This window comes from Musa acuminata, chromosome BXJ3-6, assembly GCF_036884655.1.
Source record: "Musa acuminata AAA Group cultivar baxijiao chromosome BXJ3-6, Cavendish_Baxijiao_AAA, whole genome shotgun sequence".
Taxonomy (NCBI): domain Eukaryota; kingdom Viridiplantae; phylum Streptophyta; class Magnoliopsida; order Zingiberales; family Musaceae; genus Musa; species Musa acuminata.
The window spans coordinates 16,680,409-16,752,026 of record NC_088354.1 but is presented as its reverse complement, the minus strand read 5'-3'; the positions used below and the strand labels follow the sequence as shown (position 1 = coordinate 16,752,026).

The 71,618-nt window shown below is 41.7% G+C and overlaps 6 protein-coding genes across 6 annotated transcripts; all 6 read left to right on the top strand.

Moving 5' to 3' along the window:
• Positions 1 to 3,156: 3,156 nt before the first annotated feature.
• Positions 3,157 to 4,806, top strand: LOC103973022 (NADH-ubiquinone oxidoreductase chain 1). Its single transcript, XM_009387479.3, has one exon. It carries the CDS (start codon positions 3,217 to 3,219, stop codon positions 3,586 to 3,588), a length of 372 nt encoding a protein of 123 aa, XP_009385754.1. The 5' UTR covers positions 3,157 to 3,216; the 3' UTR covers positions 3,589 to 4,806.
• Positions 4,807 to 14,900: 10,094 nt separating this feature from the next.
• LOC135641386 (TPD1 protein homolog 1-like) lies at positions 14,901 to 15,655 on the top strand. The gene is made up of 2 exons (XM_065156742.1): positions 14,901 to 14,961; positions 15,243 to 15,655. Exons 1-2 carry the CDS (start codon positions 14,901 to 14,903, stop codon positions 15,653 to 15,655), a joined length of 474 nt encoding a protein of 157 aa, XP_065012814.1.
• Positions 15,656 to 23,660: 8,005 nt separating this feature from the next.
• LOC135641385 (TPD1 protein homolog 1-like) lies at positions 23,661 to 24,415 on the top strand. The gene is made up of 2 exons (XM_065156741.1): positions 23,661 to 23,721; positions 24,003 to 24,415. Exons 1-2 carry the CDS (start codon positions 23,661 to 23,663, stop codon positions 24,413 to 24,415), a joined length of 474 nt encoding a protein of 157 aa, XP_065012813.1.
• A 9,203-nt stretch (positions 24,416 to 33,618) lies between these two features.
• LOC135641384 (TPD1 protein homolog 1-like) lies at positions 33,619 to 34,373 on the top strand. Its single transcript, XM_065156740.1, has 2 exons — positions 33,619 to 33,679; positions 33,961 to 34,373. Exons 1-2 carry the CDS (start codon positions 33,619 to 33,621, stop codon positions 34,371 to 34,373), a joined length of 474 nt encoding a protein of 157 aa, XP_065012812.1.
• Positions 34,374 to 48,022: 13,649 nt separating this feature from the next.
• Positions 48,023 to 48,778, top strand: LOC135641383 (TPD1 protein homolog 1-like). The gene is made up of 2 exons (XM_065156739.1): positions 48,023 to 48,083; positions 48,366 to 48,778. Exons 1-2 carry the CDS (start codon positions 48,023 to 48,025, stop codon positions 48,776 to 48,778), a joined length of 474 nt encoding a protein of 157 aa, XP_065012811.1.
• Positions 48,779 to 62,529: 13,751 nt separating this feature from the next.
• Positions 62,530 to 63,285, top strand: LOC135641382 (TPD1 protein homolog 1-like). Its single transcript, XM_065156738.1, has 2 exons — positions 62,530 to 62,590; positions 62,873 to 63,285. Exons 1-2 carry the CDS (start codon positions 62,530 to 62,532, stop codon positions 63,283 to 63,285), a joined length of 474 nt encoding a protein of 157 aa, XP_065012810.1.
• Positions 63,286 to 71,618: the final 8,333 nt, after the last annotated feature.

Here is a 71,618-nt window from a genome sequence, read left to right as displayed (position 1 = left end):
TTAATTAGGGTTAGGATTAGTTGTTAATCCTATAACCCAAGTAGGGGCCAATTGGGCCCGAGTTCAGACTGGTTTGGGCCAAGTTTGGAGCCCAACTAGTGAGCTAAATTCGCCTAGGCGGTGGCACCGCCAGTCCACTGTTAGTGTCTGACACTGACAGGCGGTGGCACCGCCACTGATAGGCAGTGGCACCGCCGGCCACGGAAACCCAACAGAATTCAAAATTTGGAGCCCAAATTTGAATCCTCTTAGGGCCTATAAATACCCCTCATTTCTCAGTAGAGAATACAACCTTTTGAGAAGCTAGAAGTTGAGAAAAGCTTTAGGAAAAGTCTTGTTTTCAATAGCTTGAGTGTTCACCTCCTTTCTTTTCATTGAAATCTTTGTAAAAGGGTGAATCACTTGTAAGAAGTTGTAAGAGGGGTGTAAGAAGGAGGTTAATCTTCGCCTAGTAAAGGAAGATCATTAGTGGATGCCGGTGGCCTCGACGGAAGAGGAATCGGAGGAGTGGATGTAGGTCACGATTGACCGAACCACTATAAACTACCGTCTTCTCTGGTTTGCATTTTATTCTTGCCATTTACATACTGCAAACTACTTTACATAGTCACTACGCCCGCTTCCATACGCTTCTAAGTTATTAAGCTTTTCAAGTTCGGTTTTTTAGCGTACGAAAGATTTTGCCAAAACCGAAGTTTTAATCCACTGCACTAATTCACCCCCCCCCCCCCCCCCCCCCCCCCCCCCTCTTAGTGCCGCTCCGGTCCTAACACGAACTTACGAAAGAGAGTTCAACGCCTGGTATATAACCGAAGCCCCATCCAGCCTTGTGCCACCTGGGGGGTTCCAAGGGTCTGAGATGGCTGACATTTTGGTGAGTGGAGGTAGTTCTCCGCAACCCTCCGGCGGCACGCGAAAACGAAGCTGTTTTGGGCTGTTTTGCTCGGTTCGATGAGCGGTCGCTTTGTAACGCTGCAGCTTGTTCGAACTTACATATTTACAAGCAAAATGACCCAAAACCAAGAGAAAGCATGCTGTCAAGCAGCTGTACATGCAGGTGTGAGCGACGAACGGTTCGTTGAACGGAGTTGTTGCGGGTGCGCGACGATCGTTCGTGACATTCTCCCCCACTTAAACTGTCGACGCCCTCGTCGACGCTTGTTGGTAATTGTTGATGACTTCTTCTTCATGTCGTAGGGCGTCTTCAGGCTCCCAACTGGCTTCAGTTCGGGGAAGCTTTCGCCACTTCACCAAGTACTCTATCTGCTCGGCTCCATTGGGTAGCTTTATCTTGCGATCCGCCAGGATGGTTTCCACTTACTTCTCATAGGAGGCTGTGATGGGAGGTAGCCGAGTTGAAACGCTTCGTGAAGCATCTTGCGGATCCGAGTGGTAGGCCTTTAGGTTGCTGGCGTGAAGAACGTTGTGAATTTTGAACCACGCCGGCAGCTGTAACTTGTAAGAGGCGTTGCCTACCCTGCTGATAATTGGGAAGGGTCCTTCATACTTGCACACCAATCCTTTGTGGACTTTGTTCCTAAAGAATTGGAGTGATGTTGGTTGGAGCTTTACCAACACCAAATCGCCAACTTTGAACTCTTGCGGTCGCCTTCCCAAGTCAGCCCACTTCTTCATCCTTTTTGCCACCTTCTCCAAATAAGCCCGCGCAATATCTGCGTTTCGATGCCACTCCTTTGTGAAATGATAGGCTGATGAACTACTCCCAGTATACCCAATTGCCATGGTGTACGGAGTCGACGGTTGTTGTCCTGTGATAATTTCGAAGGGGCTCTTGTTGGATGCAGAGCTCCGCTGCAAGTTGTAGGAGAATTGGGCAATGTCCAACAGCTTCACCCAATCTCGTTGATTGGCACTCACGTAGTGCCGGAGATATTGCTCCAAGAGCAAATTTATTCTTTCAGTTTGGCAATCCGTCTAGGGGTGGAGGCTTATAGAGAAGTATAACTTTGACCCCAACAATTTGAATAGCTCGGTTCAAAATCGTCCCAGGAACCGAGCGTCTCGATCACTAATGATATTGTGCGGGACTCCCCAATACTTCACTACATTCTTCATCATCAACTTGGCCGCCTCCTCTGCTGAACAGTGTAGGGGAGCAGCAATGAAAGTTGCATACTTTGAAAATCGATCGACCACCACGAGTATCGATCCGAGTCCCCCTACAGGTGGCAAGCTTGATGTGAAGTCCAAGGAAATGCTCTCCCACGGCCTTTCTGGTACGGGCAACGGCTCCAGAAGTCCCACTGGCTTCCGCTGCTCCACCTTGTCTTGTTGGCAAGTAAGGCATGTTCGAACATATTCCTTCACATCAATCCCCATCTTCGGCCAGTAAAAGGCCCTCTCCACGAGAGCCAACGTTCTGTGAATGCCTGGGTGTCCAGCCCAAAGGGAATCATGACACTCCTTTAAGAGCTCACACCTTAAATTGTCCACTCGGGGAACATACACCCTATTCCCTTTTGTGTAACCAAGTCCCTCCTAGACCCAAAATTGCCGTGCCTTGCCTTCTATGATGAGCTGCATCAGGATAACTACCTGGGAATCACTATACAGTCCATCCCTGATTCGGGAAAGGAAATTTGAATGCAACTGACTTGTTTGACCTCTGCCCTCCAGTTGTACGGCATTCACGCATTCCACTTTCCGACTCAGCGCATCGGCCACGACATTCGCCTTCCCAGGCTTGTATTCCATTGCCATATCAAATTCAGTCAGGAAGTCCTGCCATCACGCTTGCTTTGGGGAGAGCTTCTTCTGAGTTTGGAAATAGCTCAGGGCGATGTTGTCTGTCCTCAGCACAAATCGCGACCCGAGGAGGTAGTGTCGCCAAACTCGTAGACAGTGGATCACTGCTGTCATCTCCTTCTCATGCACTAGATACCGCCGCTCGGTCTCGTTGAGTTTGCGGCTCTCGTAGGCCACCGGATGACCCTCCTGCATGAGTACCCCCCCAATAGCGAAGTCCAAAGCATCTGTATGGACTTCAAAGGGCTCTCCCCCCTCCTTCAATATAATGATTGGGTCGACCAGGCCAGATCCTAAGTGCAATCTCATTCTCGGGTCCGACCAGGTCCGGGCCGATCGTGAGTCAATCTCCAATCTAAAACGTACATTGCAGTTCCAGCGGAAATACTGGGTTTCATTATACCACTTCTACTAGGAGTTGCCTTTTTAGTGCTAGCTGAACGTAAAGTCATGGCTTTTGTGCAACGTCGAAAGGGTCCTGATGTAGTAGGATTGTTCGGATTGTTACAACCTCTAGCGGATGGTTTCAAATTGATTCTCAAAGAACCTATTTCACCAAGTAGTGCTAATTTCTCCCTTTTTCGAATGGCTCCAGTAGCTACATTTACGTTAAGTCTGGTCGCTCGGGCCGTTGTACCTTTTTCTTATGGTATGGTATTGTCAGATCCGAACATAGGGCTACTTTATTTGTTTGCCATATCTTCGCTAGGTGTTTATGGAATTATTATAGCTGGTTGGTCTAGTAATATAGGGAGCGGCCGTTCGGTCGCCTATGATAGACGGACCAATTGGTCAAATATGGGTTTGTGCCGCAGGTGTTGAACGATCTACTCTACACAGGTGTGGGCTTACAGGGCAGAGGGCTCTCTATGTATTATTCCCTTTCAGTATAGGGATGAGGGAATTGGCTGTAATCCACAAATAGTTGTTTCTATTCGCACCTCAGATCCAGAGGAAAGAAAGGTTGCTTGTCAAGGCTGGGCTGGGGCCTAACTCTTTCTTTTGATAGCTGTCCTTTATAACCGGCTGTTCTTCTTTGTCAACGCTACTACTCTAGGTTCTCGCCTACTTTCCGAATGAAAGAACATGAGACACTTTTTCAATGGAAAAGGCTATACTTAGTTTCGCAAGCCTTTGTCATTGTCAGTCAACTAAGTAAGGGCTTGACTTGAAGGACTTGTTTATAACTCGCCTAGCAACTGTATACTAAGCTTGGCCCCTGCGCTGTGAATCCTTAAATCTTCGAGCATGCCACACTAAATGGATGATACCCTCATACTATAAAGAAAGAATTGGAGTACCTGAAAACCCCATCATGGTGAACCTCTCCTTGTGATCGGGATGAGGTAGATGCCTCCCAGCAGGGGGCGGATCGAATCGGAGTTTCCTTAGGTAGCCACCGACCTACAGTTATCCTTAAACTTCCGTGCTTGGTGGAGAAGAAGCTAACAAAGGTACGCTCGCTTGCTGTCTTGTTCTCTGCCACGGACTGGGATCGCTCGCCAGCTAGGCCCTCTAGAATCAAGTTGGATAGCAACAATTCCGTATGAGAACATATTACCCATCCTCGGAGACAAGGGGCGGAACGACCTCTCGATCTACTTACTTCAGCCCTGGACGGGCGTCGTCGTCTAGGCGTTCCCTGTTGCTCTGATCTCACAGACGCCTAGGACGTAGTCTGGGCCAAGAGCCATAGTTAGTTGCTGTCTCCATTTAGTTGTTCTTTCTCTAAGTTGATACCGGCAAGACCCAGCAAGATAATGATGTCTGCTGATTGGTAGTGAGAGGACTCTTAGTACCCGCAAGAAAAAGGTTCAAAAACCATAATATCGTTTCTTGCTCTCCCTTAGCAGCGGGAAAGGAGTCTATCTATCTGCCTAGCTTTGGTAGAATTCCCCCAACGAAATTCAAAAAACAGAAATGACACGAATCCCTGAGGTGGATAAGTCCGACCACTCAGCAGCAGTGCGGAATGGAGTTTCTCGTCTGGTGGATCTTTGCTATAGTTAATGGGGCAATACATACCAAAAGGTTCAATAAGGAAGGCGCATAATTGTATATAACAAACCCACCTATAGCTGGTCTAACCTGCTGAGATCCAAAAGTGCTTTTCTATCCTTGCCCTAATAGTCCTCGAGTACACAGAGCTATTGCTGATCCTTTGCGAGATCTAGATGAGCACTTTATGAATGGCTAATATAGGTAAACATCGAGACGGTGCATCTCCGTTAGCTCTGTCAAGGAAGTTCCACTGGTATTCCTACCTTGAGGTTACCATAGGATCGACCCGGATTATACGATTATCCAGGCCTGAGATTCCAAGGAGTTCATTCATTCCCTGTGCTACCCCGCTTGAAAAGAAAAGAAAGACTCAGGAACAATAAGCACTCGGGAAGTCTAATCAGAGCAATCGAGGGTTCCGTAATGAGTAGGCGAATCCACATTGAGGTTGCTGATCGATTAACTCATTATGCTTTTATTAGTAAGGAAACTCCTTCCCGCCCTTACCACCTTCCGCTATGAAATTGATAGTTAGTGCTACGTGGGACTGCTTGTTCGTGAGGTGGATGCTGGCTTACGACCCAGGAAAGGACTATTCCCACTAACTAGCGATTCGCCCCTTTAATAGAATTGCATTACCCTGCTTCCTAAAACCGATGCCTTAGCAATAAAGTCATATTAGAGAAAACTGGCAAAAGGGTTAAGGCTAGACGCACCTCTTCCTGTTTCTGACTGGCTCTCATGCTGCGAAGAAAGCAAACTTCACTAATCCTGCTCGCTTACCAGAGAGCTAACCTATGAGAGAGATTCTTTGACAACAGACAGACCTAGCAAGGTAAATACGGCTTAAAGAACGGCGCCTCATAGTTCGGCAATTTGAGCACCGGTTCTTCCAGAACAGCAGCCTTCAGATCTTGGAATGCTATCTCACATTTGTCCGACCACTTCCAAGGCTGCTCCTTCTTCAGCAACTCCGTCAGTGGGGTTGCCCGCTTCGAATATCCCGCTATGAAGCGTCGATAGTAATTGACGAAACCAAGGAAGGATCTCAACTCTGGCACCTTCTTTGGAGTTCGCCATTCCGCAACTGCTTGCACCTTCGACTTATCCATCCGAATGGAAACATCACTGATTCGATGCCCCAAGAATAAGATCTCGGTTTGAGCAAAGTAGCATTTCTCCCTTTTCACGAACAAAGTGTTCTCCCTGAGAACCTTGAAAATCGTCTGTAGGTACTTGACGTGCTCCTCGAGCGTTTGACTGTAGACGACGATATCGTCCAAGTAGACGACCAAGAACTTATCCAAATACTCCTTGAATAGCTGGTTCATGAGAGTACAGAATGTGGCCGGAGCGTTGGTTAAGCCGAAAGGCATCACCAAGAACTCAAACGCTCCATACCTGGTCACACAGGTAGTCTTCACTTCGTTGCCTTCAGCAATGCGCACCTGCCAATACCCCGACCGAAGGTCGAGTTTTGAGAAATACTTAGCCTTGCCCAATTGGTCAAACAAGTCCGCGATGAGTGGGATGGGATACTTGTTCTTCAATGTTACTTTGTTGAGGGCTCGGTAGTCGACGCATAATCGGAGGCTCCCATCTTGTTTCTTCTGGAAGAGAACTGGAGCTCCGAAAGGTGCTTTAGAGCTGCGGATGAGACCACCGCTTAGCAGTTCACCTAACTGCTTCCTGAGTTCTGCCAACTCTGGCGGGGGCATGCGGTAGGGTGGTCTCGCTTGAGGCTTCACTCCTGGCTCCAGCTCGATGCTGTGATCCACGCCTCTGCGTGGTGGAAGAGTCTTCGGCAACTCGGGTGGCATAACATCTTTGAACTCTTTTAGGATGTTCGCCACCACAACAGGTTCTTGAATGGCCTCCTCGTTGAGTGGCTCTAGCTTCATAGCAGCCACGAATGTCAATTCGCCTTTTCGTACCCTTTTCTTCAGTTGTAATGCCGAAATGTGTTGGGGCTCCTTAGTTCCTCTCCGAGAGACGGGAACCACGCAGGGGTCATCGCCTCCCATCATACATAGGGAGTTCAAGAACGGCATCGGCACCAACTTTGCCGCGTGCATAAACTCCATTCCAAGAATCACTTGGAAGTCGTCTAGTGGTACGGCCATCATGTTGGTGTTTCCGCTCCAAGTCCCGATTTTGATGGGAACTCCCTTCGCCGACCCGGAGATTCGCCTGGCCTCCGAGTTCACCGCCTTCATCCGGCTTGGGCTCTTCTCCAATGTCAACCCAAGTCGTTGTGCTTCGCGATCGGCTATGAAGTTGTGGGTAGCGCCCGTGTCCACCATTGCACGGGTCGTTTGGCCATTTAGCTTGATATCCACATACATCAGCTCACTACTTCCTGCTTTTTATGCCTTTGTCTTCATGTTCTCCCCCACTTGACCCCGCATAGCGTTCAACAAATGCATTGCTCCCATTCGGGGTCCTTGCGACTCCTCGTCGTCGCTGCTGGATTCAGAACTGCTTGAACTAAGAGCAACAGCTTTGCCCTTGTCCGATCGGGGAGGGTGGATGGAAGCCGTCAAAGCATTGAGTGCCTATTTTTGTGGGCACTCCCTTACCATGTGCGGTCCTCCGCATAAGAAGCATCCTTCAGGTTTTGAGGCCTTGCCTTTCGGGTTCGGCCCTTCGTGGGAGCTCTTCTTCTTTTGTTCGCCCCCGAGCTCCTTCCCTCGAGAATGCTTTGGAGGTCGATTGCCTGAAGATTGTTTCCTTCTTGTTGGGTCTTCAGAGGAAACAAAGTCAGTGAGCCTTTCTGCAGCCGCAATTGCCCCGACCACGTCGGTAACATTCCTTCGATTTAGCTCCTGTTGAGCCAATGGTTTCAAACCATCGAGGAAGCTGAACAACTTGTCCTTTTCGGACATGTCTTGTATGTCCAGCATAAGTGCTGAAAATTGTTTCATATAGTCTCGGATGGTGGTACTTTAGCGGAGTTGTCTCAACTTCCTTCTTGCGACAAACTCCGTGTTCTCTGGTAGGAACTGAGTTCTCAACTCCCGCTTCAAGTCCTCCCATGTGTCGACTCGACACCGACCTTGTTGGATCTCCTCCCAACGAGTTCGCCACCAAAGTTTCGCATCTCCGTTCAGATACATTGTTGCTATAGAAACTTTGGTATCTTCAGAATCGGGCCTCGTAGCTCGGAAGTATTGCTCCATGTCGAACAGAAAGTTCTCGAGCTCTTTGGCATCTCTGGCCCCTCCATATCCATGAGGCTCAGGTGCCCTCAAATTTTATGGTGGTGCAACGCGGGAGTTGCCTCCTCCCGCATTTAGTGTTCTTGTGAGCATGGCCACCTTAGCAGTGAGTTCCGCCACAATATCCTGTAAGTGTTGCACGGAGTCTTTGGTGTCGTCAGACAGTCGGTCGACTAGGGCCTCGACGTTGTCGATCCTGGACTCCGCTTCCTCTTGCGAGCTCTCTACCCCAACAAGCCTTTGTTGGCCATGGTAGAGTTCCTCCATGCTCGCCTCAAGAACATCCAAGCGGGTTTCCGCCGTTGTGAGTCTCTCCTTGTGACTCTTTTTCCTAGTTAGCGCACCAGATTGCGCTTCCTCCGCTCACGGAGAGTAGCCAACTTCTCGCTCATCCTGTTCGCTGCCGCGCTCCTCTTGAGCGACTCCAACAGCATGAGAGCAAGTGTGCACATGCAGCCCACCTGCGGCTGCTTGGGGCAAGGGTCCGACTTGCCCCGTCTTGCTTGATTCGCCACGATGCTTTGCCATGGTGAAGTTGCGAAGTTCGTTCGCTGTTCGCTTGAAGTGCTTGCCCGCTCTGATACCACAATGTCACGACCTTAGTTGGAATTGCCTAAGGCATGAGGCACCCTTGCAGCCAAAGACGTAAACTTAGCTTGCGTTGCCTACGTCGCGAGTTACCCTTGTGGCAAAGACGCGAACTTAGCTTGCATTGCCTAAGTCATGCTTCGCCCTTGCGATATTGCTCCGCAAGGATCAGCCCACTTTGTAACCACTCGCAGGTCCCGAAGGAACTGTAAAAGAGAAAGTTGGTTAGTTCGAAAGAACGAGCAATGGACAAGTCCCGAAGTCTCGCGAAAAGGGGAAGCTTTACAAGCAATTCGACGAACACCTTGTGTGCACAAGAGAAAAGAGGGAGAGGGAGAAAAACAAGGCTTTCAAGGATGAACGAACAGCTACAAGCCCACAAACAGTCGCTCACCTGGCCCCGGGTGCGAAGACAAGTTCCCGTAAAGGTCACTTGCGAACTTGCAAAAGAGAGTTCAACGCCCGGTATATAACCGAAGCCCCATTCAGCCCTGTGCCACCTGGGGGATTCCAAGGGTCTGAGATGGCTAACATTTTGGTGAGCGGAGGCAATTCTCCACAACACTCCCGTGGCACGCGAAAACGGAGCCGTTTTGGGCTGTTTTGGGGCTGTTTTGCTTGGTTCGGTGAGCGGTCACTTTGTAACACTGCAGCTTGTTCGAACTTACATATTTACAAGCAAAATGACCCAAAACCAAGAGAAAACATGCTGTCAAGCAGCTGTACATGCAGGTGTGAGCGACGAACGGTTCGTTGAGCGGAGTTGTTGCGGGTGCGCGACGACCGTTCGTGATAGTCAAGTAGAACTAGCACGACTCCCTTAGGTTACTTCATAGCACCCCAATTCCAAATCCCATTAAAAACTTCATTACTATGTTAAAGATTGACACCACCACTCTTAGGCTATTTAATGTGGTTCGGTCTATGATTGCATTGTATATTGAGGGGATATCCACCACCATAAATATAGCCAACATTGTTTTGGAATAATGCTCATCTCCGAATATGACATGCAGATTTACAGTCCTATGGTGGGAGAGAGAATCACTCATAAATTTTGTTAGTAAAGAAGTCAGAGGGGTATAGTTGTTAGTCGAGAGCTTGAGTTTTTAGAAAGCATCAAAGTAGAGGATATCGATAGAGCTACCTATGTCAATCATGACCCTGTTCACTAGAACTTCAACACCATATGGTAGGTCGACACCATTGCCCTTAGTCTATTCGGCAAGGAATGACCTATGATTGCATTGTATGCTAAATAGATATCCACCACTAGGAATCTAGCCAGCATTATTTTGGAGTAATGCTCATCTCTGAATAAGACATGCAGGTTCATGGTCCCAAGAGGGGAGATAAAATCGCTCATGAATCCCATAAATGAAGAAAACATAGGGTTATGGTTATTAATCGAGAACCCGAGTTTTTGGAAAGCATCAAAGTAGAGGATATCGGTAGAGCTACATGTGTTGATCATGATCCTATTGACCAAAAAATTGATTATCTTTATTGAAACTATTGAGGCATCATCAAGGTTCAGGTCAAGGTTCTCTATCTCTTCCTTCTTGAAGTTTATCTCTAGGTCACCCTTTATCCTTAGGCTCTTTTCAATGGTGGCATAGACATAAGCTTTACAACTTGTGGAGCTATCTCGCCCTAAGGCAGGTCCACCAATGATGATGTCAATCTATCTCTTCATGACGCCTAAAGCCGGGGTGTGGGTTTCCAACGTTTTTGGATGAACTGATCATAGTGTCTCTGGCATATAAATTCGTCAATATATGATTTTTCAAGTTACGACAATCCTCCATGGCATAGTCATAATCTCGATGGAACTCGCAGTATTTGGAACTATATCTTTTCGCTAATGGAGTCTTCATTGGGTGAGAGTCTTTTAAGAGCCCTTTCTCTTTTATCTATAGAAAAACTTCAGTTCTAAACAAATTTACGGGGGTTTGCTCATACCTTGGGTGAGATAACTTGGGTCATTCGTTCCTCCTTTGCCATGGTGACCTCTGGGTTATAGTGGATTATAGTTGCTCCAACTTTGGCATCTTGCCTAACTCCTCACGCTTACTAGAGACCATTGTCTTGGTAGCAATATATTGATTAGTTCTCAAAAGTACCTTTGGTATCATTGCTAGTGGCTTTTCACTAATGAGTAAAAGAGTTGAGAGGACTTGAACCCCATCATAAGGTGTTTTTTATGAGCAATTGATGGGCATCCCCTATATCTCGAAATTCATTAGTGAAGCATGTCACAAAGTCAACAAGCATCTCTTCCTTCCATTATCTGATTCCAAGAAGCATTACTGTTAATGGTCTCGGGAGCACATTTCCAAGAAAGTGAAGTTCAAATTTAAACCAACAAAAAGCAACTTCAGACGAGCATATCATTCTTGTGCTAGACATCTTAATATGGTTGAGAATGTGTGACACATCAGGGCATCCAAAGTATCATACAACTATATTTGAGCATGAAAAGTTATAATGTGCCCCATCAAGTCGATAATGCCATCGAATGCCTCAAATGATGGGAGGTGAAAGTTTGTTGGAATCGACATTTTCTTAGATTTTCTGGGTCAATAGCGATATCGACTTTTTGAATCGACATTTGGATCGACATTTTGATCTAACTTACAAAATAAAACTTCACATTTGGATTGTTTAAACTCTCGTTACATCTCCTCTAAACATCGATCCATATTTCATAGTTGGATCCATATGGAATCTATTAGGAATGAGTCGGCACTAAGAGGGGGGGTGAATTAGTGCAGCGGTAAAAATTACGTCGGTTATGGAAAATTTATTTTGTACGGTAAAACAGATTTAAAAAATGCTTAACTTTGATAGCAATAAGAAGAGCGGCAAGTAATGAGAAGGCCATTTGCAGTTTAATGTAAATTGCACAAATGAAAGGCAAACCATTTTTTTATAGTGGTTCGGTTGTTGTGACCTACATCCACTCCGCCGATTCCTCTTCCGTCGAGGCCACCGGCATCTACTATCGGTCTTCCTTCAATAGGTGAAGACCTACCACCTTTTACAACTCGATTCTCCATTTACCGGATTTAGGAGATAACCCTTACACCCCCACTTACTCCTCTCTCAAACTATTCCAACACTTAGAACTTTGAGATGAGTTTCATGCACAATTACAATAGAGTTTCCTTTCTTTTTGCTCTCAGTTGAACTTATTTCTAAGCATGAATCATGTTGTCCAACATGTCATTGGTCCATCGACCCTTCACCCAATTCTTCGGCGCATCGTCCTCTCTCGTGGCCTATTGTCCAATCGGCCAGTTGACATCCGCAACTCCGATATCCTTGGCACAATATATGCTCTTCTCGGCCTGATGCCCGAATCTATGGCTTGAAGCCTTCTGTCGATACGTCGACCAATCCTCCGGCATGATGTCTAATCTTTTGATACGTTTTCCTCCCGCCCAACATGATTCTTCTTACTTTAATTGTCTCTCTCTGATCGAAGAATCCTAGGTACTGATGGTACCACCGCCATTCCTGGGTGGTACCACCATTGGTAGCATTCACTGTTGATAGTACCACCGCCCAGAATTCCGAGGGTGTTGTTCCCCATGCGTTGCCACCGCCGGCAAAGCTTTCAGCACCCTGGTTGGGCCTTGAATCCGACCCAAACCATCACAACTTTGGGCCTAGTTGGCCTCTAATAGAGTTGATGGGATTACCTCCCAATTCCAAATCTAATTAGATGCTAACTATGATTCCTAAGACATATTCTAAGAAAAATAAGTCTGGTTTCTTCCGACGATCTTTCGGCGAACTTCCGACGATCTCTCGGCAATGTTCCGACGAACTCCTGGCAAGCTCCTGGACTTCACGATGATATTCTTGGTAAGTTTCGATGAGCTTCTTTGGCAAGATTCTGGACCTCTCGGTTGGTTCTGGCAGAACTTTCGACGAACGTTCGGACTTCCGACGAACTCTCGAACTCCCAACGAAATCGCATTCTCGACTCCGGGACTTCATTTTGATTTATGTCTTGCTATTATAGTTCATCTTGCACACAAAAAAATACACTTTGATCTAGACAATTATTACTAAGCATGAATCATGTTGTCCGACATGTCATTGGTCCATCGACGCTTCGTCAGATTCTTCGGCTCATCGTCCTCTCTTGTGGCCTAAAGCTCAATCCGCCATTTGACCTCCACAACTCCGATAGATTTGGCACAATATCTGCTCTTATTGGCCCGATGTCCGAATCTATGGCTCGAAGCCTTCTGTCGATGCGTCGAGCGATCCTTCGGCCCGACGTCTAATCTTCTAACACATTTTCCTCCGGCCCAATATGATTCTTCCCACTTTAATTGTCTCTCTCTGATCGAAGCATCCTGCATCACTCAAAACGTAGATCAAATCATAAACGCTTATCAATTGGTTTCATTATCAAAATTCAAGATTCAAAAGAATCCTCTAATAAATCCATTGACTAGGTCTCAAATTTAGGCATGGTAGAGTAGTGGTGTGCTCCATAAAATTTTATAGTTGGGGAGTAAAGTGCCCCTTCAACTGGTGGTTTGATGGTTCTCAGGTGCTCCTAGGATACTGACACCACATTAGGTGCAGGAAACTCGATAGGTGTCGATGCCGGTAGCGATTGAGCCAGTGACCATGGTTGAGCTAGTAGTATCTTTTATTGTGATAACTAGGACATAAGTGGAGCCATATATCATGCTCATTAGTATCTACATATGCTAGATAAGTTTTTCAAGAACACCTTGATGGGGATAAGAATGTGGCTCAAGGTCATCCCCAAGGCTTAAAGGCCTAGGCCAATGAATAGACGCCAGTACCGCATCAACATTTGCTTCGAGGTGGATATGTCCATGTACGAAAAGAGTAGTTGTTGCCCCTCTCGAATGAAAGTGCCATAGGTCAAGGGCAAAGCCTCTTTTCTTGAAAGTTCATTGAGAGAGTTGATGGGCAGGAGTTGTTGTAATATCGGTCCCTTCTTCTAGTACCAAAATGATGAGGGAAGATATAGTTGATATCCCAATCAACCCGACATGGTCTGGACCCATATGCATAGGTTTGCCCAAAGTGCCTTAAGGTGGAAACACCAAGATCCCGCAGTGCCACCTACATGAAGACCGAGATCTAAAGAGGTCTTAATCCGGTCCCTTTGAAGCCCAAGTTCATAATCCAAGCGGTATGAGTATAGACATGAGTAGCCAGAAAAGGTAAGCCCCATTTTCAATTTAGTGGAAACGAGCTTTTATATCTAATCGAAAAGGGATAATATATTTTTATGAAATATTCTATGAGGAGGTAGTCTTTAACCACCTCTAATAGCCTTTTGTCCACGTGGGCCACAAGGGAGGGTGCGTAAACCATAATTATCTATTTTGGACCATTGCCTATGTGGACAGAGGGTGACATTGTCTTCTCCTTTGATCGTGGACACTATATGGTGGTTGCATGTTGGATGACGATTAGCTGATGGTATACTCTTTTTCACTATTGACAATGAGAGCACTCTCAGGAAAGACGCGGGAGGCAAGGTCCATGGTGACGAGAAAGGCATTGTGGAGAATTAGGTGGCTGCGCACTTCTTTAGCATCCCTTATCTCCCCCTTCCATTCTCTCTTTTGCCTTTCTCCAAACTTGTGATCGGACTCACCGGCAATAAGAAGTAGCCTTGTGAATATTTCATGACAACTCATGGATGAGTTTTTTTTTGCAAAAGGTAAGAACACCTTCAGTATCTAGGGTCACAGATCGACCGTAGACTGCGTTCAATTAGCTGTTTGCTCTCCAACTGGGCACAGCAATCACTCATTCTTAAGGCCAAAGAATCGAACAAAAAAAGGAGGCCAGCTATCCATTCCTAGTTCAACTATAGTTGGAAGGGGGTAATTATTGTTATTTGTGGCCTCTATGGTAGATTAAGTCAAGAGGCATCAGAGGCGATAATTTACCCAATCAGAGATGTGATGGACAAGTTTTTCCTCTTCACTCTTGCTTTATTTTATTTGCGATCGGTTGGACTAAATTATAGAAATGTTGATCGAATTACTCACCCAAAAATTTAATTAAGATATTTTCCTTTTTTAAATTGATAATTTATTTATTTACCTATTATAATTACATCTCTAAGGAAAAGGTGTGATGATTTTCTATTTCCTCCGTTCAAACATTACGTGCAGTTCAAATCAAGTAGATATTGCCCATTATGCTTGTTTTTCTATGTTATTACTCACATTTAAATACTTCCTTCACATACTACACATTTATACGAACGAAGGATCAAGAGGAAGAAGAAGAAGAAGAAGCTAAGGGTTAGGGTGCATGTCGCCGGAGCAGCTGAGGATGAGAACTGTTATAGCGCTAATCCTTCTGCTTACCTTCGGTACGCGTGAAACCAAACTATTTCTCTTTGTACTTACTTTTTGCTTCTCTCATCTCTGATTCCATAATAATATATTCTAAAGAGTTATACTAATAATCGACCATACAATCTTATTCAAACTTAAGCTTTATCTAATATGCTAGATATATTTTTTTTTCAACCAAATATTTGTCATATTTGGTTTGATGAAAATATGTGCAACTTACTTGAAACATTAGAATCACACGTACTCAAATCCCTATATACTTATTTAGATTATGATACATATTTTCTTGTATCAGGTACAACCTTGATGTGTGTTAGTGGTTTGCGTGCAACGGTGACGTCTTCGTCCTCCTCCTCTTCCTCCAAATCGACAAATCGGATAGGAAACCAGTGCAGCATGGATGACATCATGTTGCACCAAGACGCGACGCCGCCGCTGCCCAGTGGGATCCCAACGTACACGGTGAATGTGCAGAATCTTTGCCCGTTGAAAGACGGGTGTGCCATGGGCCAAATCCACCTAAGCTGCGGCAAGTTTAGCAGCGCTCGCCAAATCAACCCCCGCATCTTCCGCCGCCTCAGCATCAACGACTGCCTCCTCAACGACGGCCGCCCCCTCCGCCCGGGCGAAACCATCTCTTTCCAGTACGCCAACTCCTTCTCTTACCCCATGGCTGTTTCCAGCGCCACCTGCGTCCCCTCAGCCTAAACCTCTACCTTCACCTGCTTTCATTACCAGACACTCAATTTTGGAGTTATTGTTGGTAGATATGGCTGAAATATACGCTTTTAATTTCCGCTTCTTTGATAGTGCACTAACGCACCTTTTGCTGTGGTGAGTGGTCAGAGCAAGTGCGTCATTCGCTGGATGACAGCATTGAGAGCATTGTTTTACGATGGGAAGATCATTAAACACGTCCAATTCAAAGCAGAATATTTAAAGGACATCGTAATTGGAACTAAAATTAGAGTAGTCAAGAAATGTTATTGCACTTGTCGTTCCGATTCCAGCTTCTTCGTTTTAGTGCATTTTAATTCTAATGATACACTGAGCGAGCAAGCTTTGAATCATCAACACCGTCTGAAGTAGTTAAGGATGTGTGAATTTGAAGATCTTACATGAAGCTTCTGAGATGAGCAGGTTAGGTAGTAACCCATCTGGACTCAGTTGGGGAAAGAGAACCCATAGTTGCTTGGGATTCATCATTAATAGTGTCCATTTGGGATTGATCCATATGCTCCTTCAAAGGCGAAAGCCTTTGAAGAGGAGGGGTTTGGACTTTTATAATGAAACTAGGAAGAGGGATTTGGACTTTGTGTGTTCGGCTTTCTTGTGATAATGTCTCGAGAGCCTTCTTTTTGGTGATAATACGATCACATCAAATTTGATCACCGATTTAATTTAGTGAAACTAACATTGTGTATTCATATCTTAGACGAGGCAAATTTTTTTCGGAAGGGAAATAGCGTTTGTATCTCATGTCCTTTGCCCTACTTTGGTCAAGAATCGTAGACGCATGTATATCATATCCCACTTCATGCAAAAGACTGTGTCAAGTTTATCTAACAAAACTCCTCCATCGATCATGGTAGTCCGAATCTATAGGTATTTAAAACCTGTAAGTATCTGTTTAATAAGTTTGGAATGAAAACATATCTTAGAAAATTGTTTTATATATTGTTGTTCTTATAACCATTGGTTAGTTAATAAGGGAATATTTCCTTTAGATGATCTACTAATGTAAATTTCTTCATCAACTCCGATCCATTGACATGAGATGTCCAATAGGTGCTAATTTAATTTCATATGTCAAGTCTCAATTAGCCAAAAATAATAGATTTTTGGCCAATTGATTTTGTAAATCTTTGATAGAAAATTAAGGGATTGAAGATGTCATTCAAACAAGGAAGATTTCATTAATGGAACCTAGACAATCATGGGAGGCTTCGAAGTTAATCCAATATTAGATTTTTGTTTAAGAATGAAATCCTTTTACTATTGTCCATATTTGGTTCCTCCTTTGGAATCTAATCACATCCAAGATCTAATTAAATATGATGAACTGAGACAGTATTTTGTAAATACATAGTCACCAATGGGAACCAGAGAGTCACTAAGCTAGCTAATTTACCCAAGTTCAATTAAATTGACCCTTATAAATACCTCGATGGAGAGGGAAATAGAGATTGAAACCCATTTAGTCTCTAGCGTGCATGCTTCTTGACCATGATCAATCCTTTCCCGAGCACCTTAAAGGTTTGGTCTTCACTCGAAATCCTCTATTTTTTCTTGTTTGAAGTTTCTTATGGTAGTTATCTCAACTTTGTGAGCTCCGATTGGAGGCATGGAGATTGTGGGTGTTGAAAACTTTTAAATCGATAATAATGAGTTTACATCAAACTAATCGTATGGTTCCTACTAACACTAACCATGTGCCATAGTCCATTCTTTTATTCTTGAACAATTTAGCATGCATAAAACAAGTTCAGATGCCCCTTTTCTCTAAAAAGTGATAATAGTATTTTACCCTATCACCAAACTTCTTGCATTTGTAACGTTAAGCTTTTCTTTTGTTACAATGATTCTTCTCTTTATGATTATTTGTGTTACATATTTTTCATCCTCTCTGTGGTCTTTATCTATTGAAATTTTATTATAATTTATTTTTTATCTTCATTTCGATGAACCTCTATCTCTCCCAAGGAATTCACTTAAGTTGCTTTCTTATTCTTTGTGATTGGTTGTTTGATTTACCCTTTATGTTTTCGGAACCAATAAATTTTTTATTAAAATATAATCTCCATAGTTTTATTTTGAAAGTTAGAACAACCCTTATTAGAGATTTGAACCCAAATCAGAGAGCTTAATTGTACGCTCGCTTGTTCGAGCCTTTTAGAACAGGTTCGGCACGACCCCCATCCGAGGTTGCATAGCCATCCATGAATAATGTCCATGCTGGTGGGATATAGGTGTTGATCGCAAGCAAAGGGTGAGATAGTTCCAAAATAAAGTCCAATAACCCCTGTGCCTTTATTGCTGTCCTCGAAACATATCGGATTTCAAACTCATCCAACTCTACTGACCACCTCAATAGTCAACCCGAGACATCAAACAGAAAGAGGACCTATCTGAGTGATTGGTTGGTATTCACTTACACAACATGCACTTGAAAATAGGAATGAAGCTTCCTTACCAACTAGGTGGCAATGAGGTAAAGGCTTAGAGTTTCATCCGAGGTTGAGGAAGTGAGATGTGGCAATTAGGCAAGGTGGACTTTTAGCCTTTCAAAAGCCTCATGATACTCTTATATCCGTAGGAAGTCCTTTAGATTCTTTAATGCCTGAAAAAAAGGCAAATACCTATCACCCGATTGGGATAAGAATTGGCTAAGCACCGTTATTCACCCTATTAACTATTGGACTTCCCTTACTGACCGAGGTGGTGGCACATCTCTAATATGGCTTTCACATTCTTGGGGTTTATATTTATTCCCCTTTGGTGCATAATAAATCTGAGGAACTTTCCCAAGTTGACTCCGGAAGCACATTTAGTTAGATTGTGGCACATGTTGAAGTTCTTTGGGACTTCAAATGTTTCCGTTAAGTCTGTCAAATGCAATTCGATTGTCCAACTTTTTACTATCATGTCAACTACATACACTTCAATGTTTCTTTCGATCTTGTGTTTTAATATCTTGTTCACCATTCTTTGGTACATCACCTCCACATTTTTTAACCTGAATAGCATGACTCGGAAGCAAAATATGTCTCATTCGGTGAAAAAGAAAGTGTGTTAAGGATCCTCTCATGCCATTCTGATTTGATTATAAATTGAGAATGCTTCCATAAAAATGGGGAGCTTATGACTAGAGGTAGAATTAACAACCTAATCAATCTAAGGAAGTGGATAGCTATCATTTGGATATGCTTCATTGAAATTGGTATAATCAACACACATCCTCCAATTTTCATTGGACGTTTGAATGAGTATAACATTGGCAAACCATTGGGGGTTCTGCATCTCAAGAATAAATCGAACTCCTGATAACTTATCTACCTCATCAGAAATTACCTACTAGTGGTTGGGAGCAAACTTCTAAGGCCTTTGCTTCACTAACTTGCCTTCGAAATAATGTTCAAGTGATGTTGAACTACGTTGGGGTCGATTCCTAACATGCCTCTCAGTGATCACGTAAATACCTCGGTGTTCTCCTAAAGAAAGTTGATGAGTTGCACTTGTCTCTCTTTAGGAAGTGTCATTTCAACCTTGACAACTCGATCAATTCTAGCCTTGTTTAGGGCAGCCTCAATAAGCGGCTCCATCAGTTTAGGATGTGAGGTGGACTTGGGCGAAGCCTTTGGTGTCTATAGGTGGCGTTTTAGACTGAGCCTTCTTCGATAGAGAGATCACCGTCAGGTAGAACTAGCACGACTCCCTTGGGTTACTTCTTAGCTCCCCAATTCCAATTCCCATTAAAAAATTCATTACTATGTTAAAGATTGACACCACCACCCTTAGGCTATTTAATGTGGTTCGGTCTATGATTGCGTTGTATATTAAGGGGATATCTACCACCATAAATATAGCCAACATTGTTTTGGAATAATGCTCATCTTCGAATATGACATGCAGATTCACGGTCCTATGGTGGGAGAGAGAATCACTCATAAATTTTGTTAGTAAAGAAGTTAGAGGGGTATAGTTGTTAGTCGAGAGCTTGAGGTTTAGAAAGCATCAAAGTAAAGGATATCGATAGAGCTACCTATGTCAATCATGACCCTGTTCACTAGAACTTCAACACCATGTGGTAGGTCGACACCATTGCCCTTAGTCTGTTCTGCATGGAATGACCTATGATTGCATTGTATGCTAAATAGATATCCACCACCAGGAATCTAGCTAGCATTATTTTGGAGTAATACTCATCTCCGAATAAGACATGCAGTTTCATGGTCCCAAGAGGGGAGATAAAATTGCTCATGAATCCCATAAATGAAGAAAACATAGGGTTATAGTTATTAGTCGAGAACCCGAGTTTTTGGAAAGCATCAAAGTAGAGGATATCGGTAGAGCTACATGTGTTGATCATGATCCTATTCACCAAAGCATTGATTATCTTTATTGAAACTATTGAGGCATCATCAAGGTTCAGGTCAAGGTTCTCTATCTCTTCCTTCTTGAAGTTTATCTCAAGGTCACCCTTTATCCTTAGGATCTTTTCAATGGTGGCATAGACATAAGCTTTACAACTTGAGGAGCTATCTCGCCCTAAGGCAGGTCCACCAATGATGATGTAAATCTATCTCTTCATGACTCCTAAAGCCGGGGTGTGGGTTTCCAACGTGTTTGGATGAGCCGATCATAGTGTCCCTAGCATATAAATTTGTCAATATATGATTTTTCAAGTTACAACAATCCTCCATGGAATGGTCATAATCTCGATGGAACTCGCAGTATTTGAAACCATATCTTTTCGCTAATGGAGTCTTCATTGGGTGAGAGTCTTTTAAGAGCCCTTTCTCTTTTATCTATAGAAAAACTTCAGTTCTAAACAAATTTACGGGGGTTAGCTCATACCTTGAGTGAGATAACTTGGGTCATTCGTTCCTCCTTTGCCATGGTGACCTCTGGGTTATAGTGGATTATAGTTGCTTCAACTTTGGCATCTTGCCTAACTCCTCACGCTTACTAGAGACCATTGTCTTGGTAGCAATATATTAATTAGTCCTCAAAAGTACCTTTGGTATCATTATTGGTGACTTTTCACTAATGAGTAAAAGAGATGAGAGGGCTTAAACCCCATCATAAGGTCTTTTTTATGAGCAATTGATGGGCATCCCTTGTATCTCGAAATTCATTAGTGAAGCATGTCACAAAGTCAACAAGCATCACTTCCTTCCTTTGTCTGAGTCAAAGAAGCATTGTTGTTAATGGTCTCGGGAGCACATTTCCAAGAAAGTGAAGTTCAAATTTAAACCAACAAAAAGCAACTTCAGGCGAGCATATCATTCTTGTGCTGGACATCTTAATATGGTTGAGAATGTGTGACACATCAGGGCATCCAAAGTATCATACAACTATATTTGAGCATGAAAAGTTATAATGTGCCCCATCAAGTCGATAATGCCATCGAATGCCTCTAATGATGGACTTCACGACGATCTTCAAGCGATCTTTCGACGAACTTCCGACGATCTCTCGGCAATGTTCCGACGGACTCCCGGCAAGCTGCTGGACTTCACGACGATCTTCTTGGCAAGTTCCGATGAGCTTCTTTGGCAAGCTTCTGGACCTCTCGGTTGGTTCTGGTAGAACTTTCGACGAACGTCCGAACTTCCGACGAACTCTCGAACTCCCAATGAAATGGCGTTCTTGACTCTGGGACTTCATTTTGCTTTATGTCTTGCTATCATAGTTAATCTTGCACACAAAAAATTACACTTCGATCAAGACAATTAATACCAAGCATGAATCATGTTGTCCGGCATGTCATTGTTCCATCGACGCTTCGTTAGATTCTTCGGCTAATCGTCCTCTCTAGCGGCCTAATGCTCAATCCGCCAATTGACCTCCATAACTCCAATAGCCTTGGCACAATATCTGCTCTTCTTGGCCCGATGCCCGAATCTATGGCTCGAAGCCTTCTGTCGATACGTCGACTGATCCTTCGGCCCGACGTCTAATCTTCTAACATGTTTTCCTCAGGCCCAATATGATTCTTCCCGCTTTAATTGTCTCTCTCTGATCGAAGCATCCTGCATCACTCAAAACGTAGATCAAATCATAAACGCTTATCAATTGGTTTCATTATCAAAATTCAAGATTCAACAGAATCCTCTAATAAATCCATTTACTAGGTCTCAAATTTAGGCATGGTAGAGTAGTGGTGTGCTCCACAAAATTTCATAGTTGGGGAGTAAAGTGCCCCTTCAACTGGTGGTTTGATGGTTCTCAGGTGCTCCTAGGATACTGACACCACATTAGGTGCAGGAAACTTGATGGGTGTCGATGACGGTAGCGATTGAGCCAGTGATAATGGTTGAGCTAGTAGTATCTTTTATTGTGATAACTAGGACATAAGTGGAGCCATATATCATGCTCGTTAGTATCTACATATGCTAGATAAGGTTTTCAAGAACACCTTGATGGGGATAAGAAGGTGGCTCAAGGTCATCCCCAAGGCTTAAAGGCCTAGGCCAATGAATAGACGCCAGTACCTCATCAACATTTGCTTCGAGGTGGATATGTCCATGTACGAAAAAGTAGTTGTTGCCCCTCTCGGATGAAAGTGCCATAGGTCAAGGGCAAAGCATCTTTTCTTAAAAGTTCATTGAGAGAGTTGATGGGCAAGAGTTCTTGTAATATCGGTCCCTTATTCTAGTGCCAAAATGATAGGGAAGATGTAATTGATATTCCAATCAACCCGGCATTGTCTGGACCCATATGCATAGGTTTGCCCAAAGTGCCTTAAGGTGGAAACACCAAGATCCCGCAGTGCCACCTACATGAAGACCGAGATCTAAAGAGGTCTTGATCCGGTCCCTTTGAAGCCCAAGTTCATAATCCAAGTGGTATGAGTATAGACATGAGTAGTCAGAAAAGGTAAGCCTCATTTTCATTTTATTAAAAACGAGCTTTTATAACTAATCGTAAAGGGATAATATATTTTTATGAAATATTCTATGAGGAGGTAGTCTTTAACCACCTCTAATAGCCTTTTGTCCACGTGGGCCACAAGGGAGGGTGCGTAAACCATAATTATCTATTTTGGACCATTGCCTATGTGGACAGAGGGTGACATTGTCTTCTCCTTTGATCGTGGACACTATATGGTGGTTGCATGTTGGATGACGATTAGCTGATGGTATACTCTTTTTCACTATTGACAATGAGAGCACTCTCAGGAAAGACGCGGGAGGCAAGGTCCATGGTGACGAGAAAGGCATTGTGGAGAATTAGGTGGCTGCGCACTTCTTTAGCATCCCTTATCTCCCCCTTCCATTCTCTCTTTTGCCTTTCTCCAAACTTGTGATCGGACTCACCGGCAATAAGAAGTAGCCTTGTGAATATTTCATGACAACTCATGGATGAGTTTTTTTTTGCAAAAGGTAAGAACACCTTCAGTATCTAGGGTCACAGATCGACCGTAGACTGCGTTCAATTAGCTGTTTGCTCTCCAATTGGGCACAGCAATCACTCATTCTTAAGGCCAAAGAATCGAACAAAAAAAGGAGGCCAGCTATCCATTCCTAGTTCAACTATAGTTGGAAGGGGGTAATTATTGTTATTTGTGGCCTCTATGGTAGATTAAGTCAAGAGGCATCAGAGGCGATAATTTACCCAATCAGAGATGTGATGGACAAGTTTTTCCTCTTCACTCTTGCTTTATTTTATTTGCGATCGGTTGGACTAAATTATAGAAATGTTGATCGAATTACTCACCCAAAAATTTAATTAAGATATTTTCCTTTTTTAAATTGATAATTTATTTATTTACCTATTATAATTACATCTCTAAGGAAAAGGTGTGATGATTTTCTATTTCCTCCGTTCAAACATTACGTGCAGTTCAAATCAAGTAGATATTGCCCATTATGCTTGTTTTTCTATGTTATTACTCACATTTAAATACTTCCTTCACATACTACACATTTATACGAACGAAGGATCAAGAGGAAGAAGAAGAAGAAGAAGAAGCTAAGGGTTAGGGTGCATGTCGCCGGAGCAGCTGAGGATGAGAACTGTTATAGCGCTAATCCTTCTGCTTACCTTCGGTACGCGTGAAACCAAACTATTTCTCTTTATACTTACTTTTTGCTTCTCTCATCTCTGATTCCATAATAATATATTCTAAAGAGTTATACTAATAATCGACCATACAATCTTATTCAAACTTAAGCTTTATCTAATATGCTAGATATATTTTTTTTTCAACCAAATATTTGTCATATTTGGTTTGATGAAAATATGTGCAACTTACTTGAAACATTAGAATCACACGTACTCAAATCCCTATATACTTATTTAGATTATGATACATATTTTCTTGTATCAGGTACAACCTTGATGTGTGTTAGTGGTTTGCGTGCAACGGTGACGTCTTCGTCCTCCTCCTCTTCCTCCAAATCGACAAATCGGATAGGAAACCAGTGCAGCATGGATGACATCGTGTTGCACCAAGACGCGACGCCGCCGCTGCCCAGTGGGATCCCAACGTACACGGTGAATGTGCAGAATCTTTGCCCGTTGAAAGACGGGTGTGCCATGGGCCAAATCCACCTAAGCTGCGGCAAGTTTAGCAGCGCTCGCCAAATCAACCCCAGCATCTTCCGCCGCCTCAGCATCAACGACTGCCTCCTCAACGACGGCCGCCCCCTCCGCCCGGGCGAAACCATCTCTTTCCAGTACGCCAACTCCTTCTCTTACCCCATGGCTGTTTCCAGCGCCACCTGCGTCCCCTCAGCCTAAACCTCTACCTTCACCTGCTTTCATTACCAGACACTCAATTTTGGAGTTATTGTTGGTAGATATGGCTGAAATATACGCTTTTAATTTCCGCTTCTTTGATAGTGCACTAACGCACCTTTTGCTGTGGTGAGTGGTCAGAGCAAGTGCGTCATTCGCTGGATGACAGCATTGAGAGCATTGTTTTACGATGGGAAGATCATTAAACACGTCCAATTCAAAGCAGAATATTTAAAGGACATCGTAATTGGAACTAAAATTAGAGTAGTCAAGAAATGTTATTGCACTTGTCGTTCCGATTCCAGCTTCTTCGTTTTAGTGCATTTTAATTCTAATGATACACTGAGCGAGCAAGCTTTGAATCATCAACACCGTCTGAAGTAGTTAAGGATGTGTGAATTTGAAGATCTTACATGAAGCTTCTGAGATGAGCAGGTTAGGTAGTAACCCATCTGGACTCAGTTGGGGAAAGAGAACCCATAGTTGCTTGGGATTCATCATTAATAGTGTCCATTTGGGATTGATCCATATGCTCCTTCAAAGGCGAAAGCCTTTGAAGAGGGGTTTGGACTTTTATAATGAAACTAGGAAGAGGGATTTGGACTTTGTGTGTTCGGCTTTCTTGTGATAATGTCTCGAGAGCCTTCTTTTTGGTGATAATACGATCACATCAAATTTGATCACCGATTTAATTTAGTGAAACTAACATTGTGTATTCATATCTTAGACGAGGCAAATTTTTTTCGGAAGGGAAATAGCGTTTGTATCTCATGTCCTTTGCCCTACTTTGGTCAAGAATCGTAGACGCATGTATATCATATCCCACTTCATGCAAAAGACTGTGTCAAGTTTATCTAACAAAACTCCTCCATCGATCATGGTAGTCCGAATCTATAGGTATTTAAAACCTGTAAGTATCTGTTTAATAAGTTTGGAATGAAAACATATCTTAGAAAATTGTTTTATATATTGTTGTCCTTATAACCATTGGTTAGTTAATAAGGGAATATTTCCTTTAGATGATCTACTAATGTAAATTTCTTCATCAACTCCGATCCATTGACATGAGATGTCCAATAGGTGCTAATTTAATTTCATATGTCAAGTCTCAATTAGCCAAAAATAATAGATTTTTGGCCAATTGATTTTGTAAATCTTTGATAGAAAATTAAGGGATTGAAGATGTCATTCAAACAAGGAAGATTTCATTAATGGAACCTAGACAATCATGGGAGGCTTCGAAGTTAATCCAATATTAGATTTTTGTTTAAGAATGAAATCCTTTTACTATTGTCCATATTTGGTTCCTCCTTTGGAATCTAATCACATCCAAGATCTAATTAAATATGATGAACTGAGACAGTATTTTGTAAATACATAGTCACCAATGGGAACCAGAGAGTCACTAAGCTAGCTAATTTACCCAAGTTCAATTAAATTGACCCTTATAAATACCTCGATGGAGAGGGAAATAGAGATTGAAACCCATTTAGTCTCTAGCGTGCATGCTTCTTGACCATGATCAATCCTTTCCCGAGCACCTTAAAGGTTTGGTCTTCACTCGAAATCCTCTATTTTTTCTTGTTTGAAGTTTCTTATGGTAGTTATCTCAACTTTGTGAGCTCCGATTGGAGGCATGGAGATTGTGGGTGTTGAAAACTTTTAAATCGATAATAATGAGTTTACATCAAACTAATCGTATGGTTCCTACTAACACTAACCATGTGCCATAGTCCATTCTTTTATTCTTGAACAATTTAGCATGCATAAAACAAGTTCAGATGCCCCTTTTCTCTAAAAAGTGATAATAGTATTTTACCCTATCACCAAACTTCTTGCATTTGTAACGTTAAGCTTTTCTTTTGTTACAATGATTCTTCTCTTTATGATTATTTGTGTTACATATTTTTCATCCTCTCTGTGGTCTTTATCTATTGAAATTTTATTATAATTTATTTTTTATCTTCATTTCGATGAACCTCTATCTCTCCCAAGGAATTCACTTAAGTTGCTTTCTTATTCTTTGTGATTGGTTGTTTGATTTACCCTTTATGTTTTCGGAACCAATAAATTTTTTATTAAAATATAATCTCCATAGTTTTATTTTGAAAGTTAGAACAACCCTTATTAGAGATTTGAACCCAAATCAGAGAGCTTAATTGTACGCTCGCTTGTTCGAGCCTTTTAGAACAGGTTCGGCACGACCCCCATCCGAGGTTGCATAGCCATCCATGAATAATGTCCATGCTGGTGGGATATAGGTGTTGATCGCAAGCAAAGGGTGAGATAGTTCCAAAATAAAGTCCAATAACCCCTGTGCCTTTATTGCTGTCCTCGAAACATATCGGATTTCAAACTCATCCAACTCTACTGACCACCTCAATAGTCAACCCGAGACATCAAACGGAAAGAGGACCTATCTGAGTGATTGGTTGGTATTCACTTACACAACATGCACTTGAAAATAGGAATGAAGCTTCCTTACCAACTAGGTGGCAATGAGGTAAAGGCTTAGAGTTTCATCCGAGGTTGAGGAAGTGAGATGTGGCAATTAGGCAAGGTGGACTTTTAGCCTTTCAAAAGCCTCATGATACTCTTATATCCGTAGGAAGTCCTTTAGATTCTTTAATGCCTGAAAAAAAGGCAAATACCTATCACCCGATTGGGATAAGAATTGGCTAAGCACCGTTATTCACCCTATTAACTATTGGACTTCCCTTACTGACCGAGGTGGTGGCACATCTCTAATATGGCTTTCACATTCTTGGGGTTTATATTTATTCCCCTTTGGTGCATAATAAATCTGAGGAACTTTCCCAAGTTGACTCCGGAAGCACATTTAGTTAGATTGTGGCACATGTTGAAGTTCTTTGGGACTTCAAATGTTTCCGTTAAGTCTGTCAAATGCAATTCGATTGTCCAACTTTTTACTATCATGTCAACTACATACACTTCAATGTTTCTTTCGATCTTGTGTTTTAATATCTTGTTCACCATTCTTTGGTACATCACCTCCACATTTTTTAACCTGAATAGCATGACTCGGAAGCAAAATATGTCTCATTCGGTGAAAAAGAAAGTGTGTTAAGGATCCTCTCATGCCATTCTGATTTGATTATAAATTGAGAATGCTTCCATAAAAATGGGGAGCTTATGACTAGAGGTAGAATTAACAACCTAATCAATCTAAGGAAGTGGATAGCTATCATTTGGATATGCTTCATTGAAATTGGTATAATCAACACACATCCTCCAATTTTCATTGGACGTTTGAATGAGTATAACATTGGCAAACCATTGGGGGTTCTGCATCTCAAGAATAAATCGAACTCCTGATAACTTATCTACCTCATCAGAAATTACCTACTAGTGGTTGGGAGCAAACTTCTAAGGCCTTTGCTTCACTAACTTGCCTTCGAAATAATGTTCAAGTGATGTTGAACTACGTTGGGGTCGATTCCTAACATGCCTCTCAGTGATCACGTAAATACCTCGGTGTTCTCCTAAAGAAAGTTGATGAGTTGCACTTGTCTCTCTTTAGGAAGTGTCATTTCAACCTTGACAACTCGATCAATTCTAGCCTTGTTTAGGGCAGCCTCAATAAGCGGCTCCATCAGTTTAGGATGTGAGGTGGACTTGGGCGAAGCCTTTGGTGTCTATAGGTGGCGTTTTAGACTGAGCCTTCTTCGATAGAGAGATCACCGTCAGGTAGAACTAGCACGACTCCCTTGGGTTACTTCTTAGCTCCCCAATTCCAATTCCCATTAAAAAATTCATTACTATGTTAAAGATTGACACCACCACCCTTAGGCTATTTAATGTGGTTCGGTCTATGATTGCGTTGTATATTAAGGGGATATCTACCACCATAAATATAGCCAACATTGTTTTGGAATAATGCTCATCTTCGAATATGACATGCAGATTCACGGTCCTATGGTGGGAGAGAGAATCACTCATAAATTTTGTTAGTAAAGAAGTTAGAGGGGTATAGTTGTTAGTCGAGAGCTTGAGGTTTAGAAAGCATCAAAGTAAAGGATATCGATAGAGCTACCTATGTCAATCATGACCCTGTTCACTAGAACTTCAACACCATGTGGTAGGTCGACACCATTGCCCTTAGTCTGTTCTGCATGGAATGACCTATGATTGCATTGTATGCTAAATAGATATCCACCACCAGGAATCTAGCTAGCATTATTTTGGAGTAATACTCATCTCCGAATAAGACATGCAGTTTCATGGTCCCAAGAGGGGAGATAAAATTGCTCATGAATCCCATAAATGAAGAAAACATAGGGTTATAGTTATTAGTCGAGAACCCGAGTTTTTGGAAAGCATCAAAGTAGAGGATATCGGTAGAGCTACATGTGTTGATCATGATCCTATTCACCAAAGCATTGATTATCTTTATTGAAACTATTGAGGCATCATCAAGGTTCAGGTCAAGGTTCTCTATCTCTTCCTTCTTGAAGTTTATCTCAAGGTCACCCTTTATCCTTAGGATCTTTTCAATGGTGGCATAGACATAAGCTTTACAACTTGAGGAGCTATCTCGCCCTAAGGCAGGTCCACCAATGATGATGTAAATCTATCTCTTCATGACTCCTAAAGCCGGGGTGTGGGTTTCCAACGTGTTTGGATGAGCCGATCATAGTGTCCCTAGCATATAAATTTGTCAATATATGATTTTTCAAGTTACAACAATCCTCCATGGAATGGTCATAATCTCGATGGAACTCGCAGTATTTGAAACCATATCTTTTCGCTAATGGAGTCTTCATTGGGTGAGAGTCTTTTAAGAGCCCTTTCTCTTTTATCTATAGAAAAACTTCAGTTCTAAACAAATTTACGGGGGTTAGCTCATACCTTGAGTGAGATAACTTGGGTCATTCGTTCCTCCTTTGCCATGGTGACCTCTGGGTTATAGTGGATTATAGTTGCTTCAACTTTGGCATCTTGCCTAACTCCTCACGCTTACTAGAGACCATTGTCTTGGTAGCAATATATTAGTTAGTCCTCAAAAGTACCTTTGGTATCATTATTGGTGACTTTTCACTAATGAGTAAAAGAGATGAGAGGGCTTAAACCCCATCATAAGGTCTTTTTTATGAGCAATTGATGGGCATCTCTTGTATCTCGAAATTCATTAGTGAAGCATGTCACAAAGTCAACAAGCATCACTTCCTTCCTTTGTCTGAGTCCAAGAAGCATTGTTGTTAATGGTCTCGGGAGCACATTTCCAAGAAAGTGAAGTTCAAATTTAAACCAACAAAAAGCAACTTCAGGCGAGCATATCATTCTTGTGCTGGACATCTTAATATGGTTGAGAATGTGTGACACATCAGGGCATCCAAAGTATCATACAACTATATTTGAGCATGAAAAGTTATAATGTGCCCCATCAAGTCGATAATGCCATCGAATGCCTCTAATGATGGGAGGTGAAAGTTTGTTGGAATCGACATTTTCTTAGATTTTCTGGGTCAATAGCGATCAACCTAAGTTGGGGTTGACCAAAACTTCCCATTTGGATTGTTTAAACTCTCGTTGCATCTCCTCTAAACATCGATCCATGTTTCATAGTTGGATCCATATGGAATCTATTAGGAACGAGTCGGCACTATGAGGGGGGGGGGGTGAATTAGTGCAGCGGCAAAAATTATGTCGGTTATGGAAATTTTATTTTGTACGATAAAACTGATTTAAAAAATACTTAACTATGAAAGCAATAAGAAGAGCGTACCAAGTAATGAGAAGGTCGTTTGCAGTTTAATGTAAATTACACAAATGAAAGGCAAACCATATTTTTATAGTGGTTCGGTTGTCGTGACATACATCCACTCCGCCGATTCCTCTTCCGTCGAGGCCACCAGCATCTACTATCGGTCTTCCTTCAATAGGCGAAGACCAACCACCTTTTACAACATGATTCTCCGTTTACCAGATTTAGGAGATAACCCTTACACCCCCACTTACCCCTCTCTCAAACTATTCCAACACTTAGAACTTTGAGAGGAGTTTCACACACAATTACCAAAGAGTTTTCTTTCTTTTTGCTCTCAGTTGAACTTATTACTAAACATGAATCAAGTTGTCCGGCATGTCATTGGTCCATTGATGCTTCACCCAATTCTTCGGCGCATCGTCCTCTCTTGTGGCCTATTGTCCAATCGGCCAGTTGACCTCCGCAACTCCGATATCCTTGGCATAATATATGCTCTTCTTGGCCCGATGCCCGAATCTATGGCTCGAAGCCTTCTGTCGATACGTCGACCGATCCTCCGGCCTGATGTCTAATCTTTTGATACGTTTTCCTCCAGCCCAACATGATTCTTCTTGCTTTAATTGTCTCTCTCTAATCGAAGAATCCTAGGTACTGACGGTACCACCGCCATTCCTAGGTGGTACCACCATTGGCAGCATTAACTGTTGATAGTACCACCGCCCATAATTCCTAGGGTGTTGTTCCCCATGTGTTGCCACCACCGGCCAAGCTTTCAGCACCCTGGTTGGGCCTTGAATCCGACCCAAACCAGCACAACTTTGGGCCTAGTTGGCCCCTAATAGAGTTGATGGGATTACCTCCCAATTCCAACTCTAATTAGATGCTAACTATGATTCCTAAGACATATTCTAAGAAAAATAAGTATGGTTTCTTCAGGCGATCTTTCGACGAACTTCCGACGATCTCTCGGCAATGTTCCGACGGACTCCCGGCAAGCTGCTGGACTTCACGACGATCTTCTTGGCAAGTTCCGATGAGCTTCTTTGGCAAGCTTCTGGACCTCTCGGTTGGTTCTGGTAGAACTTTCGACGAACGTCCGAACTTCCGACGAACTCTCGAACTCCCAATGAAATGGCGTTCTTGACTCTGGGACTTCATTTTGCTTTATGTCTTGCTATCATAGTTAATCTTGCACACAAAAAATTACACTTCGATCAAGACAATTAATACCAAGCATGAATCATGTTGTCCGGCATGTCATTGTTCCATCGACGCTTCGTTAGATTCTTCGGCTAATCGTCCTCTCTAGCGGCCTAATGCTCAATCCGCCAATTGACCTCCATAACTCCAATAGCCTTGGCACAATATCTGCTCTTCTTGGCCCGATGCCCGAATCTATGGCTCGAAGCCTTCTGTCGATACGTCGACTGATCCTTCGGCCCGACGTCTAATCTTCTAACATGTTTTCCTCAGGCCCAATATGATTCTTCCCGCTTTAATTGTCTCTCTCTGATCGAAGCATCCTGCATCACTCAAAACGTAGATCAAATCATAAACGCTTATCAATTGGTTTCATTATCAAAATTCAAGATTCAACAGAATCCTCTAATAAATCCATTTACTAGGTCTCAAATTTAGGCATGGTAGAGTAGTGGTGTGCTCCACAAAATTTCATAGTTGGGGAGTAAAGTGCCCCTTCAACTGGTGGTTTGATGGTTCTCAGGTGCTCCTAGGATACTGACACCACATTAGGTGCAGGAAACTTGATGGGTGTCGATGACGGTAGCGATTGAGCCAGTGATAATGGTTGAGCTAGTAGTATCTTTTATTGTGATAACTAGGACATAAGTGGAGCCATATATCATGCTCGTTAGTATCTACATATGCTAGATAAGGTTTTCAAGAACACCTTGATGGGGATAAGAAGGTGGCTCAAGGTCATCCCCAAGGCTTAAAGGCCTAGGCCAATGAATAGACGCCAGTACCTCATCAACATTTGCTTCGAGGTGGATATGTCCATGTACGAAAAAGTAGTTGTTGCCCCTCTCGGATGAAAGTGCCATAGGTCAAGGGCAAAGCATCTTTTCTTAAAAGTTCATTGAGAGAGTTGATGGGCAAGAGTTCTTGTAATATCGGTCCCTTATTCTAGTGCCAAAATGATAGGGAAGATGTAATTGATATTCCAATCAACCCGGCATTGTCTGGACCCATATGCATAGGTTTGCCCAAAGTGCCTTAAGGTGGAAACACCAAGATCCCGCAGTGCCACCTACATGAAGACCGAGATCTAAAGAGGTCTTGATCCGGTCCCTTTGAAGCCCAAGTTCATAATCCAAGTGGTATGAGTATAGACATGAGTAGTCAGAAAAGGTAAGCCTCATTTTCATTTTATTAAAAACGAGCTTTTATAACTAATCGTAAAGGGATAATATATTTTTATAAAATATTCTATGAGGAGGTAGTCTTTAACCACCTCTAATAGCCTTTTGTCCACGTGGGCCACAAGGGAGGGTGCGTAAACCATAATTATCTATTTTGGACCATTGCCTATGTGGACAGAGGGTGACATTGTCTTCTCCTTTGATCGTGGACACTATATGGTGGTTGCATGTTGGATGACGATTAGCTGATGGTATACTCTTTTTCACTATTGACAATGAGAGCACTCTCAGGAAAGACGCGGGAGGCAAGGTCCATGGTGACGAGAAAGGCATTGTGGAGAATTAGGTGGCTGCGCACTTCTTTAGCATCCCTTATCTCCCCCTTCCATTCTCTCTTTTGCCTTTCTCCAAACTTGTGATCGGACTCACCGGCAATAAGAAGTAGCCTTGTGAATATTTCATGACAACTCATGGATGAGTTTTTTTTTGCAAAAGGTAAGAACACCTTCAGTATCTAGGGTCACAGATCGACCGTAGACTGCGTTCAATTAGCTGTTTGCTCTCCAATTGGGCACAGCAATCACTCATTCTTAAGGCCAAAGAATCGAACAAAAAAAGGAGGCCAGCTATCCATTCCTAGTTCAACTATAGTTGGAAGGGGGTAATTATTGTTATTTGTGGCCTCTATGGTAGATTAAGTCAAGAGGCATCAGAGGCGATAATTTACCCAATCAGAGATGTGATGGACAAGTTTTTCCTCTTCACTCTTGCTTTATTTTATTTGCGATCGGTTGGACTAAATTATAGAAATGTTGATCGAATTACTCACCCAAAAATTTAATTAAGATATTTTCCTTTTTTAAATTGATAATTTATTTATTTACCTATTATAATTACATCTCTAAGGAAAGGGTGTGATGATTTTCTATTTCTTCCATAAAAACATTACGTACAGTTCAAATCAGGTAGATATTGCTCATTATGCTTGTTTTTCTATGTTATTACTCACATTTAAATACTTCCTTCACGTACTACACATTTATACGAACGAAGGATCAAGAGGAAGAAGAAGAAGAAGAAGCTAAGGGTTAGGGTGCATGTCGCCGGAGCAGCTGAGGATGAGAACTGTTATAGCGCTAATACTTCTGCTTACCTTCGGTACACGTGAAACCAAACTATTTCTCTTTGTACTTACTTTTTGCTTCTCTCATCTCTGATTCCATAATAATATATTCTAAAGAGTTATACTAATAATCGACCATACAATCTTATTCAAACTTAAGCTTTATCTAATATGGTAGATATATTTTTTTTTCAACCAAATATTTGTCATATTTGGTTTGATGAAAATATGTGCAACTTACTTGAAACATTAGAATCACACGTACTCAAATCCCTATATACTTATTTAGATTATGATACATATTTTCTTGTATCAGGTACAACCTTGATGTGTGTTAGTGGTTTGCGTGCAACGGTGACGTCTTCGTCCTCCTCCTCTTCCTCCAAATCGACAAATCGGATAGGAAACCAGTGCAGCATGGATGACATCGTGTTGCACCAAGACGCGACGCCGCCGCTGCCCAGTGGGATCCCAACGTACACGGTGAATGTGCAGAATCTTTGCCCGTTGAAAGACGGGTGTGCCATGGGCCAAATCCACCTAAGCTGCGGCAAGTTTAGCAGCGCTCGCCAAATCAACCCCAGCATCTTCCGCCGCCTCAGCATCAACGACTGCCTCCTCAACGACGGCCGCCCCCTCCGCCCGGGCGAAACCATCTCTTTCCAGTACGCCAACTCCTTCTCTTACCCCATGGCTGTTTCCAGCGCCACCTGCGTCCCCTCAGCCTAAACCTCTACCTTCACCTGCTTTCATTACCAGACACTCAATTTTGGAGTTATTGTTGGTAGATATGGCTGAAATATACGCTTTTAATTTCCGCTTCTTTGATAGTGCACTAACGCACCTTTTGCTGTGGTGAGTGGTCAGAGCAAGTGCGTCATTCGCTGGATGACAGCATTGAGAGCATTGTTTTACGATGGGAAGATCATTAAACACGTCCAATTCAAAGCAGAATATTTAAAGGACATCGTAATTGGAACTAAAATTAGAGTAGTCAAGAAATGTTATTGCACTTGTCGTTCCGATTCCAGCTTCGTTTTAGTGCATTTTAATTCTAATGATACACTGAGCGAGCAAGCTTTGAATCATCAACACCGTCTGAAGTACTTGAGGATGTGTGAATTTGAAGATCTTACATGAAGCTTCTGAGATGAGCAGGTTAGGTAGTAACCCATCTGGTCAAGTGAAGCTTCAGCTGCCTCAAAGACACGATGTGATTAGAATGCACAGTTGTTGTCAACTTAAGGTCGATTTGAGGACATTTAGAAGATGAGACCATGTTAAAGATATCTCGAATATTCAATCAACATGAAATAGTTATCTTAGGGCATAGTCAAGTTAGGGCAAGATCTAGCTTTAGGCATACATTTCACAAGGTGGTTGTCTATTCCTTGCAATTGTTCGTGCAAGGTCGGACTCATCACTTGAAGTGTGCTTCATGTTAAGGTAGAGGTTAAGGTAAAATTAAATTGGCTTCTTGTGGAAGCAGTTGCAGCACCAGGTCGGTTGGTTGAATGACCTACTTGGAATTGGAGTTCCTTGTAACCTTCAGAATCGTAGACGCATGTATATCATATCCCACTTCATGCAAAAGACTGTGTCAAGTTTATCTAACAAAACTCCTCCATCGATCATGGTAGTATGAATCTATAGGTATTAAAAACCTGTAAGTATCTGTTTAATAAGTTTGGAATGAAAACATATCTTAGAAAATTGTTTTATATATTGTTGTTCTTATAACCATTGGTTAGTTAATAAGGGAATATTTCCTTTATATGATCTACTAATGTAAAGTTCTTCATCAACTCCGATCCATTGACATGAGATGTCCAATAGGTGCTAATTTAATTTCATATGTCAAGTCTCAATTAGCCAAAAATAATAGATTTTTGGCCAATTGATTTTGTAAATCTTTGATAGAAAATTAAGGGATTGAAGATGTCATTCAAACAAGGAAGATTTCATTAATGGAACCTAGACAATCATGGGAGGCTTCGAAGTTAATCCAATATTAGATTTTTGTTTAAGAATGAAATCCTTTTACTATTGTCCATATTTGGTTCCTCCTTTGGAATCTAATCACATCCAAGATCTAATCAAATATGATGAACTGAGACAGTATTTTGTAAATACATAGTCACCAATGGGAACCAGAGTCTCACTAAGCTAGCTAATTTACCCAATGTTCAATTAAATTGACCCTTATAAATACCTCGATGGAGAAGGAAATAGAGATTGAAACCCATTTAGTCTCTAGCGTGCATGCTTCTTGACCATGATCAATCCTTTCCCGAGCACCTTAAAGGTTTGGTCTTCACTCGAAATCCTCTATTTTTTCTTGTTTGAAGTTTCTTATGGTAGTTATCTCAACTTTGTGAGCTCCGATTGGAGGCATGGAGATTGTGGGTGTTGAAAACTTTTAAATCGATAATAATGAGTTTACATCAAACTAACCGTATGGTTCCTACTAACACTAACCATGTGCCACAGTCCATTCTTTTTTTCTTGAACAATTTAGCATGCATAAAACAAGTTCAGATGCCCCTTTTCTCTAAAAAGTGATAATAGTATTTTACCCTATCACCAAACTTCTTGCATTTGTAACGTTAAGCTTTTCTTTTGTTACAATGATTCTTCTCTTTATGATTATTTGTGTTACATATTTTTCATCCTCTCTGTGGTCTTTATCTATTGAAATTTTATTATAATTTATTTTTTATCTTCATTTTGATGAACCTCTATCTCTCCCAAGGAATTCACTTAAGGTACTCTCTTATTCTTTGTGATTGGTTGTTTGATTTACCCTTTATGTTTTCGGAACCAATAAATTTTTTATTAAGATATAATCTCCATAGTTTTATTTTGAAAGTTAGATCAACCCTTACTAGAGATTTGAACCCAAATGAGAGAGCTTAATTGTACGCTCGCTTGTTCGAGCCTTTCAGAACAAGTTTCGCACGACCCCCATCCGAGGTTGCATAGCCATCCATGAATAATGTCCATGCTGGTGGGATATAGTTGTTGATCTTAAGCAAAGGGTGAGATAGTTCCAAAATAAAGTCCAATAACCCTTGTGCCTTTATTACAGTCCTCGAAACATATCGGATTTCAAACTCATCCAACTCTACTGACCACCTCAATAGTTAACCCGAGACATCAAACGGAAAGAGGACCTATCTGAGTGATTGGTCGGTATTCGCTTACACAGCATGCACTTGAAAATAGGAATGAAGCTTCCTTACCACCTAGGTGCCAATGAGGTAAAGGCTTAGAGTTTCATCCGAGGTTGAGGAAGTGAGATGTGGCAATTAGGTAAGGTGGACTTTTAGCCTTTCAAAAGCCTCATGATACTCTTCTATCCGTAGGAAGTCCTTTAGATTATTTAATGCCTTGAAAAAAGGCAAATACCTATCACCCGATTGGGATAAAAATTGGCTAAGCACTGTTATTCACCCTATTAACTATTGGACTTCCCTTACTGACCGAGGTGGTGGCACATCTCTAATATGGCTTTCACATTCTTGGGGTTTATATTTATTCCCCTTTCGTGCATAATAAATATGAGGAACTTTCCCAAGTTGACTCCGGAAGCACATTTAGTTAGATTGTGGCACATGTTGAAGTTCTTTGGGACTTCAAATGTTTCCGTTAAGTCTGTCAAATGTAATTCGATTGTCCAAGTTTTTACTATCATGTCAACTACATACACTTCAATGTTTCTTCCGATCTTGTGTTTTAATATCTTGTTCACCATTCTTTGGTACATCACCTCCACATTTTTTAACCTGAATAGCATGACTTGGAAGCAAAATATGTCTCATTCGGTGAAAAAGAAAGTGTGTTAAGGATCCTCTCATGCCATTCTGATTAGATTATAAATTGAGAATGCTTCCATAAAAATGGTGAGCTTATGACTAGAGGCAGAATTAACAACCTAATCAATCTAAGGAAGTGGATAGCTATCATTTGGATATGCTTCGTTGAAATTGGTATAATCAACACACATCCTCCAATTTTCATTGGACGTTTGAATGAGTATAACATTGGCAAACAATTGGGGGTTCTGCATCTCAATAATAAATCGAACTCCTTATAACTTATCTAACTCATCAGTAATTACCTACTAGTGGTTGGGAGCAAACTTCTAAGGCCTTTGCTTCACTAACTTGCCTTCGAAATAATGTTCAAGTGATGTTGAACTTCGTTGGGGTCGATTCCTAACATGCCTCTCCGTGATCACGTAAATACCTCGGTGTTCTCTTAAAGAAAGTAAATGAGTTGCACTTGTCTTTGTTTAGGAAGTGTCATTTCGACCTTGACAATTCGATCAATTCTAGCCTTGTCTATGGCAGCCTCAATCAGTGGCTCCATCGGTTTAGGATGTGAGGTGGACTTGGCGAAGCCTTTGGTGTCTATAGGTGGCGTTTTAGAATGAGCCTTCTTCGATAGAGAGATCACCGTCAGGTAGAACTAGCACGACTCCCTTGGGTTACTTCTTAGCTCCCAAATTCCAATTCCCATTAAAAACTTCATTACTATGTTAAAGATTGACACCACCACCCTTAGGCTATTTAATGTGGTTCGGTCCATGATTGCGTTGTATATTGAGGGGATATCTACCACCATAAATATAGCCAACATTGTTTTGGAATAATGCTCATCTTAGAATATGACATGCAGATTCACGGTCCTATGGTGGGAGAGAGAATTACTCTTAAATTTTGTTAGTAAAGAAGTCAGAGGGGTATAGTTGTTAGTCGAGAGCTTGAGTTTTAGAAAGCATCAAAGTAGTGGATATCGATAGAGCTACCTATGTCAATCATGACCCTGTTCACTAGAACTTCAACACCATGTGGTAGGTCGACACAATTGCCCTTAGTCTATTCGGCATGGAATGACCTATGATTGCATTGTATGCTAAATAGATATCCACCACCAGGAATCTAGCTAGCATTATTTTGGAGTAATACTCATCTCCGAATAAGACATGCAGGTTCATGGTCCCAAGAGGGGAGATAAAATCGCTCATGAATCCCATAAATGAAGAAAACATAGGGTTATAGTAATTAGTCGAGAACCCGAGTTTTTGGAAAGCATCAAAGAAGAGGATATCGGTAGAGCTACATGTGTTGATCATGATCCTATTCACCAAAGCATTGATTATCTTTATTGAAACTATTAAGGCATCATCAAGGTTCAGGTCAAGGTTCTCTATCTCTTCCTTCTTGAAGTTTATCTCAAGGTCACCCTTTATCCTTAGGATCTTTTCAATGGTGGCATAGACATAAGCTTTACAACTTGAGGAGCTTTCTCGCCCTAAGGTAGGTCCACCAATGATGATGTCAATCTATCTCTTCATGACTCCTAAAGCCGGGGTGTGTCTTTCCAACGTTTTTGGATGAGCCGATCATAGTGTCCTTGGCATATAAATTTGTCAATATATGATTTTTCAAGTTACAACAATCCTCCTTGGCATGGTCATAATCTCGATGGAACTCGCAGTATTTGAAACCATATCTTTTCGCTAATGGAGTCTTCATTGGGTGAGAGTCTTTTAAGAGCCCTTTCTCTTTTATCTATAGAAAAACTTCAGTTCTAAACAAATTTATGGGGGTTAGCTCATACCTTGAGTGAGATAACTAGGGTCATTCGTTCCTCCTTTGCCATGGTGACCTCTGGGTTATAGTGGATTATAGTTTCTCCAACTTTGGCATCTTGCCTAACTCCTCACGCTTACTAGAGATCATAGTCTTGGTAGCAATATATTGACTAGTCCTCAAAAGTACCTTTGGTATCATTACTGGTGGCTTTTCACTAATGAGTAAAAGAGATGAGAGGGCTTGAACCCCATCATAAGGTCTTTTTTTATGTGCAATTGATGGGCATCCCTTATATCTCGAAATTCATTAGTGAAGCATGTCACAAAGTCAACAAGCATCTCTTCCTTCCCTTGTCTGAGTCCAAGAAGCATTGTTGTTAATGGTCTCGGGAGCACATTTCCAAGAAAGTGAAGTTCAAATTTAAACCAACAAAAAGCAACTTCAGGCGAGCATATCATTCTTGTGCTGGACATCTTAATATGGTTGAGAATGTGTGACACATCAGGGCATCCAAAGTATCATACAACTATATTTGAGCATGAAAAGTTATAATATGCCCCATCAAGTCGATAATGCCATCGAATGCCTCTAATGATGGGAGGTGAAAGTTTGTTAGAATCGACATTTTCTTAGATTTTCTGGGTCAATAGTGATCAACCAAAGTTGGGGTTGACCAACACTTCCCATTGGGATTGTTTAAACTCTCGTTACATCTCCTCTAAACATCGATCCATATTTCATAGTTGGATCCATATGGAATCTATTAGGAACGAGTCGGCACAAAGAGGGGGGGGGTGAATTAGTGCAGCGGTAAAAATTACGTCGATTATGGAAATTTTATTTTGTACGATAAAACTGATTTAAAAAATGCTTAACTATGAAAGCAATAAGAAGAGTGTAGCAAGTAATGAGAAGGCCGTTTGCAGTTTAATGTAAATTGCACAAATGAAAGGCAAACCATTTTTTTATAGTGGTTCGGTTGTTGTGACCTATATCCACTCCGTCGATTCCTCTTCCGTCAAGGCCACTGGCATCTACTATCGGTCTTCCTTCAATTGGCGATGACCAACCACCTTTTACAACTCGATTCTCCATTTACCTGATTTAGGAGATAACCCTTACACCCCCACTTACCCCTCTCTCAAACTATTCCAACACTTAGAACTTTGAGAGGAGTTTCACACACAATTACAACAGAGTTTTCTTTCTTTTTGCTCTCAGTTGAACTTATTACTAAGCATGAATCATGTTGTCCGGCATGTCATTAGTCCATCGACGCTTCGTCAGATTCTTCGGCTCATCGTCCTCTCTTGCGGCCTAAAGCTCAATCCGCCATTTGACCTCCACAACTCCGATAGATTTGGCACAATATCTACTCTTATTAGCCCGATGTCCGAATCTAAGGCTCAAAGCCTTCTGACGATACGTCGATCGATCCTTCGGCCCGACGTCTAATCTTCTAACACGTTTTCCTCAGGCCCAATATGATTTTTCCCGCTTTAATTGTCTCTCTCTGATCGAAGTATCCTGCATCACTCAAAACGTAGATCAAATCATAAACACTTATCAATTGGTTTCACCATTAAAATTCAAGATTCAACAGAATCTTCTAATAAATCCATTTACTAAGTCTCAAATTTAGGCATGGTAGAGTAGTGGTGTGCTCCACAAAATTTCATGGTTGGGGAGTAAAGTGCCCCTTCAACTGGTGGTTTGATGGTTCTCAGGTGCTCCTAGGATATCGACACCACATTAGGTGCAGGAAACTCGATGGGTGTCGATGCCGGTAGCGATTGAGCCAATGACTATGGTTGAGCTAGTAATATCGTTTATTGTGATAACTAGGACATAAGTGGAGCCATATATCATGCTCGTTAGCATCTACATATGCTAGATGAGGTTTTCAAGAACACCTTGATGGGGATAAGAAGGTGGCTCGAGGTCATCCCCAAGGCTTAAAGGCCTAGGCCAATTAATAGACGCCAGTACCGCATCAACATTTGCTTCGAGGTGGATATGTCCATGTACGAAAAGAGTAGTTGTTGCCCCTCTCGGATGAAAGTGTCATAGGTCAAGGGCAAAGCCTCTTTTCTTGAAAGTTCATTGAGAGAGTTGATGGGCAGGAGTTGTTGTAATATCGGTCCCTTCTTTTAGTGCCAAAATTATGAGGGAAGATGTAGTTGATATCCCAATCAACCCGACATGGTTTGGACCCGTATGCATAGGTTTGCCCAAAGTGCCTTAAGGTGGAAACACCAAGATCCTATAGTGCCACCTATATGAAGACCGAGATCTAAAGAGGTCTTGATCCGGTCCCTCTGAAGACCAAGTTCGTAATCCAACGGGTATGAGGATAGACATAAGTAGCCAGAAAAGGTAAGCCCCATTTTCAATTTAGTGGAAACAAGCTTTTATACCTAATCGTAACGAGATAATATATTTTTATGAAATATTCTATGAGGAGTTAGTCTTTAACCACCTCTAATAGCCTCCCTTAGGCCTTTTGTCCACGTGGGCCACAAGGGAGGGTGCGTAAACCATAATTATCTATTTTGGACCAATGCCTATGTGGACAGAGGGTGACATTGTCTTCTCCTTTGATCGTGGACACTATATGGTGGTTGCATGTTGGATGACGATTAGCTGATGGTATACTCTTTTTCATTATTGACAATGAGAGCACTCTCAGGAAAGACACGGGAGGCAAGGTCCATGGTGACGAGGAAGGCATTGTGGAGAATTAGGTGGCTGCGCACTTCTTTAGCATCCCTTATCTCCCCCTTCCATTCTCTCTTTTGCCTTTCTCCAAACTTGTGATCGACTCACCGGCAATAAGAAATAGCCTTGTGAATATTTCATGACAACTCATGGATGAGTTTTTTTTGCAAAAGGTAAGAACACCTTCAGTATCTAGGGTCACAGATCGACCGTAGACTGCGTTCAATTAGCTGTTTGCTCTCCAATTGGGCACGGCAATCACTCATTCTTAAGGCCAAAGAATCGAACAAAAAAAGGAGGCCAGCTATCCATTCCTAGTTTAACTATAGTTGGAAGGGGGTAATTATTGTTATTTGTGGCCTCTATGGTAGATTAAGTCAAGAGGCATCAGAGGCGATAATTTACCCAATCAGAGATGTGATGTGATGGGGATAAAAAGAGGAATAACCTTTGTATAGGAACAAATACTAGAAGACCAAAATACGCAGTGGAATAAAATGGAAACACAATCAAACAGAACACCAAGATATACGTGGAAAACCCCTTCAATGTGAAGGGTAAAAACCACGGGGCAAACTAGAGATAATCCACTATGAGAATAATGAATATACAAATCTCAATCTCTTGCCCAAAACCCTAGCAACAACCACAAGAGAATAACTGGGATACAAGGATCACGTCACTGCCCACAATATCTAAAACCTCCCCAAGTAATCACAGCAAGAGTCTACTGTAGATTTGATCTAACCTGAGATGAGAACACTGCTAGATGATTGTGAACAGTCTCTCTGCGTTGTCCTTGTCTTCTTCCCTTTCTTTCTCTTCCTTTTCTGCCTTGATCTCCTTCTTCTCTTTGGAATCCCGTGGCCTCAAAGATCTGCCTCATTGCTGCCTTTTTATAGCCTTAATCTGCCTCTAAAACGCAGCCACCACACCCCCCTAATCTTAATTAGGGTTAGGTTAAGAGAGGGTGTGGGCTGTGGGCTGATAAAGCCCACATGGGCTGAATATGGGCCATCAGCCCAACAACCTCCCCCTTCAGCCCATAAGGGAGGCTGTCCCATGACTCCTCAATGTGAAGCCATGCCGACCAACTGTCGGCATATCTCCTGTCTTTCTTTTGGTAAGGTCTTCGTCAACATGTCTGCTCCGTTGTCATCTGTATGAATTTTATGAAGCTGTAACTGCTTCTCTTCAAATACATTTCGAATCCAGTGGTATCTGACATCTATATGCTTTGACTTGGAATGAAACATTGGGTTCTTATACAAATGGATGACACTCTGGCTGTCACAATGCACCACATAATTTTCCTGTTTCAGCCCCAATTCTTGTAAGAATTCTTTCATCCATAACATTTCTTTGCATACCTCTGTAGCAGCAATATATTCTGCTTCTGTGGTGGAGAGAGCAATACACCTTTGTAACCTGGATTGCCATGACACAGCTCCCCCTGCAAAAGTAAGTACATAACCTGAAGTAGACTTCCTCGTATCTATATCTCTGGCCATATCTGCATCTGTGTAACCTGTCAACACAGGTGGTCCACCTCCAAAGCTTAAACAAACCTTAGAGCTCCCTCTGAGATATCTAAAAATCCACTTCACCGCTGCCCAGTGCTCTTTGCCTGGATTTGCAAGAAATCTGCTAGTAACACCCACTACATATGCGATGTCTGGCCTCGTACATACCATTGCATACATTAAACTTCCAACTGCTGAAGCATAAGGAACCTTTTGCATTTTCTCCTTCTCCTCATCACTTGACGGACTCTGTTCTGAGCACAACTTGAAGTGACCTGCAAGAGGAGAACCAACTGGCTTAGCATTGCTCATACTGAATCTTTCCAATACCTTCTCGATGTATTTCTCCTGTGACAACCAAATCTTCTTGTTTTTCCTGTCACGAGAAATCTACATGCCTAGTATTTGCTTTGCTGGCCCCATGTCCTTCATTGCAAAAGACTCACTCATTTCCTTCTTCAACCTGTCAATTTTAGACATATCTTTCCCAAGAATAAGCATGTCATCAACATAAAGTAAGAGAATAATAAAATCCTCACCAAACCATTTGATGTACACACAATGATCTGAAGCCGTTCTTTTGTATCCATTTTCTGTCATAAATGAATCAAACTTTCTGTACCACTGTCTTGGAGCTTGCTTTAGCCCATACAAGCTCTTCTTTAACTTGCAGACAAAATTATCTTTACCTTTGACTTTGAAGCCTTCTGGTTGCTCCATATAAATTTCCTCCTCCAAATCACCATGAAGGAAAGCTGTCTTCACATCTAACTGCTCAACCTCCAAGTCCTGGCTAGCAGCAATACCAAGAGCAACACGAATAGAAGACATTTTAACAACAGGAGAAAATATCTCTTCAAAGTCAATACCTTTCTTTTGACCAAAGCCTTTCACAACCAATCTAGCTTTGTACTTTGGTTGAGAACAATATTCTTGAGTCTTCAACCTAAAAACCCACTTGTTCTTCAAGGCCTTCATTCCATTTGGTAGCAGCACCAAATCATAAGTGTGGTTCTTCTGAAGAGCATCCATCTCTTCCTGCATAGCAGCTAACCACTTCTCTTTCTGCTCACTCTCAACTGCTTCCTGGTAACTCTCTGGTTCACCTGCATCAGTAAGCATCACATACTCATCTGTAGAGTATCTTCTGGAAGGTTGATGTTGTCTAGAAGATCTTCTCAACTGAGGTTCTGCGGGAACTTGCTCTCCTACTTCTTCTTGCTCAACATGTCCTACAGGTAGATCAATATCAGGTTCTACACCATCTTCCTGCATATCTCCCCCATCACCCTGATATACTGGAGGAGTAACTGGGTCACAATCTGCTAATCCTTCTGCAGAAGTCTTGGCTGGTGCCTTCTTCTTCAAATCCTCAAAGGTTTGATCCTCAAAGAAGATCACATCTCTGCTCCTGAACACCTTCTGCTTTTCTGGATCCCAAAGCCTGTAACCAAACTGATCATGTGAGTAACCAAGAAAAATACATTCTTTAGACTTACCATCCAGCTTGGACCTCTCATTATCTGGAACATGTGCAAATGCACGACAACCAAACACTTTCAAATGCCTGTAGGAAACATCTTTCCCTGACCATACATGCTCTGCAACATCACCATCTAGGGCTATACATGGTGATAAGTTGATCACATCAACTGCAGTCCTCAAAGCCTCATCCCAAAACCTTTCTGGTAGCTTGGCCTGTGAAAGCATACATCTGATCTTTTCCATGATGGTGCGGTTCATCCTCTCTGCAATTGCATTATGCTGAGGTGTACCAGGAATTGTCATCTCATATTGGATTCCATGTGACCTGCAATAGTCATTAAACAATCCTGTATACTCACCACCATTATCTGATCTTATGCATTTCAATTTCCTTTCTGTCTCCCTTTCAACCCTGGCATGAAACTCTTTAAAGACATTAATAACCTGATCTTTGGTCTTCAAAGCATAGGCCCAAACTTTCCTAGAAAAATCATCTATAAAAGTGACAAAATAAAGTGCACCACTTATACCAAGAACATCAACAGATCCACCAGGAGTTTTTGTCCTCAAAGGACCACATACATCTGTATAAACACGGTCTAAGGCATGCATTTTTCTAGACAAAGCAGCACTAGCAAATGAAACTCTATGTTGTTTACCAGCTAAACAATCAATACAAGGGTTCAGATGTATACCTCTGAGATCTGGTAATACCTCTCTCTTGGAAAGAGTTTGCAGCCCCTTCTCGCTCATGTGTCCCAATCGCCTATGCCACAACTCCATACTGAAGTCTTTCTCTGTAGCATTTAACTGCTCACCATAAGCTTTAGCCTGCAACCTGTACAAAGTATGACATTTCTTTCCATTAGCTATAACAAGAGAACCCTTACTGAGTTTCCATTACCCTCTGTGAAATCTGCTTTCATAGTCTTCATCATCTAGTCTTCCAACTGAAATTAAATTCAGCCTCAAGTCAACCACATGTCTCACATCCTTAAGTACCAACTTGCAGCCAAGGTTGGTCTTTAAATGGATATCACCCATGCCAATGATGTCTGCTGTGCCATAGTTGCCCATCTTGACAACACCAAAGTTTCCAGACCTGTATGTAGCAAAAAACTCCCTCCGAGGTGTAGCATGATAAGAAGCACCTGTGTCAATCACCCACTCGAGATCCTGACACACACAAGAAAAAATATCATCAGAAGGAGACAAAATCAAATAATCACCACCCTGCACTGTAGCTGTAGTATTATCCTTTGATTCTGTAGACTCCACTTCTTTTCCCTTTTTCTTGTTCTTCTTAGGTTGCTTACATTGGTTCTTGTAATGTCCTTTCTCACCACAGTTATAGCAAACAATATCTTTTCTTGATCTTGACTTGCTCCTACCCATACGTGAACTGCTTCTGAACTTTGACCTTCCTCTGTTCTCTGAGATAAGTGACTGTGAATCATTCTGAGATGTTGTTGAACTCTTTCTTCTCAACTCCTCATTCAACAAACTGCTTGTTACTTGACTCATAGTGACAATACCATCTGGCGTAGAATTACTGAGGGAAACCACCAGTGTCTCCCAACTTTCTGGTAATGAACTGAGAAGTAACAATGCCTGCAACTCATCATCAAGAGACATTTTCATAGAGGATAACTGGTTAGTAATACTCTGCATTTCATTCAAATGCTCAGCAATAGAAGCACCCTCTCTATATTTTAGGTTCACAAGTTTTCTGATCAAAAAAGCTTTGTTGCCAATTGTTTTTCTCTCATAGAGACTTTCCAATTTTTTCCAAAGAGAATATGCAGAAATTTCAGTAGAAACATGGTGAAAGACATTATCATCAAGCCACTGTCTAATAAACCCAATTGTTTTTCGATCTAACCTCTTCCACTCATCATCTGTCATAGTTGTAGGTTTTGCACTATCCCCCTGCAAAGGTCCATACAAATCTTTGCAATACAAGAGATCTTCCATTCTTGGTTTCCATATCATCCAATTATTTCCATTTAAACTAATCATGCGAGAAATATTACTGGCCTCCATGTTCAAATACAAAAATTAAATCACCAAAACCCCGCTCTGATACCAGTTGATGGGGATAAAAAGAGGAATAACCTTTGTATAGGAATAAATACTAGAAGACCAAAATGCGCAGCGGAATAAAATGGAAACATAATCAAACAGAACACCAAGATATACGTGGAAAACCCCTTCAATGTGAAGGGTAAAAACCACGGGGCAAACTAGAGATAATCCACTATGAGAATAATGAATATACAAATCTCAATCTCTTGCCCAAAACCCTAGCAACAACCACAAGAGAATAACTGGGATACAAGGATCACGTCATTGCCCACAATATCTAAAACCTCCCCAAGTAATCACAGCAAGAGTCTACTGTAGATTTGATCTAACCTGAGATGAGAACACTGCTAGATGATTGTGAACAGTCTCTCTGCGTTGTCCTTGTCTTGTTCCCTTTCTTTCTCTTCCTTTTCTGCCTTGATCTCCTTCTTCTCTTTGGAATCCCGTGGCCTCAAAGATCTGCCTCGTTGCTGCCTTTTTATAGCCTTAATCTACCTCTAAAACGCAGCCATCACACCCCCCTAATCTTAATTAGGGTTAGGTTAAGAGAGGGTGTGGGCTGTGGGCTGATAAAGCCCACATGGGCTGAATATGGGCCATCAGCCCAACATGATGGACAAGTTTTTCCTCTTCACTCTTGCTTTATTTTATTTGCGATCGGTTGGACTAAATTATAGAAATGTTGATCGAATTACTCACCCAAAAATTTAATTAAGATATTTTCCTTTTTTAAATTGATAATTTATTTATTTACCTATTATAATTACATCTCTAAGGAAAGGGTGTGATGATTTTCTATTTCCTCCGTTGAAACATTACGTGCAGTTCAAATCAAGTAGATATTGCCCATTATGCTTGTTTTTCTATGTTATTACTCACATTTAAATACTTCCTTCACATACTACACATTTATACGAACGAAGGATCAAGAGGAAGAAGAAGAAGAAGAAGCTAAGGGTTAGGGTGCATGTCGCCGGAGCAGCTGAGGATGAGAACTGTTATAGCGCTAATCCTTCTGCTTACCTTCGGTACGCGTGAAACCAAACTATTTCTCTTTGTACTTACTTTTTGCTTCTCTCATCTCTGATTCCATAATAATATATTCTAAAGAGTTATACTAATAATCGACCATACAATCTTATTCAAACTTAAGCTTTATCTAATATGCTAGATATTTTTTTTTTTTCAACCAAATATTTGTCATATTTGGTTTGATGAAAATATGTGCAACTTACTTGAAACATTAGAATCACACGTACTCAAATCCCTATATACTTATTTAGATTATGATACATATTTTCTTGTATCAGGTACAACCTTGATGTGTGTTAGTGGTTTGCGTGCAACGGTGACGTCTTCGTCCTCCTCCTCTTCCTCCAAATCGACAAATCGGATAGGAAACCAGTGCAGCATGGATGACATCGTGTTGCACCAAGACGCGACGCCGCCGCTGCCCAGTGGGATCCCAACGTACACGGTGAATGTGCAGAATCTTTGCCCGTTGAAAGACGGGTGTGCCATGGGCCAAATCCACCTAAGCTGCGGCAAGTTTAGCAGCGCTCGCCAAATCAACCCCAGCATCTTCCGCCGCCTCAGCATCAACGACTGCCTCCTCAACGACGGCCGCCCCCTCCGCCCGGGCGAAACCATCTCTTTCCAGTACGCCAACTCCTTCTCTTACCCCATGGCTGTTTCCAGCGCCACCTGCGTCCCCTCAGCCTAAACCTCTACCTTCACCTGCTTTCATTACCAGACACTCAATTTTGGAGTTATTGTTGGTAGATATGGCTGAAATATACGCTTTTAATTTCCGCTTCTTTGATAGTGCACTAACGCACCTTTTGCTGTGGTGAGTGGTCAGAGCAAGTGCGTCAATCGCTGGATGACAGCATTGAGAGCATTGTTTTACGATGGGAAGATCATTAAACACGTCCAATTCAAAGCAGAATATTTAAAGGACATCGTAATTGGAACTAAAATTAGAGTAGTCAAGAAATGTTATTGCACTTGTCGTTCCGATTCCAGCTTCGTTTTAGTGCATTTTAATTCTAATGATACACTGAGCGAGCAAGCTTTGAATCATCAACACCGTCTGAAGTACTTGAGGATGTGTGAATTTGAAGATCTTACATGAAGCTTCTGAGATGAGCAGGTTAGGTAGTAACCCATCTGGACTCAGTTGGGGAAAGAGAACCCATAGTTGCTTGGGATTCATCATTAATAGTGTCCATTTGGGATTGATCCATATGCTCCTTCAAAGGCGAAAGCCTTTGAAGAGGGGTTTGGACTTTTATAATGAAACTAGGAAAAGGGATTTGGACTTTGTGTGTTCGGCTTTCTTGTGATAATGTCTCGAGAGCCTTCTTTTTGGTGATAATACGATCACATCAAATTTGATCACCGATTTAATTTAGTGAAACTAACATTGTGTATTCATATCTTAGACGAGGCAAATTTTTTTCGGAAGGGAAATAGCGTTTGTATCTCATGTCCTTTGCCCTACTTTGGTCAAGAATCGTAGACGCATGTATATCATATCCCACTTCATGCAAAAGACTGTCAAGTTTATCTAACAAAACTCCTCCATCGATCATGGTAGTCTGAATCTATAGGTATTTAAAACCTGTAAGTATCTGTTTAATAAGTTTGGAATGAAAACATATCTTAGAAAATTGTTTTATATATTGTTGTTCTTATAACCATTGGTTAGTTAATAAGGGAATATTTCCTTTAGATGATCTACTAATGTAAATTTCTTCATCAACTCCGATCCATTGACATGAGATGTCCAATAGGTGCTAATTTAATTTCATATGTCAACTCTCAATTAGCCAAAAATAATAGATTTTTGGCCAATTGATTTTGTAAATCTTTGATAGAAAATTAAGGGATTGAAGATGTCATTCAAATAAGGAAGATTTCATTAATGGAAACTAGACAATCTCATAGGAGGCTTCGAAGTTAATCCAATATTAGATTTTTGTTTAAGAATGAAATCCTTTTACTATTGTCCATATTTGGTTCCTCCTTTGGAATCTAATCACATCCAAGATCTAATTAAATATGATGAACTGAGACAGTATTTTGTAAATACATAGTCACCAATGGGAACCAGAGTCTCACTAAGCTAGCTAATTTACCCAATGTTCAATTAAATTGACCCTTATAAATACCTCGATGGAGAGGGAAATAGAGATTGAAACCCATTTAGTCTCTAGCGTGCATGCTTCTTGACCATGATCAATCCTTTCCCGAGCACCTTAAAGGTTTGGTCTTCACTCGAAATCCTCTATTTTTTCTTGTTTGTAGTTTCTTATGGTAGTTATCTCAACTATGTGAGCTCCGATTGGAGGCATGGAGATTGTGGGTGTTGAAAACTTTTAAATCGATAATAATGAGTTTACATCAAACTAATCGTATGGTTCCTACTAACACTAACCATGTGCCATAGTCCATTCTTTTATTCTTGAACAATTTAGCATGCATAAAACAAGTTCAGATGCCCCTTTTCTCTAAAAAGTGATAATAGTATTTTACCCTATCACCAAACTTCTTGCATTTGTAACGTTAAGCTTTTCTTTTGTTACAATGATTCTTCTCTTTATGATTATTTGTGTTACATATTTTTCATCCTCTCTGTGGTCTTTATCTATTGAAATTTTATTATAATTTATTTTTTATCTTCATTTCGATGAACCACTATCTCTCCCAAGGAATTCACTTAAGTTGCTCTCTTATTCTTTGTGATTGGTTGTTTGATTTACCCTTTATGTTTTCGGAACCAATAAATTTTTTATTAAAATATAATCTCCATAGTTTTATTTTGAAAGTTAGATCAACCCTTATTAGAGATTTGAACCCAAATCAGAGAGCTTAATTGTACGCTCGCTTGTTCGAGCCTTTTAGAACAGGTTCGGCACGACCCCCAACCGAGGTTGCATAGCCATCCATGAATAATGTCCATGCTGGTGGGATATAGGTGTTGATCGCAAGCAAAGGGTGAGATAGTTCCAAAATAAAGTCCAATAACCCCTGTGCCTTTATTGCTGTCCTCGAAACATATCGGATTTCAAACTCATCCAACTCTACTGACCACCTCAATAGTCAACCCGAGACCTCAAACGGAAAGAGGACCTATCTGAGTGATTGGTTGGTATTCGCTTACACAACATGCACTTGAAAATAGGAATGAAGCTTCCTTACCAACTAGGTGGCAATGAGGTAAAGGCTTAGAGTTTCATCCGAGGTTGAGGAAGTGAGATGTGGCAATTAGGCAAGGTGGACTTTTAGCCTTTCAAAAGCCTCATGATACTCTTATATCCGTAGGAAGTCCTTTAGATTCTTTAATGCCTGAAAAAAAGGCAAATACCTATCACCCGATTGGGATAAGAATTGGCTAAGCACTGTTATTCACCCTATTAACTATTGGACTTCCCTTACTGACCGAGGTGGTGGCACATCTCTAATATGGCTTTCACATTCTTGGGGTTTATATTTATTCCCCTTTGGTGCATAATAAATCTGAGGAACTTTCCCAAGTTGACTCCGGAAGCACATTTAGTTAGATTGTGGCACATGTTGAAGTTCTTTGGGACGTCAAATGTTTCCGTTAAGTCTGTCAAATGCAATTCGATTGTCCAACTTTTTACTATCATGTCAACTACATACACTTCAATGTTTCTTCCGATCTTGTGTTTTAATATCTTGTTCACCATTCTTTGGTACATCACCTCCACATTTTTTAACCTGAATAGCATGACTCGGTAGCAAAATATGTCTCATTTAGTGAAAAATAAAGTGTGTTAACGATCCTCTCATGCCATTTTGATTTGATTATAAATTGAGAATGCTTCCATAAAAATGGGGGGCTTATGACCAGAGGTAGAATTAACAACCAAATCAATCTAAGGAAGTGGATAGCTATCATTTAGACATGTTTTGTTGAGATTGGTATAATCAACACACATCCTCCAATTTTTATTGGACGTTTGAATGAGTATAACATCGGCAAACCATTGGGGGTTCTGCATCTTAACAATAAACCGAACTCCTGACAACTTAACTACCTCATCAGTAATTACCTACTAGTGGTTGGGAGCAAACTTCTAAGGCCTTTGTTTCACTAACTTGCCTTTGAAGTAATGTTCAAGTGATGTTGAACTACAATGGGGTTGATTCATAACATGTCTCTCAGTGATCACGTAAATACTTCAGTGTTCTCCTAATGGAAGTTAATTCGTTGCACTTGTCTCTCTTTAGGAAGTGTCTTTTTGACCTTGACAACTTGATCAATTCTGGCCTTATCTAGGGTTGCCTCAATCAGCGGCTCAATCGGTTTAGGATGTGAGGCGGACTTGGCGAAGCCTTTGGTGTCTATAGGTGGCGTTTTAGAACGAACCTTCTTTGATAGAGAGATCACCCTCAGGTAGATCTAGCACGACTCCCTTGGGTTACTTCTTAGCTCCCCAATGCCAATTCCCATTAAAAACTTCATTACTATATTAAAGATTGACACCACCAACCTTAGGCTATTTAACATGGATCGGTCTATGATTCCATTGTATATTGAGGGGATATCTACCACCATAATTATAGCCAACATCGTTTTGGAATAATGCTCATCTGCGAATATGACATGTAGATTCATGGTCCTAAGGTGGGAGACAGAATCACTCATAAATTTTGTTAGTAAAGAAGTTAGAGGGGTATAGTTGTTAGTCGAGAGCTTGAGTTTTTAGAAAGCATCAAAGTAGAGGATATCGATAGAGCTACCTATGTCAATCATGACCCTGTTCACTAGAACTTCAACACCATGTGGTAAGTCGACACCATTGCTCTTAGTCTATTCGGCATGGATCGACCTATGATTGCATTGTATGCTAAATAGATATCTATTATCATGAATCTAGCTAGCATCATTTTGGAGCAATGCTCATCTCCGAATATGACATGCAGGTTCATGGTCCCAAGAGGGGAGATAAAATCGCTCATGAATCCCATAAATGAAGAATACATAGGGTTATGGTTATTAGTCGAGAACCCGAGTTTTTGGAAAGCATCAAAGTAGAGGATATCGGTAGAGCTACATGTGTTGATCATGATCCTATTCACTAAAGCATTGATCATCTTTATCGAAACTATTAAGGCATTATCGAGGTTCAAGTCAAGGTTCTCTATCTCTTCCTTCTTGAAGTTTATCCCTAGGTCACCCTTTATCCTTAGGCTCTTTTCAATGGTAGCATAGACATAAACTTTACAACTTGAAGAGCTATCTTGCCCTAAGGCAGGTCCACCAATGATGATGTCTATCTATCTCTTCATGACTCCTAAAGTCGGGGTGTGGGTTTCTAACGTTTTTGTATGAACCGATCATAGTGTCCCTGGCATATAAATTCTTCAATATATGATCTTTTAAGTTACAACAATCCTCCATGGCATAGTCATAATCTCGGTGGACCTCATAGTATTTGGAACCATCTCTTTTCGCTAATGGAGTCTTCATTGGGTGAGAGTCTTTTAAGAGTCCTTTCTCTTTTATCTATAGAAAAACTTCAGTTCTAAACAAATTTAAGGGGTTTAGCTCATAGCTTAGGTGAGGTAAATTGGGTCATTCATTCCTCCTTTGCCGTGGTGACCTCTGGGTTAGAGTGGATTATAGTTGCTCCTAATTTGGCATCTTGCCTAACTCCTCACGCTTACTAGAGACCATTGTCTTGGTAGAAATGTATTGATTAGTCCTCAGAAGTACCTTTGGTATCATTACTGGTGGCCTTTTCACTAATGACTAGAAGAGATGAGAGGGCTTGAACCCCATCATAAGGTCTTTTTTATGAGCAATGGATGGGCATCCACTATATCTCGAAATTCTTTAGTGAAGCATGTGACAAAGTCTACAAGCATCTCTTCCTTCCCTTGTCTGAGTCCAAGAAGCATTGCTGCTAATGGTCTCAGGAGCACATTTCTAAGAAAGTGAAGTTCAAATTTAAACCAACGAAAGGCAACTTCAGGCGAGCATATCATTCTTGTGCTGGACATCTTAATATGGTTGAGAATGTGTGACACATCTGGGCATCCAAAGTATCATACAACTATATTTGAGCATGAAAAGTTATAATGTGCTCTATCAAGTCAATAATGCCATCGAATGCCTCTAATAACGGGAGGTGAAAGTTTGTTGGAATCGACATTTTCTTATATTTTTTGGGTCAATAGCGATTAACCTAAGTTGGGGTTGACCAACACTTCCCATTTAGATTGTTTAAACTCTCATTACATCTCCTCTAAACATCGATCCATTTTTCATAGTTGGATCCATATGGAATCTATTAGGAACGAGTCGGTACTAAGAGGGGGGGGTGAATTAGTGCAGCGGTAAAAATTACGTTGGTTATAGAAATTTCTTTTTTTACGATAAAACTGATTTAAAAAATGTTAACTATGAAAGCAATAAGAAGAGCGTAGCAAGTAATGAGAAGGTCGTTTGCAGTTTAAAGTAAATTGCAAAAATGAAGGCAAACCATATTTTTATAGTGGTTCGGTCGTCGTGACCTACATCCACTCCGCCGATTCCTCTTCCATCGAGGCCACCGGCATCTACTATCGGTCTTCCTTCAATAGGCGAAGACCAACCACCTTTTACAACTCAATTCTCCTTTTACTGGGTTTAGGAGATAACCCTTACACCCCCACTTACTCCTCTCTCAAACTATTCTAATACTTAGAACTTTGAGAGGAGTTTCACATACAATTACAACAGAGTTTTCTTTTTTTTTTGCTCTCAGTTGAACTTATTACTAAGCATGAATCATGTTGTCCGGCATGTTATTGGTCCATCGATGCATCGTCCGATTCTTTGGTGCATCGTTCTATCATGTGGCCTATTGCCCAATCGGCCAATTGACCTCTGTAATTTTGATATCCTTAGCACAATATCTGCTCTTCTTGGCCAGATGCCCGAATCTATGGCTTAAAGCCTTCTGTCGATACGTCGACCGATCCTCCGGCCCGATGTCTAATCTTCTGACACGTTTTCCTACAGCCCAGCATGATTCTTCTTGCTTTAATTGTCTCTCTCTAATTGAAGAATCCTAGGTACAGGCGGTACCACCACCGTTCTTGGGCAGTACCACCACTAGCAGCATTCACTGTCGATAGTACCATCGCCCAGAATTCCTAGGGCGTTGTTCCCCATGCGGTGCCACCGCCGGCCAAGCTTTCAACACCCTGGTTGGGCCTTGAATCCGGCCCAAACCAGCACAACTTTGGGTCTACTTGGCCCCTAACAGAATTGATGGGATTACTCCCAATCCCAACTCCAATTATATGCTAACTATGATTCTTAAGACATATTCTAAGAAAAATAAGTCAGGTTTCTTCCGACGATCTTTCGATGAACTTCTAACGATCTCTTGGCAATATTCCGGTGGACTCTTGGCAAGCTCCTAAACTTCACGATGATCATCTTGGCGAGTTCCGACGAGCATCTTTGGCAAGCTCCTGGACTTCTCGGTTAGTTCCGGCAGAACTTTCGATGAACGTCCGGACTTCCGATGAACTCTCGAACTCCCAACGAAATCGTGTTCTTGACTCCGGGACTTCATTTTGCTTCATGTCTTGCTATCGTAGTTAATCCTACACACATAAAAACACACTTCGATCTAGATAATTATTACTAAGCATGAATCATGTTGTCCGACATGTCATTGGTCCATGGACGCTTCGTCCGATTCTTGGGCGCATCGTCCTCTCTTGCGGCCCATTGCTTAATCGGAAAATTAACCTTCGTAACTCCGATATCCTTGGCACAATATCTGCTCTTCTTGGCCCGATGCCCGAATCTATGTCTCGAATGTCAACTGATCCTCCGCCCCGACGTCCAATCTTCTAACACGTTTTCCTCCGACCCAATATGATTCTTCCTACTTTAATTGTCTCTCCCGATCGAAACATCTTGCATCACTCAAAACGAAGATCAAATCATAAACACTTATTAATTGGTTTAATTATTAAAATCCGATATTCAATAGAATCCTCTAATAAATCCATTGACTAGGTCTCAAATTTAGGCATGGTAGAGTAGTGGTGTGCTTCACAAAATTTCATAGTTGGGGAGTAAAGTGCCCCTTCAACTGGTGGTTTGATGGTTCTCAGGTGCTCCTAGGATATCGACACCACATTAGGTGTAGGAAACTCGATGGGTGTCGACGCCGGTAGCGATTGAGCCAGTGACTGTGGTTGAGCTAGTAGTATCATTTATTGGGATAACTAGGACAAAAGTGGAGCCATGTATCATGCTCGTTAGCATCTACATATGCTAGATGAGGTTTTCAAGAACACCTTGATAGGGATAAGAAGGTGGCTCGAGGTCATCTCCAAGGTTGAAAGGCCTAGGCCAATGAATAGACGCCAGTACCGCATCAACATTTGCTTCGAGGTGGATATGTCCATGTACAAAAAGAGTAGCTGTTGCCCCTCTTGAATGAAAGCGCCATAGTGTCACGAACTTAGTTGGTTTTGCCTAAGTCGTGCGGCACCCTTGCGTATCCATCCGCAAAGGTCAACCTCCCCGAAGCCTCCCAAGGTCCCTTAGGACCCACAAAAGAGAAAACGGGTTAGAGAAAATACCTCACTCGGGATCCACAAGCAAACATTCTAGGAAACACTTCATAGACAATGCAAAAACCAAACAGACTTTATAAGCTCTGAACAGTTGCACAACAAAGGGTCAAAATGGTCCACTATAGATCGAAAATCTCTCACAAGTGTCCACATGACACAACCTTTATTTACAAGCCTAAAGCTGTCATCAAACCCAACTAAAATGGGACTATTAAGCCTTCGGCCATCCCTCTACATGTTGTGCAAAGCATGAACATATCAAAAGACATGGACATACATAAGCATTACATCAAACATCCTGTTTCGAAGTTTGTCCGTGACATTCTCCCCCACGTATTCCTTCGACGTCCTCGTCGAAGCCTTTGTGAACACTGCAACTCCTCGCTTTTGCTGAGTCTTCAATCTTCTGCTCTGGTTGCAATGCGCCTCTTGGCTCCCAACTGCTCTCCACTGCTGTTTTTGAGTAGTCGAACCTTTGATCCACCATGTTGCTTCAACTCACCAATGATTTTGACTCTGGTGTGAGGTTGGCTGAGTTGTGTTGATCCTTGTTGATTCTTGTAGATCCTCCATTTGAAAGAAAAAGACCATCATTACTATATGTTAGTCTCTGAAATGCCTCATGTTGCTTGAACTAGGTGGATACTTGTTGGAGCTTTAACAAGCATCGCCTTACAAACTTTCAAAGTTTTTGGTCCATCCTCCATAAAATTTGCTCATCGACTCTTCTTTCACTTATTTGTCACTTCCAAGTAGATTCGCATCACTTCCGCTTTCGATTGGTATTCTATTGGGAAATGAGGTGGATACTCTACTCTCAATAGCACTGATCACCAATGGTGAGGATTTGACAACTATTATCTTTTAATATCTTCGAAGGGTCTTTGAACCTGTGTAAAGCTCCTTTGCTGGATAGATAAGAGAATTAGGGTACTCGGTTTCACCCATTCTCTTAAGGGTTGAGAAGGCAAAGGTTACTTGACTTCGCCCACCTCCTCGAGGTTGTACTCCATGCATCGAGCCGGTTAGTGGCCTTCGCTTGCTCTTTGCTCACACTTCTGAAGCACTTGAAGTGTTTGCACTCCTTGCGTTGAGTTAGTTACTGTGATTCACCTTCTCAATGCCATCGAACTTCTGGAATGTAGGAAGTTTTCACCCCAACTTGGAGTAATTCTCTAATAAATTTGGTCGCCTCTGGGATTGTACCATCTTCTCCATTAACCCTGTTGCCTACTCCATTGAGTAGCAAAGGTACAACACCATGTACTGCCTACTTCGTTCCTTGGTCATGCACTCTTGCCTGACTCGAAGTCCTTTACTTTCAGCTATCTTGATGAGAAACTCGTTGACACCGATCTTACGAAGTTCCTTGGCCTCTGCCCTTCAGCCTTGTCTTGGTACTTGGAGTTTGCCTCTGCATACTCCACCTCCTCGGCCCCTTTCACGACCAAGCGCTCTCCCTCCATGAGAGCAAGGGATCAATGACTTTCACGGAAGTCCCACCTCTACGGTACCATGGCGATGCCATGTCCATAGCCCTACTATCCATCGCCTCGCATCTGTATCCCTTTTCTTCACGATTAGTAGATATGTCTCTGTGGCACTCCTCTGAGTCCATCTCCATTCTAACTGATGCTTGATTTTGGGTAGCCAAGTCCCTTTGGACTCGTTGTCGCTTCCTCGCCCCTTTCGACCCCCTGCTTCAATGCCTCTGTGTTCTCCAAGCAGCTCCCTTTGGTCGATGGAAAGACAGATTGCAACTCCCATGCATGGCCTCTGCCATCACGTTGTAGGATTTGCACCAATTCTGTTCTCCTTAGCTTCCGTGGTAGCAACGTTCGCTTACTCAACCTTATCCTCTGACTTGCCAGGCTCCCTTAAGCAAATATGGGCTTTAGAGCAGTCCAACTCTCCAGCTGCTTTGATCATACCTCTGCATGATCAAGTCCCTCCCCTAGGACTCACTGTTACTTGCATTCGAACTTTTTCCTTGGTGGAACATAGCCCCCATATGCTAATGACTAAGGCTTTCATCCGATGCAAAATTCAATGCACGCACGGAAGATCTTCTTCTGCAGTACTATAGCCTTCACTCGAATCCGTAACCCTTCTTACCGTTGTGTTGTTCACCGAAGTGGAGCTTCCAATAGCTCCCGATCATACCTCCGTATGATCTACTCCCTTACGGGACACATTCATGTGTATCGCATTGCCAGGAATTGTTCCACCACGATCCTCTACACCATGTCGCCTCCTAGTGACATCTTCATTGCATTTTGATCCTTGTGGGATGAACTCGAATTGTGATCCCTCCATATGTGGCCTCTGCCAATATATCGTTAGGTCTCTTCCACCTTCGATTTTGTTCGCTTTTTTGGCAATCGACCTTCATCCACTCACTCTTAGGTCACACCTAGATGAAGCACCATCTAGAGTCCATCGCCTAGTAGCTCCCAAAGTCCCCCGACTTCACTGCAATTAGTGCACCATTGTTTGGATCCTGGGCCTCTGCCCCTACCAGCACAATCTTCGTTGTGCACCACTTCCTTCATGGCAACTTGAATGGCAACACTGTGGCATATTCTTCAAGAGTACCCGCCTCCGCGTCCTCTTGCCCTGTGCCAAGGCCTTCTGAACCCAACTTCGCCTCCGCAAGTTGAGTCGCCTTAGTTCCTCCATCAAATGCTTCTCCGAGATAAGGTGCATAAGCCCAGAAGCTACTTTCTTATTTGGCACCATGCAAGATGAGTCTGCTCCGTCAGAATGAAGGACCCATGGAAAAACATGATCCTGCTCTTGCCTCTGTAAGAGTTCATGTCCTTGACCTCTGTCCAAAGAAAGCACTATGCCTCTACTCCATGTTCCATCTTCTATGCTAGCTTCCTTGATGCGGCTTGGGTACTTCGCCAAGTTACACCCAAGTTGCTCTGCTCCTCGTTTTTGCATTGAATTGATGGTGACCTTCACACCCACCATTCCACGGGTCAACCCTCCCTTGAGTCCAATCTCCATATCGACTCTAAGTGTGCCTTCATTTGTGTTGCTTTGGGTCGTTCCCCCACTTGATCTCGCAATGTATCCACCATTGCATTCTCTCAAGCGAGATCTTGCGACGACTCCTCGCCGCTTGCTCGGTCCATTGAGCTTCGTGGAGTTGTTTGTTGAGGTACTTCTCCTCCACATGTGCTGTCTGTTACACATGATTCTCCCTCTGGAGATCCGGGACTTATCCCTCCTGGATATCTATCCTATTGGAGCAACATCTCTCTTCATTTCGGAGAACACCATCCCCTTGGACTACTCCGATTTACTGAACAAATTATGCATTGTTCTATCTCCTGTAAACACACTTGTTAGATTGCGACTCCACGTCAATACAGCCCCCACTGCACCGCTCAAGGCCTAGCAACATGCTAAACTCACTGCACACTTCAGCCTCCTACCAACGTATCCTTCACATACCGAAGAGAAAGTTTCAATGCTCCATAGCACCGAGTTTCGGTCATCATGGGATGGCCGCGAACATTCCATCGTCTACATACAAGCCTATGTATGAGTACCAAATTCTTCGAGTTAGCAATACCTCTCACCTCTCTGAGCTTTGCACAACTCTTTTGGTCGCCGAGCAACTCATTCCATCTTGCATGGTCTCATCCTTTACCTAGCGCCTCGCTTGCCTTAAGCACCATCAAGTATAGTTGTCAACGTTGAGCCGTAGCTCAAACTCAGCCATCCCAACCTTTGTGTGCTTCGCATTCTTCAAAGCCTGCCTGTTCTCGTGGTGCCTCTTACGCGAAGGGTTGGCCATTGCTCTGAATGTGAATCTCAGATGCCCGCTCCTCCGAGCGACTCCTTTTCCCTACATCTCCATGCCCCTTTTTCCCCTAAATGGTCGTGCGTGTGCTGACTGTCCTCAATGCAGCCCCGCTAGGTCCCCCACATTTGCATACTAAGTGTTTCTACGAGTGCTTGTCCCGCTCTGATACCATTTGTCACGGACTTAGTTGGTTTTGCCAAAGTCATGCGGCACCCTTGCGTATCCGTCCGCAAAGGTCAGCCTCCCCGAAGCCTCCCATGGTCCCTTAGGACCCACAAAAGAGAAAACGGGTTAGAGAAAATGTCTCACTCAGGATCCACATGTAAACATTTCAGGAAACACTTCATAGACAATGCAAATTACAAACAAACTTTACAAGCTCTGAACAATTACACAACAAAGGGTCAAAATGGTCCACTATAGATCGAAAATCTCTCACAAATGTCCACATGACACAACCTTTATTTACAAGCCTAAAGCTGCCACCAAACCCAACTAAAATGGGACTATTAAGCCTTCGACCGTCCCTCTATATGTTGTGCAAAGTAAGAACATATCAAAAGACACAGACATATATAAGCATTACATCAAACATCCTGTTTCGAAGTTTATCCATGCCAATAGGTCAAGGGCAAAGCCTCTTTTCTTAAAAGTTCATTGAGAGAGTTGATGGGCAAGAGTTCTTGTAATATCGGTCCCTTATTCTAGTGCCAAAATGATGAGGGAAGATGTAATTGATATTCCAATCAACCCGGCATGGTCTGGACCCATATGCATAGGTTTGCCCAAAGTGCCTTAAGGTGGAAACACCAAGATCCCGCAGTGCCACCTACATGAAGACCGAGATCTAAAGAGGTCTTGATCCGGTCCCTTTGAAGCCCAAGTTCATAATCCAAATGGTATGAGTATAGACATGAGTAGCCAGAAAAGGTAAGCCCCATTTTCAATTTAGTGGAAACGAGCTTTTATACCTAATCGTAAAGGGATAATATGTTTTTATGAAATATTCTATAAGGAGGTAGTCTTTAACCACCTCTAATAGCCTTTTGTCCACGTGGGCCACAAGGGAGGGTGCGTAAACCATAATTATCTATTTTGGACCATTGCCTATGTGGACAGAGGGTGACAGTGTCTTCTCCTTTGATCGTGGACACTATATGGTGGTTGCATGTTGGATGACGATTAGTTGATGGTATACTCTTTTTCACTAATGACAATGAGAGCACTCTCAGGAAAGACGCGGGAGGCAAGGTCCATGGTGACGAGGAAGGCATTGTGGAGAATTAGGTAGCTGCGCACTTCTTTAGCATCCCTTATCTCCCCCTTCCATTCTCTCTTTTGCCTTTCTCCAAACTTGTGATCGACTCACCGGCAATAAGAAGTAGCCTTGTGAATATTTCATGACAACTCATGAATGAGTTTTTTTTGCAAAAGGTAAGAACACCTTCAGTATCTAGGGTCACAGATCGACCGTAGACTGCGTTCAATTAGCTGTTTGCTCTCCAATTGGGCACGGCAATCACTCATTCTTAAGGCCAAAGAATCGAACAAAAAAAGGAGGCCAGCTATCCATTCCTAGTTCAACTATAGTTGGAAGGGGGTAATTATTGTTATTTGTGGCCTCTATGGTAGATTAAGTCAAGAGGCATCAGAGGCGATAATTTACCCAATCAGAGATGTGATGGACAAGTTTTTCCTCTTCACTCTTGCTTTATTTTATTTGCGATCGGTTGGACTAAATTATAGAAATGTTGATCGAATTACTCACCCAAAAATTTAATTAAGATATTTTCCTTTTTTAAATTGATAATTTATTTATTTACCTATTATAATTACATCTCTAAGGAAAGGGTGTGATGATTTTCTATTTCCTCCGTTGAAACATTACGTGCAGTTCAAATCAAGTAGATATTGCCCATTATGCTTGTTTTTCTATGTTATTACTCACATTTAAATACTTCCTTCACATACTACACATTTATACGAACGAAGGATCAAGAGGAAGAAGAAGAAGAAGAAGAAGCTAAGGGTTAGGGTGCATGTCGCCGGAGCAGCTGAGGATGAGAACTGTTATAGCGCTAATCCTTCTGCTTACCTTCGGTACGCGTGAAACCAAACTATTTCTCTTTGTACTTACTTTTTGCTTCTCTCATCTCTGATTCCATAATAATATATTCTAAAGAGTTATACTAATAATCGACCATACAATCTTATTCAAACTTAAGCTTTATCTAATATGCTAGATATTTTTTTTTTTTCAACCAAATATTTGTCATATTTGGTTTGATGAAAATATGTGCAACTTACTTGAAACATTAGAATCACACGTACTCAAATCCCTATATACTTATTTAGATTATGATACATATTTTCTTGTATCAGGTACAACCTTGATGTGTGTTAGTGGTTTGCGTGCAACGGTGACGTCTTCGTCCTCCTCCTCTTCCTCCAAATCGACAAATCGGATAGGAAACCAGTGCAGCATGGATGACATCGTGTTGCACCAAGACGCGACGCCGCCGCTGCCCAGTGGGATCCCAACGTACACGGTGAATGTGCAGAATCTTTGCCCGTTGAAAGACGGGTGTGCCATGGGCCAAATCCACCTAAGCTGCGGCAAGTTTAGCAGCGCTCGCCAAATCAACCCCAGCATCTTCCGCCGCCTCAGCATCAACGACTGCCTCCTCAACGACGGCCGCCCCCTCCGCCCGGGCGAAACCATCTCTTTCCAGTACGCCAACTCCTTCTCTTACCCCATGGCTGTTTCCAGCGCCACCTGCGTCCCCTCAGCCTAAACCTCTACCTTCACCTGCTTTCATTACCAGACACTCAATTTTGGAGTTATTGTTGGTAGATATGGCTGAAATATACGCTTTTAATTTCCGCTTCTTTGATAGTGCACTAACGCACCTTTTGCTGTGGTGAGTGGTCAGAGCAAGTGCGTCATTCGCTGGATGACAGCATTGAGAGCATTGTTTTACGATGGGAAGATCATTAAACACGTCCAATTCAAAGCAGAATATTTAAAGGACATCGTAATTGGAACTAAAATTAGAGTAGTCAAGAAATGTTATTGCACTTGTCGTTCCGATTCCAGCTTCGTTTTAGTGCATTTTAATTCTAATGATACACTGAGCGAGCAAGCTTTGAATCATCAACACCGTCTGAAGTACTTGAGGATGTGTGAATTTGAAGATCTTACATGAAGCTTCTGAGATGAGCAGGTTAGGTAGTAACCCATCTGGACTCAGTTGGGGAAAGAGAACCCATAGTTGCTTGGGATTCATCATTAATAGTGTCCATTTGGGATTGATCCATATGCTCCTTCAAAGGCGAAAGCCTTTGAAGAGGGGTTTGGACTTTTATAATGAAACTAGGAAAAGGGATTTGGACTTTGTGTGTTCGGCTTTCTTGTGATAATGTCTCGAGAGCCTTCTTTTTGGTGATAATACGATCACATCAAATTTGATCACCGATTTAATTTAGTGAAACTAACATTGTGTATTCATATCTTAGACGAGGCAAATTTTTTTCGGAAGGGAAATAGCGTTTGTATCTCATGTCCTTTGCCCTACTTTGGTCAAGAATCGTAGACGCATGTATATCATATCCCACTTCATGCAAAAGACTGTCAAGTTTATCTAACAAAACTCCTCCATCGATCATGGTAGTCTGAATCTATAGGTATTTAAAACCTGTAAGTATCTGTTTAATAAGTTTGGAATGAAAACATATCTTAGAAAATTGTTTTATATATTGTTGTTCTTATAACCATTGGTTAGTTAATAAGGGAATATTTCCTTTAGATGATCTACTAATGTAAATTTCTTCATCAACTCCGATCCATTGACATGAGATGTCCAATAGGTGCTAATTTAATTTCATATGTCAACTCTCAATTAGCCAAAAATAATAGATTTTTGGCCAATTGATTTTGTAAATCTTTGATAGAAAATTAAGGCATTGAAGATGTCATTCAAATAAGGAAGATTTCATTAATGGAAACTAGACAATCTCATAGGAGGCTTCGAAGTTAATCCAATATTAGATTTTTGTTTAAGAATGAAATCCTTTTACTATTGTCCATATTTGGTTCCTCCTTTGGAATCTAATCACATCCAAGATCTAATTAAATATGATGAACTGAGACAGTATTTTGTAAATACATAGTCACCAATGGGAACCAGAGTCTCACTAAGCTAGCTAATTTACCCAATGTTCAATTAAATTGACCCTTATAAATACCTCGATGGAGAGGGAAATAGAGATTGAAACCCATTTAGTCTCTAGCGTGCATGCTTCTTGACCATGATCAATCCTTTCCCGAGCACCTTAAAGGTTTGGTCTTCACTCGAAATCCTCTATTTTTTCTTGTTTGTAGTTTCTTATGGTAGTTATCTCAACTATGTGAGCTCCGATTGGAGGCATGGAGATTGTGGGTGTTGAAAACTTTTAAATCGATAATAATGAGTTTACATCAAACTAATCGTATGGTTCCTACTAACACTAACCATGTGCCATAGTCCATTCTTTTATTCTTGAACAATTTAGCATGCATAAAACAAGTTCAGATGCCCCTTTTCTCTAAAAAGTGATAATAGTATTTTACCCTATCACCAAACTTCTTGCATTTGTAACGTTAAGCTTTTCTTTTGTTACAATGATTCTTCTCTTTATGATTATTTGTGTTACATATTTTTCATCCTCTCTGTGGTCTTTATCTATTGAAATTTTATTATAATTTATTTTTTATCTTCATTTCGATGAACCTCTATCTCTCCCAAGGAATTCACTTAAGTTGCTCTCTTATTCTTTGTGATTGGTTGTTTGATTTACCCTTTATGTTTTCGGAACCAATAAATTTTTTATTAAAATATAATCTCCATAGTTTTATTTTGAAAGTTAGATCAACCCTTATTAGAGATTTGAACCCAAATCAGAGAGCTTAATTGTACGCTCGCTTGTTCGAGCCTTTTAGAACAGGTTCGGCACGACCCCCAACCGAGGTTGCATAGCCATCCATGAATAATGTCCATGCTGGTGGGATATAGGTGTTGATCGCAAGCAAAGGGTGAGATAGTTCCAAAATAAAGTCCAATAACCCCTGTGCCTTTATTGCTGTCCTCGAAACATATCGGATTTCAAACTCATCCAACTCTACTGACCACCTCAATAGTCAACCCGAGACCTCAAACGGAAAGAGGACCTATCTGAGTGATTGGTTGGTATTCGCTTACACAACATGCACTTGAAAATAGGAATGAAGCTTCCTTACCAACTAGGTGGCAATGAGGTAAAGGCTTAGAGTTTCATCCGAGGTTGAGGAAGTGAGATGTGGCAATTAGGCAAGGTGGACTTTTAGCCTTTCAAAAGCCTCATGATACTCTTATATCCCTAGGAAGTCCTTTAGATTCTTTAATGCCTGAAAAAAAGGCAAATACCTATCACCCGATTGGGATAAGAATTGGCTAAGCACTGTTATTCACCCTATTAACTATTGGACTTCCCTTACTGACCGAGGTGGTGGCACATCTCTAATATGGCTTTCACATTCTTGGGGTTTATATTTATTCCCCTTTGGTGCATAATAAATCTGAGGAACTTTCCCAAGTTGACTCCGGAAGCACATTTAGTTAGATTGTGGCACATGTTGAAGTTCTTTGGGACTTCAAATGTTTCCGTTAAGTCTGTCAAATGCAATTCGATTGTCCAACTTTTTACTATCATGTCAACTACATACACTTCAATGTTTCTTTCGATCTTGTGTTTTAATATCTTGTTCACCATTCTTTGGTACATCACCTCCACATTTTTTAACCTGAATAGCATGACTCGGAAGCAAAATATGTCTCATTCGGTGAAAAAGAAAGTGTGTTAAGGATCCTCTCATGCCATTCTGATTTGATTATAAATTGAGAATGCTTCCATAAAAATGGGGAGCTTATGACTAGAGGTAGAATTAACAACCTAATCAATCTAAGGAAGTGGATAGCTATCATTTGGATATGCTTCATTGAAATTGGTATAATCAACACACATCCTCCAATTTTCATTGGACGTTTGAATGAGTATAACATTGGCAAACCATTGGGGGTTCTGCATCTCAAGAATAAATCGAACTCCTGATAACTTATCTACCTCATCAGAAATTACCTACTAGTGGTTGGGAGCAAACTTCTAAGGCCTTTGCTTCACTAACTTGCCTTCGAAATAATGTTCAAGTGATGTTGAACTACGTTGGGGTCGATTCCTAACATGCCTCTCAGTGATCACGTAAATACCTTGGTGTTCTCCTAAAGAAAGTTGATGAGTTGCACTTGTCTCTCTTTAGGAAGTGTCATTTCAACCTTGACAACTCGATCAATTCTAGCCTTGTTTAGGGCAGCCTCAATCAGCGGCTCCATTAGTTTAGGATGTGAGGTGGACTTGGGCGAAGCCTTTGGTGTCTATAGGTGGCGTTTTAGACTGAGCCTTCTTCGATAGAGAGATCACCGTCAGGTAGAACTAGCACGACTCCCTTGGGTTACTTCTTAGCTCCCCAATTCCAATTCCCATTAAAAAATTCATTACTGTGTTAAAGATTGACACCACCACCCTTAGGCTATTTAATGTGGTTCGGTCTATGATTGCGTTGTATATTAAGGGGATATCTACCACCATAAATATAGCCAACATTGTTTTGGAATAATGCTCATCTTCGAATATGACATGCAGATTCACGGTCCTATGGTGGGAGAGAGAATCACTCATAAATTTTGTTAGTAAAGAAGTTAGAGGGGTATAGTTGTTAGTCGAGAGCTTGAGGTTTAGAAAGCATCAAAGTAAAGGATATCGATAGGGCTACCTATGTCAATCATGACCCTGTTCACTAGAACTTCAACACCATGTGGTAGGTCGACACCATTGCCCTTAGTCTGTTCTGCATGGAATGACCTATGATTGCATTGTATGCTAAATAGATATCCACCACCAGGAATCTAGCTAGCATTATTTTGGAGTAATACTCATCTCCGAATAAGACATGCAGTTTCATGGTCCCAAGAGGGGAGATAAAATTGCTCATGAATCCCATAAATGAAGAAAACATAGGGTTATAGTTATTAGTCGAGAACCCGAGTTTTTGGAAAGCATCAAAGTAGAGGATAACGGTAGAGCTACCTGTGTTGATCATGATCCTATTCACCAAAGCATTGATTATCTTTATTGAAACTATTGAGGCATCATCAAGGTTCAGGTCAAGGTTCTCTATCTCTTCCTTCTTGAAGTTTATCTCAAGGTCACCCTTTATCCTTAGGATCTTTTCAATGGTGGCATAGACATAAGCTTTACAACTTGAGGAGCTATCTCGCCCTAAGGCAGGTCCACCAATGATGATGTAAATCTATCTCTTCATGACTCCTAAAGCCGGGGTGTGGGTTTCCAACGTGTTTGGATGAGCCGATCATAGTGTCCCTAGCATATAAATTTGTCAATATATGATTTTTCAAGTTACAACAATCCTCCATGGAATGGTCATAATCTCGATGGAACTCGCAGTATTTGAAACCATATCTTTTTGCTAATGGAGTCTTCATTGGGTGAGAGTCTTTTAAGAGCCCTTTCTCTTTTATCTATAGAAAAACTTCAGTTCTAAACAAATTTACGGGGGTTAGCTCATACCTTGAGTGAGATAACTTGGGTCATTCATTCCTCCTTTGCCATGGTGACCTCTGGGTTATAGTGGATTATAGTTGCTTCAACTTTGGCATCTTGCCTAACTCCTCACGCTTACTAGAGACCATTGTCTTGGTAGCAATATATTAATTAGTCCTCAAAAGTACCTTTGGTATCATTATTGGTGACTTTTCGCTAATGAGTAAAAGAGATGAGAGGGCTTAAACCCCATCATAAGGTCTTTTTTATGAGCAATTGATGGGCATCCCTTGTATCTCGAAATTCATTAGTGAAGCATGTCACAAAGTCAACAGGCATCACTTCCTTCCTTTGTCTGAGTCCAAGAAGCATTGTTGTTAATGGTCTCGGGAGCACATTTCCAAGAAAGTGAAGTTCAAATTTAAACCAACAAAAAGCAACTTCAGGCGAGCATATCATTCTTGTGCTGGACATCTTAATATGGTTGAGAATGTGTGACACATCAGGGCATCCAAAGTATCATACAACTATATTTGAGCATGAAAAGTTATAATGTGCCCCATCAAGTCGATAATGCCATCGAATGCCTCTAATGATGGGAGGTGAAATTTTGTTGGAATCGACATTTTCTTAGATTTTCTGGGTCAATAGCGATCAACCTAAGTTGGGGTTGACCAAAACTTCCCATTTGGATTGTTTAAACTCTCGTTACATCTCCTCTAAACATCGATCCATGTTTCATAGTTGGATCCATATGGAATCTATTAGGAACGAGTCGGCACTAAGAGGGGGGGAGGGTGAATTAGTGCAGCGGTAAAAATTATGTCGGTTATGGAAATTTTATTTTGTACGATAAAACTGATTTAAAAAATACTTAACTATGAAAGCAATAAGAAGAGCGTACCAAGTAATGAGAAGGCCGTTTGCAGTTTAATGTAAATTACACAAATGAAAGGCAAACCATATTTTTATAGTGGTTTGGTTGTCGTGACCTACATCCACTCCGCCGATTCCTCTTCCGTCGAGGCCACCAGCATCTACTATCGGTATTCCTTCAATAGGCGAAGACCAACCACCTTTTACAACTCGATTCTCCATTTACCGGATTTAGGAGATAACCCTTACACCCCCACTTACTCCTCTCTCAAACTATTCCAACACTTAGAACTTTGAGATGAGTTTCACACACAATTACAATAGAGTTTCCTTTCTTTTTGCTCTCAATTGAACTTATTTCTAAGCATGAATCATGTTGTCTAGCATGTCATTGGTCCATCGACGCTTCACCCAATTCTTCGGTGCATCGTCCTCTCTCGTGGCCTATTGTCCAATCGGCCAGTTGACCTCCGCAACTCCGATATCCTTGGCACAATATCTGCTCTTCTTGGCCTGATGCTCGAATCTATGGCTTGAAGCCTTCTGTCGATACGTCGACTAATCCTCCGGCATGATGTCTAATCTTTTGATACGTTTTCCTCCAGCCCAACATGATTCTTCTTGCTTTAATTGTCTCTCTCTGATCGAAGAATCCTAGGTACTGACGGTACCACCGCCATTCCTAGGTGGTACCACCATTGGTAGCATTCACTGTTGATAGTACCACCGCCCAGAATTCCTAGGGTGTTGTTCCCCATGCGTTGCCACCGCCGGCAAAGCTTTCAGCACCCTGGTTGGGCCTTGAATCCGACCCAAACCAGCACAACTTTGGGCCTAGTTGGCCTCTAATAGAGTTGATGGGATTACCTCCCAATTCCAAATCTAATTAGATGCTAACTATGATTCCTAAGACATATTCTAAGAAAAATAAGTCTGGTTTCTTCCGGCGATCTTTCGGCGAACTTCCGACGATCTCTCGGCAATATTCCGACGAACTCCTGGCAAGCTCCTGGACTTCACGATGATATTCTTGGTAAGTTCCGATGAGCTTCTTTGGCAAGATTCTGGACCTCTCGGTTGGTTCTGGCAGAACTTTCGACGAACGTCCGGATTTTCGACGAACTCTCGAACTCCCAACGAAATCGCGTTCTTGACTCCGGGACTTCATTTTGCTTTATGTCTTGCTATCATAGTTAATCTTGCACACAAAAAAATACACTTCGATCTAGACAATTATTACTAAGCATGAATCATGTTGTCCGGCATGTCATTGGTCCATCGACGCTTCGTCAGATTCTTCGGCTCATCGTCCTCTCTTGCGGCCTAAAGCTCAATCCGCCATTTGACCTCCACAACTCCGATAGATTTGGCACAATATCTGCTCTTATTGGCCCTATGTCCGAATCTATGGCTCGAAGCCTTCTGACGATACGTCGATCGATCCTTCGGCCCGACGTCTAATCTTCTAACACGTTTTCCTCAGGCCCAATATGATTTTTCCCGCTTTAATTGTCTCTCTCTGATCGAAGCATCCTACATCACTCAAAACGTAGATCAAATCATAAACGCTTATCAATTGGTTTCACCATCAAAATTCAAGATTCAATAGAATCCCCTAATAAATCCATTTACTAGGTCTCAAATTTAGGCATGGTAGAGTAGTGGTGTGCTCCACAAAATTTCATAGTTGGGGAGTAAAGTGCCCCTTCAACTGGTGGTTTGATGGTTCTCAGGTGCTCCTAGGATATCGACACCACATTAGATGCAGGAAACTCGATGGGTGTCGATGCCGGTAGCGATTGAGCCAGTGACTATGGTTGAGCTAGTAATATCATTTATTGTGATAACTAGGACATAATTGGAGCCATATATCATGCTCGTTAGCATCTACATATGCTAGATGAGGTTTTCAAGAACACCTTGAAGGGGATAAGAAGGTGGCTCAAGGTCATCCCCAAGGCTTAAAGGCCTAGGCCAATGAATAGACGCCAGTACCTCATCAACATTTGCTTCGAGGTGGATATGTCCATGTACGAAAAAGTAGTTGTTGCTCCTCTCGGATGAAAGTGCCATAGGTAAAGGGCAAAGCCTCTTTTCTTAAAAGTTCATTGAGAGAGTTGATGGGCAAGAGTTCTTGTAATATCGGTCCCTTATTCTAGTGCCAAAATGATGAGGGAAGATGTAATTGAAATTCCAATCAACCCGGCATGGTCTGGACCCGTATGCATAGGTTTGCCCAAAGTGCCTTAAGGTGGAAACACCAAGATCCCGCAGTGCCACCTACATGAAGACCGAGATCTAAAGAGGTCTTGATCCGGTCCCTTTGAAGCCCAAGTTCATAATCCAAATGGTATGAGTATAGACATGAGTAGCTAGAAAAGGTAAGCCCCATTTTCAATTTAGTGGAAACGAGCTTTTATACCTAATCGTAAAGGGATAATATGTTTTTATGAAATATTCTATAAGGAGGTAGTCTTTAACCACCTCTAATAGCCTTTTGTCCACGTGGGCCACAAGGGAGGGTGCGTAAACCATAATTATCTATTTTGGACCATTACCTATGTGGACAGAGGGTGACATTGTCTTCTCCTTCGATCGTGGACACTTTATGGTGGTTGCA

Excerpts from the sequence above, each read along its gene's own strand:
- LOC135641382 (XM_065156738.1), top strand. The coding sequence starts at position 62,530 with ATGTCGCCGGAGCAGCTGAGGATGAGAACTGTTATAGCGCTAATCCTT. Across the intron at positions 62,591-62,872 it reads AATCCTTCTGCTTACCTTCG|GTACAACCTTGATGTGTGTT; the intron begins GTACGCGTGAAA and ends TTCTTGTATCAG.
- LOC135641386 (XM_065156742.1), top strand. The coding sequence starts at position 14,901 with ATGTCGCCGGAGCAGCTGAGGATGAGAACTGTTATAGCGCTAATCCTT. Across the intron at positions 14,962-15,242 it reads AATCCTTCTGCTTACCTTCG|GTACAACCTTGATGTGTGTT; the intron begins GTACGCGTGAAA and ends TTCTTGTATCAG.
- LOC135641385 (XM_065156741.1), top strand. The coding sequence starts at position 23,661 with ATGTCGCCGGAGCAGCTGAGGATGAGAACTGTTATAGCGCTAATCCTT. Across the intron at positions 23,722-24,002 it reads AATCCTTCTGCTTACCTTCG|GTACAACCTTGATGTGTGTT; the intron begins GTACGCGTGAAA and ends TTCTTGTATCAG.
- LOC135641383 (XM_065156739.1), top strand. The coding sequence starts at position 48,023 with ATGTCGCCGGAGCAGCTGAGGATGAGAACTGTTATAGCGCTAATCCTT. Across the intron at positions 48,084-48,365 it reads AATCCTTCTGCTTACCTTCG|GTACAACCTTGATGTGTGTT; the intron begins GTACGCGTGAAA and ends TTCTTGTATCAG.
- LOC135641384 (XM_065156740.1), top strand. The coding sequence starts at position 33,619 with ATGTCGCCGGAGCAGCTGAGGATGAGAACTGTTATAGCGCTAATACTT. Across the intron at positions 33,680-33,960 it reads AATACTTCTGCTTACCTTCG|GTACAACCTTGATGTGTGTT; the intron begins GTACACGTGAAA and ends TTCTTGTATCAG.
- LOC103973022 (XM_009387479.3), top strand. The coding sequence starts at position 3,217 with ATGGCTTTTGTGCAACGTCGAAAGGGTCCTGATGTAGTAGGATTGTTC.